At 31.5% G+C, this 72,089-nt stretch overlaps 1 protein-coding gene across 1 annotated transcript; it reads left to right on the top strand.

Annotated features, from left to right (window-relative positions):
• Nucleotides 1-21,482: 21,482 nt before the first annotated feature.
• Nucleotides 21,483-39,777, top strand: LOC134726296 (uncharacterized). The gene is made up of 8 exons (XM_063590695.1): nucleotides 21,483-21,622; nucleotides 22,295-22,426; nucleotides 28,874-28,996; nucleotides 29,622-29,663; nucleotides 30,827-30,946; nucleotides 36,435-36,537; nucleotides 38,055-38,444; nucleotides 39,012-39,777. Exons 1-8 carry the CDS (start codon nucleotides 21,514-21,516, stop codon nucleotides 39,445-39,447), a joined length of 1,455 nt encoding a protein of 484 aa, XP_063446765.1. The 5' UTR covers nucleotides 21,483-21,513; the 3' UTR covers nucleotides 39,448-39,777.
• The last annotated feature ends 32,312 nt before the right edge of the window (nucleotides 39,778-72,089 follow it).

Below are 72,089 nucleotides of genomic sequence, written 5' to 3'. Positions count from 1 at the left end.
TATAAGTACGTAAATAATTCGTGGGAATGTCGACATTGGGTAATACGATCTCTAGCATCTAAATGTATATTGTTGAATTGCAAAAGGTGGAAAATCCTATTACACAAGTCCTGGATCAATCATTCAATGTGGTTCTTATTAAAACATAAGTGCAGATTATAATGATGTGAAACATGTGAACATTTTTTGAAACAAGTTAAATATGTATTATAAGTCGTCTATTTGAGAAACATAGTCACTAATGAAAACTTGTCTGTACTAAAGAACTTAACAATGAATGTCTAGATGTCAGACGAAACGGGAATTCATACACTTAATAAGGATAATCATTGTAACAATTTTATGTGGTTGTGGTTCTGCCTGGAATAAAATTTCAGATAATTATATATGATAAAGAACAATATTTAGGTTCATATCTATATGAACATTTAATATTTCATATCAATGTTAACATTTAAAAAAAAACCTTAAAGTGTATTGTTTTGTGTGTATAACTTTTATTTTTATTTTTATTCATATTATATGTGTTATGTACATACAAACTAAATATAATGCATTCATTTAACATGTTTAATATATATAAATAAATTGATATGTTTGAAAATATATCAGTATTAAGAAAATAAATGGACATATGACAGCTTGCTATGGATTAATCAATTGACAATTGACATACATTAATTTGTTTTGTACTTTTGTTATACTAAAATGCAATTATTGATGAGTGTATCGATCGTTCAGACTAAAACTTTAGTTTGGTTTTTTTTTTGTTTTTTTTTGTTTCTGTCTCGTTATACCTTTAATATATTTCATTCGCACTGTTGCTAATAAAAGAACACTATGCAGAATTTGATTAGGATTTACAATTATATGATAGCGATAGTAAAAATTTACATAATTGTGCTAGAAGAATGGCCAGATACAATTTTCCGTGGTGACACTGAGTATAACGTATTAGTTTTCCACTTTGACTGCAGAGCGATCAACGTTAACGGTCATGTATTTGAAGCAAATACTACATGCAAATTACTTAAATTGTTTCGTACAAAGGCTGAAAAATATCGAATGAGAAATGTAAAATTACACCTGTATGGGGAGTCACATCCCCGTTGAAACACCAAGAACGAAAATGTCATAATACGAAATTTAAACATCAAGAACACACACAACAACATGGGTTTTATGGTAATGCGACTGTTTTAACAAACAAATCTTTCGAAAAAAATAAATACAAAAAGTCATGAGCCTTATTGTATAAACAGATTTATAGTTCATATATTTTCATATGTAAATACATCACAAAATTGATTCATAAGGCAGGGACGAGAAAATATTTTACTCATATGTGTGAATCCACGATCCTGCCTTGTAAACAATTTACAAATTCTAAATAATACTAGAAATTTAACTTGTTAACAAAAGCAAAGAAACATAAAAATCAAGGGTAATTTGAATCGCATATAATATTTCATACGTATTTCAATTATGAATGGTGTTGGAATATATAGACGTTGTGTTAAAAAATGTGAAATAACAAAAATACCGAACTCCAAGGGAAGTAAAATACAGAAAGTCCCTTATCAAATGGAAAAACCAAAACCTCAAACACATCAAACGAATGGAAAGCAACTGTCGTATTCCTGACTTGGAACAGGCATCTCCTATGTAGAAAATGGGGGATTAAGCCTAGTTTTATAGCTAACGAAACATCTCACATGTATGACAGTCCCATAAAATTCCATTATATTGATAACGATGTGTGATCAAAACAAACAGTCATAATAGGTAAAAATGTCAAATATTGGGGTACAGCAGTAAACATTGTTTTATAATCTTAATCAATACAAAACAAACAACTATGTCAACAAAACAAATATAAAGAAATGCATATAAACACACCAAACATAAAGCACATAAGCAAATATGGAAGACAAGAACATAACAAATGACCACATTGGCAGGATGCATAAAATGATAAAAACCATGTAATACCGCTTGACAGGTTTCCTATTCAGGTTATCATTGAAAACACTGAAAACTTGTTACCAATTATAAGTTTACGAATAAAAGTTCTGTTAATAGTGAAAATAAAATTAAATTGAAAAAGGGAAAAATAAAACTTCCATTTAATGTTCTCATTTGCTATAAATAACAAACGACGAGCTTGGTACAAATTTGGTGTAAACTATTGCTATGCGAAAATAATCCTGGAGTACCAACTTCAAAATATTTTTTCTACTCTCTGTATACTTCTCTAGAACTTGCAAATTATCAGTACATGTATGCAGCTAGATTAGAGATTTATTACTTTTGAAGTGAATCTATCAATGAAATTAAAACGGACCTTATCCTTATGTAAACATTGCATGGAAATTGATAGAGAAGACCGCAAATACATGTACAGAAGAAAAAAAACGAGACGACCTTCTCTTAAAATTTTAACGGATAACCTATTTAATGAAAATATTTATTTCTATTTTGTTTAACCTGCAATGACAGACCTTTAAATTGTATTATTCACGGAAAGCCAATATTTCTATATTGAACGTTCACCCGACAAACTGGTGAACTCGAATACTTAGATGTGAAAGAGGTACATTTTGTAAAAATTGTAACATGCAATGTACTTTGTGGAAAACTCCGAAAATTGTTGAACGGAAAGATCTTTAGATGTTGTTTAGACATGATTTTCTAAAGAAACAGTTTGATAAATTATTTCTTTTAAATGTACGAAATTCAATGCTGTTTAGAAATAACTTTTAGCCTCTATCATCACCAGCATTACTGATTTGGGTTTTTACGACTTTTTCATAAGAGTGAATGTTGTGTTGTTCTCGGTCAACATATTTCCCATTGCTCCTTGTACATTCTAAAACACGAGAACAGCTGAATATAGTTATACATGCTAAAACAATTCAACTTTCAGAGTGATGTCCAAACCTTTTGAAAAGAAAGATGAAGATAACGATGCAAATCACGACGTACAAGCTCCTGATGGAGGTTGGGGCTGGATTGTAGTAGTAGGTTAGAATATTTATTTACAATTAATATATATAAGTTGAATATTTTAAAACGAAATAATCAAATACTTTAGAATAACTATATTTTGACTCAATATATAAATGGACTTGCACAAGGCTAAGAAACAGATAGAATGTGAGGCTTTGCGAGGCATTTCTATATCCAATTAGAACCTAGTACAACTACAATGTATTATTTTGAGACAACTATGATTGTTCCATTTATACTGAATCTCTTGGAATGTTTTGAATGAACCATTTTGGATTAAAATCAATAATTATGAATTTAGAAGGAACGACTCTAAAGTTCCGCGAACCTGCATTCATTAATGACGTCATAGATTAAAATGTGCGTTATGATTTCAACGTCACAAACAAGGCTTTTTCTAACGACAAAGTGTATACGGCCAATGAATTCTGACAATCGTAACAGCATAAAGTGGCAGCATAAAAAAAAAGATGTCAGTGACATCAAATTGAATAAACGTTTTCAACATCTGGCTTAACAAGCTGTTTGATAACAACAAAGAAGTTGGTGTATAACGTCACGGTACACAAATTGCACCGAGTACCCAAATTGCATCTATTGAGCATAAACAGCTGAGAAATTCCTAAAGATTTTCTTTGAGATCAAACCATTTGTATTTGGATTATTGGACAATAGTCACGTCTTACAAAATAGGTCAAAATATTGAAATATACACTAAACGTTCACAACTTATATCAACAGATGAAACCTTCACTGGCAAAGAAAAACTTACGAAAACGCCACCATGCGACGTTCACAAAAAGTCATCTTTTAAAAATGAACAAAAAAAATATGTTACAAACATCAATTTAAAAAAAAAGGAATAGTGAGCTTGTACTAAAGTCAAATTGTTCTAAATATTTTAAAAAAATAAAAAAAAATATTGTTATTCGATTTTTAATGATGTGAATTTAAGCATGGATGCAATTTGGGTACTCCTCATTACGGAATCATGGACAGTTTAGAGGTCGATTCAAACCCATTTTTCTATGACTCAATATGGATTAAAAATCAAATTGGTGTACCTATATTATCAAGAACTATACGGCTACAAAATAAACACAGAATAGAATTTTTGTCTTGATCATAAAAAAAACGTAGGTGAAAAAACTGTCAAAATTGGTGCAATTTGGGTACCGTCATGTTAAGTTTGTTTTGGTATCGAAGTTAATGAATAAAGTGCAAGTTACACTGACCTACTTTTTTTACGCAAATAAATTCGTTTCTAGAATACAATGAATGACTATCGAATACATGTATGTTCTGTGTAAGAAACATAATAAAAATCAATACTTTTTTTTAACTAGAGCTATAATGTAAACCTCGCAAAATAAAAACAGGAAAATGATGGATAGATATAAGAAGATGTGGAATGAGTGCCAATGGGACAACTCTCAATCCAAGTCATAATTTGTAAAAGTAAACCATTATAGCTCAACTTACGGTCTTCAACACGGAACCTTGGCTCACACCGAACAGCAAGCTAAAAAGGATCCCAAAAATTACTTGTGTAAAACCATTCAAACGGGAAAACAAACGGTCTACTTACAAATTCAAATATAATTTACAACTGTTACATCTTTATAATAGTTGTGTATTCATAAATTTATACACATTTATTTGGTTTGCAGGTGCAGTGATAATTCACCTTTTGATAGGCGGTGCTGTAAACACATTTGGTGTATTATACGTTGAATTATTGGACTTATTCCACGAGAATGCAAGTAAAACAGCTTGGGTTGGTTCCGTGGCTAACGCAATGGCCTTAATTTTCAGTAAGATTGTTTCTGTATTATATAAATTGAAAAAGAACAGTTTATTCTATTATTTATTTATCATACGATTGTCAATATATATATATATATATATTACTTTCATAAACGAGTCTAAATTGAAAACTACGTTCAAACCTATGATTGCGTTTGATAAAAACCGCAATTTTTATACGTGTGCATGTAAAAGAAATTTCGTTGTAGAATGGTATAAAAACAGCACAAACAACATTTTCCAAAAGCTTTAATATATATATATATATATATTCTATTCGAAACATTTAAACTTTATTGAAAACAGAAATATATTCAAAAGTGAAATTCATCCAAATGAACGATTTTTATTTCGCAATACCGTTAACAAATCAAATTATACTTTTCAGGTCCACTCTCAAGTGCGTTGAGCACAATATTTTCCTGTCGCTCAATGACTGTAGTCGGAGGGGTGTTTACGTCTATTGGTTGGCTCACCACAGGATTTATGCCTAAAATAGAGTATATGTTTTTAACTTACGGCCTTGTAGCAGGTAATTTCAAATTGTAATAGTACTTTTTGTTCTTAGAACTTAGAATATAACTCTTTAAATCAGTAAGGTTTATTCCATTGGCAGTTGCGTTATATTTCAGTTCAGTTTCTTATATTTTCTTTAATTGGATGTTGAACACTTTCGTACGGTATAGTGTTGAAGAAAGACTATGCCCACTTGTTAAACTTAAAAGTATCAATTAGAAATTACCCACACCCATCATTTATACTTTAAGGTTCTTTATGTTACACACATTGTGCATGATAAACATAATACAAAATGTGTATTATTTAGTGGTGCTTACGTCAAATGTACGTGTATAATGGAAAAGCTTAAAAACCCATGATCAGTGCATATAAGTAGATATGTGGGATTAACGTATTTACATCTTTATATTTACATGTATGTATGTATTCATCACAAGTTTTAAATTTTTATATCAGATAAAAGAAATAGTCTTTAAATTAAAAGTTCTTCGTATAAAAGGCCCACACTCAGAACAATGTTTAAGAATGGTAGAATGTATTGTTACTGTTATGTTTCAAATTTGATATACGTTTGACTCTCATGATCTGTACTAATGGTCATAATTATATCCTTTTAGAACGATGTTGGTGCATTTCATAGCACATATTTCTAGCTGCGAGTTCTATTTATTCACAATTTCTGTTTGATTATCTATGTCTTTAATGGTACTGTCCAAAAAAAGGTTGAAGGACTTTGCCTTCATTTACAATGTTTACAAACATAGATTTGTCCATCTCATCTTTTATCTGTTTGATATTATAGCAGTATTTTGATCTTATTTGTTCATTTCCGCACAGTTTAGGATTAATTGTTCCAGATCTACACTTCATTGTCCACATATTGTATACACCGATTTGTTTTGGGATTAAACTTGGCTATCATTGCATGAAGCATCCGTAAATATGAATGTACTATACAAGATAAAGTTATCGTTCTGAAAAATGCGTTTTCTTTTCCAAATAAACAGGTAAATCTTTAAAAAAAAATAATCTGAAAATTTCATTGGAATCGTATATAATCTCGTTTTAAAAAATAAATATTATTCTTTGTAATTAAGTATGGATATAAAAATTGTGGAGTGAATGTGCGAAAAAAATATGCCATTGGGTTTTATGTGCTCTGTACATAATCTTCGTGCAACTACATTCTTAACACCATACGATAGTGCAATATATATGTTCTTGCTTGATACATCAGAAATTTAAAATAAGATAGTTGAAATTGTCACGTTTGTCAAAACGAAGACATCAAAAGAGTCGATGTTCAAAAAATAAAAGACTTTTACAAAGCTTAATCCAAAACAACTAACATCAGATACATTTTTTCTGCAGAATTACAAAGTACAAGTACTATTTCTATACGTTTTTCATAAATGAATATGCGAAAACAACTATCTTTGCTTTGAACCTGGTTCAGCAAGCATAATTTTGTCATTTTAATGCAATGTATCATATATGTTTAATTAGGTATTGGAAAGTCATTGGCAAACATCTCAAGTATTATAATAGTAGGGAGATGGTTTGATAAAAGAAGATCACTCGTTAACGGTCTTGCAACGGCTGGGTCAGGAGTAGGGACGTTTATTTTTGCACCACTTTTGGAATTTCTCCTGAGGAAATACGGTTTCCAAGGAACAATGCTGGTTATGAGCGGTGTTATGTTAAATATGTGTGTCTGTGGATCTTTATTTCTTTCTGTACCAAAAAGCGCAAAGCACAAAGTATCTAGTTTGGAAGGGATTTCAAATAAAGAATTTACAAAAGATGAATCGACTGATTTCGCTGTGGCTGCTGTTCAGGAAAGGATTCAAAACAAAACAGTCAATAAAATTTCTAATACAATTATATCAGAGGTACTGATCAATGACAACAATGATAAAAAGTGCCGACAATCAATTATTGAAAAAAACAAAACTGTAAAAGATTATTTCGATTACACATTACTGACAAATAATCGCTTTCTTTGTTTATGTATATCTTTTATGTTAGCAACGCTTGGCCACTCACCTGCATCTATTATGTTGCCAGCCTTGGCAATGCAATTCAGTATAAGATCGAAGGATGCAGCCATCCTTTTGTCTATATCTGGGATAGCGGATATTATTGGACGTATAATGCTTGGAATTTTATGTGACATTAAGTTTTTTAAGAAGAATCGACGGAACTTGTATGTGATTGCTATTTTCACAAGTGGCGTTTCTAGCATATGTTGTGTATTTGCCAGCCAATATTGGCACTTTGTGTTATATTCCTGTATTTTAGGACTATTTGCTGGCGGCTCATACAATGTGTTGCCACCAGTTATTTTAGTGGACCTTCTTGGAATAGAGAATCTGGCTAGCTCATGTGGTATAGCTCTGTTGTTTCAAGGTCTTGGATTCCTCGTTGGTCCACCTATGGCAGGTATGTAATCTAGATCAAATTAAAAAAACTAAACAACTCATATTCTATCAATAGCATTTACATGTTAATCTATTAATACCCATTACTCACTCAAGTATGCTTTCTTTTTTTTATTGCTTGATTCTTGAGTACTGGTTTTACTTGATGTAATAACTGGATACTATTGGAATTGCAACTTTCGTCCTCGTGCAATGCGCTGTGTATGTTTCAGTGTCATCATAATGATACATCTTTTATGAATTGATTGACAATAAGGCTTAATGTCTGTTAAAATGTGTTTAATGATTTTTCTAGTAAATTCCAGTACTGAGATAACCAGACAAGGAAATGTACTTTTCTCTAATGACCAAGAATAAAAGAACAGTAACAATATAAACACTCGATACAACCAGGAAAACACTACCTAAAACATTTTCATCAGATTTTGTGACCGCAATTGATTGTGAGGTAATATATTGTACTAGGTTATCGACTAGATTTCGGTAAAGCCTCAAATACAATGGAAAGATTGAAATGGACATTAATTTTGATACAGGACATCAATATACACAATCTTCTAGTTTTTAAACGACGAGTATCTATTCGATTTATGATTTTTTTTATTTTATTTTATAGGATTTTTGACAGACAAGTTCGGCGCATATCAATCCGGATTTTACTTTGCAGGAGTTTCTATGGTTACTAGTTCTATTGTCGTAATTCTCCCGACTATTTTTGAGAGACTGAATAGATCCAAATACGAAATAGATATAGCTGACAGAAAAGTTAATGACTTTGATTTAGCTGAACACATAAAGAATGAAACCAAGATATCATCGGAAATAACGATGATCAGGCTACATGAAAGATGAACTTGACATAAGACAAATCCAAAATGTTATCATGCCATAATTAATACAGAGAAATTGAAAATAATCACTGGACATTTATGCAATACATAATTGACACCGTTTTTTTTAATAATTATTGTAAAACTTATTGTCGTATTTGAATATTCAAAATAAGACAATGCGTGACAAAACGACGCATCAATATTTTCGATATACACATACGGCGATTATTTGTACTTTTCAATACATAGAACCATATCAAAACCCTTTTTTGTGTTACAGAAGCTAGTTGGATTCACTTGATATTTTTTCAATCTATTATCCTTTTTGGCGCAAATATTCAGTTGTAAGTATCAAGTGACCGTCATCGGTTATATGAAATTGTGCGTGTCGTGAAGTAACCATGCCGTCTTTTTCAAGACTGGGAATTTAAGTTTATTCTGTGTTATGGTGGTATGAAAATAAGAACGATTGAAAGATTTAGACTACAATAAATACCACTAAAAAGCTTATAAGAAAATGGTCACAATGAACTAATCAACCGTGGATTAGATGGGGGAAAATGGAAAATAAAACAGTCATATATAATACATGTATACCATGTATATGTGTTGTGAAACATTATGAAGTCGACAGTTTTTGACAATCATTGCAAAAATTGGTCTATCAATGGAATAAAGTGAGTTTTTTGGTATCCATGCATTACAAGTTATTTGTTATACCCTCTACATATCCTCTGCCCCTTCGTATGGTGTTTACATATCACAATTGATACGTTATTCACGTGCTTGTTCACACTATACGGACTTCATATACAGGAGTGTGCTCCTTACGCAGAAACTGCTCCAACAAAGTTATGAGGAGGACAGATTAAAATTGACACTCCGTAAATTTTATGGACACCATCACGAATTGGTGGATCCATACGATGTGTCTTTGAACAAACTAGCTAAGAACATTTTTACCACATGGTAGATTGTGGTTTGTCATTATGTCGTCTAATCTTATAATTACCAAACGTGACTTATTCCCAATTGTGACTGTTTTGCTGAGTGTGAATTCGCATTACTATAAGACGTTTTACGGTACTTGTCTATCCCAAATTCATGTATTTAGTTTAAATGTTTAATGTTATATTTGTAATTCTCATCGGATTTTGTCAAATGTGTTGACGTCTTTACTATTATATTTATGTGGTATGGAAAGAAAAATTAATCACCGCCTTCATTTATTAGATTTAATTTTGTTCAACGTAATCTGTACGATAATTTACGTCTGAAGTTGGATTCATAACAAACTGGACATATATATATTAAAGTTAATTGCTATTAATAAGTATTGCAATATGCATTGTATTTAAATGTAGTATCAGTATTTAGTTCTATTATAATCTTAAATCAATCCTAATTCTATCTTACTTTTTAGATATAGTTTTTCATATGTGACGTCATTTTTGTGCTGTTCCAGAAATTTCATAAATTCAAATGTGACGTAATTTTTGTGCCTTTTCACCATCGTATGTGACGTCATTTTTATGATTTATTGCGTTGATGCCTGGACTGAGTCGGGTGTGTTTATTCTAAGTTGGTCTTTGCATTATGTATTCCGGTTTTTGTTTTCTGTAATTAGTTAATACTTCAGTTTCATTATGTATATCTTTTATATTCATTTGATAAAATTTACTGTTTGCAATAGCATTAATTGTTCTAAATAATAAGGATGTTCTTATATCTGGGCGTCACTGGTGAGTCTTGTGTGGACCAGGCGCGTTTTTGGCGTATTAAATTTTAAACCTGATGCTTTTTGTTATCTATTAATCATGTGTTTCTTTGTCTAATACGTTCTCCTATTTATTTGTATTGTATTCCTGTAATATTATGTTGTCATTTCAATGTTATATTTAACATTGCCATTAAAGTGCTAGTGCTTGGCATGCCACAAAACCAGGTTCAACCCACCATTTTGTCCTTTAAAAATGTCCTGTACCAAGTCAGGAATATGGCCATTGTTATATTATTGTTCGTTTCTGTGTGTGTAACATTTTAACGTTGCGTCGTTTGTTTTCTCTTATTTTTAAGTGTAAATTCACATTGCGATAAGACGTGTCACGGTTCTTGTCTATCCCAAATTCATGCATTTGGTTTTGATTTTATATTTGTTATTCTCGTGGGATTTTGTCTGATGCTTGGTCCGTTTCTGTGTGTCTGTGTTACATTTTAGTGTTGTGTCGTTGTTCTCCTCTCATATTTAATGCGTTTCCCTCGGTTTTAGTTTGTTACCCCGATTTTGTTTTTTGTCCATGGATTTATGAGTTTTGAACAGCGGTATACTACTGTTGCCTTTATTTATTATTATCAGACCAAGTAAGATATCTTTTTAATTATATTGATTTTAAAATCACCGAAATCTTTGATTTGGACTTCGCTAATTCAACATTCAATACCTTTGTAGGTATATATTAAGACCTGGTTGACCAATACTTTCCCCGTATGCCTGTCCCCTGTAAGGAATCTCTTCCTTTGTTGGCAGATATCTCATTTCTTATTAACATCTGTATAGTGTTGAAGACTATTAAATAGTGAATGGAAACGGGGAATGTGTTGAAGAGACAACAACCCGAGCGAAGAGCATAAAATATCCCACAGCCACTAAGAATATGCGTGTATCTATGATGACCTCTAAATGTCTGTTGTTTTGTCATTAAATTAATTGGTGTCTTGACATTGATATTTACCCTATATCTAATTTCATCATAGGAACTTGTACACTCTTGTGTATGAGTCAGGTCATCCAAGTCGACGTAAAATACATCCTTTTGATACAGTGTTCATTCAAAATATGTCATCAATAAAACTCAAAAAGTTAAATATGTGTTGTTCATCTTTAGAGGAAGGAAAAGTTCAAATATGTATGTTTCAGAAACATCTGGGTCATTTACTTAAACATTTATATGTAAATGCATCAATTGAAACTGTACACTACTTTTTGAAACACACATATATTCAAATAGGTTCATCAAATTGTATTACTTTGAAATTTAGATACACTAGTCATTAACAGATTTTCAACCATTTATCTGCTTCATAATAACTTAAGTTCAAGGGTAGAAGCCGTTTGAATTCTTCTATGAGGTAGGTTTTAAAGGAAACCCAGTGTCGAGTAGCGGTAAAAGTTAAATGTTCCAACATAATTGTAGTTGTTACCTAGGAAGTAAATGACATTCCATTATCTCAAGTAATGTGTGTGGAAAAAATGTGCAATTGTTTGACTACATGGTGGATTGTTATAGATTTTGAAACAGTAGTTGGTTTAACAAAGGCCAGTATTTTCATGAGATTTTGTATATTCTGGCATATGATGAGTTTTCTCAGAAGTATTAGGCAGCACTGATATCTGTCTTTGTTGACCCTTATTCAATTTATCGTGAGTAAATGTTTATACTTGCAACATTTTTATGATCATTTGATTTGCATAATTTGTACATTTGCAACCATATTGCCTGTAGGTTTTGAAGACGACGTTTGCGGGCACTACGATTAGTAAGCTTCCTTTCACCAATGATTGTTGGATTAGAGTTTTTGAAGTTAAGCTATAAATAGTATTAAATCCCATTGGTGATTTGTTAAAACCATGTTTGATAGTATTAGCTATTTACTATATGATTGTTGAAAAAACGATTGAGGCACCTTTGGTCAATTTTTGTAGGTATTTTGCGTAGAAGATGCGGAATGTGTTAACAGGACAGCGGTTTACATCAGCATGGGCCCAGGTATTTGTTTTTATTTGTTTTAATGTTGTTAGTATCATGCCCTTGCCTAGTTTTGATTTGACGCTCAGTGCGAAGACATAGATATTCCTTACTTTGGGAGTCTACTCCAATAAAAATATCTCCAATATTAGGATTCCTTTGCTTCTTCCGTAAGAGGTAATTGAGCATGTTTTCTTAAAAAATCATGTTCATAAAGATTGTCAATTGTTTAGTCGGTCAACTCATCTGACGCTTCTTACTTTTTTCAATACTCTTCACTTTTCAACTGTTTGTGTTTGGCATAAAATAATTTCCTAGATTTATTAAATTTATGACATATTGTTATACTTTTAAAAGATGTTTTTGATCGTAGATAACCATGTATTGGTGAAGTTTTTATCGTAAATTAATTATTTATCAACAGTCGTGCGTTTCCCAATGTAAAAAATAGTTACTAGAATGAATAGACCAATTACACGAGTTAGTGTGTAGCTTTACGAAAAACCCATCTGATAATAATAAGAAGAAATTGTATTGAAAACAGTGTCAATGGTGCTTCTTCTTAAGAGAAAGAAATTTATTAAAAACTGTATGAAAGGCAGTTACACTGACATCCTGCAACAGACTGGAGTGTAAAAGTAGGTTTATTGATGTAAAAAGCTAGTTCTGTTTACAAAATAGGATAGACAATATAAAAATCTTTTTTGGAATTTTATGCTACTGATACAAGTGAGAGGTTAAGCTAGCTATAAAACCAGGTTCAATGCACAATTTTCTACATACGACAATGCCTATACCAAGTAAGGAATATGACGGTCGTTGTCCATTCGTTTGATGTGTTTGAGCTTTTGATTTTGCCATTTGATAAGGGACTTTCCGTTTTGAATTTTCCTAAGAATTTAGTATTCGCTAACGAAAACTAAAAAGAAGTCTTTTATACCCCAAAAATGTGCAGCATTGCTGGATCAACAAGATTCTAGATGAGTCAAAGCTGTATACAATCATAAAATGCATGACCCATTGATATACCATCTTGAAAATACACCCACTGATTACTATAAAGACTGGAGATATTTTAAGGATTCCTACAAGAAACACAATAATTGCAACTATAATATATATATATATTACGGAGCCGCTTTTAATAAGAATAAAGTAAGTCCAATATGTTAGCTATTTTGTTTGTTTTGAAACTTAAAAATAGTGCATTAAACTGACATATTTTAGCTAAAATTGAGAATTGAAGTAGGAAATGTGTCAAAGGGACAACAACCCGACCAAAGAGCAGAAAAAAGTCGAAGGCTAACAATAGATTTCAAAAACAGCGCTAAAATCCCGCACCCGGAGGCGAGAATCAGCTGGCCCCTAACGAAACTGTGTACTAGTTAAAATGGATGTCAGACTAAACTCCAAAACTATTCATAAATAAACTAGAAATAAAAAAAAACATACAAGACTTACAAAGGACAGAGGCTCCTGACTTAGGACAGATGCAAAAATGCGACGGGGTTAAAGCTAGGTCACATTTCTGGTATTGACAGGGCATCTTTAGTCCAAAAAGGCGAAAAATCGAAAGCTCAAACATATCAAACGAATGAATAACAACTGTCATACGGATAAAGCCGTGTTTGTTTCTTTAAATTCTAGTTCTGGGGGATATATTAACCCAATCAGAAAAGTTTGGAATGTTAATGGAAAGAACATCATTAATATATCTAAATTTTAAATTCAATGATCTATCTTCTTTGATCTTTGACAAGTGTCTGAAGGAACTCCGACTCATATGAAATTAAAAAGAGGTCGGCAAGGAGAGGCGGACAGTTTGTTCCAATAGGAATGTCGACAATTTGTTGAAAAAGTCTACCTCCAAATTCAACAAATATGTTGTCAACAAGAAACTCCAGCATACTGATCACTTGTTCCTCTGTGTAGCATGTTTACCTTTCTGTTCACTATTAACAAAATATGCCGTATGGTATCCCGAAGTAATAAATTTATAGCGTTATGTTGAAAATCAATGTAGATTATTTCTTTTAGACGATTTTTCAATTTCAATTTTCAATGGTGGTATACAGAGTTGAAAAATCGAAAGTTTTGATAGAACTTATTTCAGAAAATGATCGAGATTTGAAATTATCCCGAAGTTTTATAGAGTTTTTTTTTAATCCACATACACGTATGGTTAATACCACTACGCGAGTAAACAGTTTTACAGTTTTTCTGAAAATCCTCTGTCACTGCGGATAGAATTTTTTAAATAATTGACAATTCTTTAGTCGAACATGAGCCGGCAATGTACCGTTGTTTGTATTGAATTTGATGAAGCTTAAGTATCCAATACAAACAAGGTAAGTCCTCCGATTTGTCGAGGTTATGTTCATTGAAGCCTTGAAGGACTTATGATTCGCCAAAATCTCATCCTTGTCAAATGATATGTTTTAGTATATGGGATTACCTGAGTGTTCGTGTATACCTAATTCTTTTACAAGACACTCGTAGTAATTCATACAAAGACAATGTTATTTGAAGCTTTGTCCGCAGTAACAACAACATACTTATCGTGAAGAGATGAAAGACATTTCACAGTCTCTTTGTCTCTGAAAACGGATTTCGGTCGATCATTCACACAGTTTTTCAGCTTATGAATGCAATGTTTAATCAGAGACCAGATTATATTGACCCATGCTGACAAAGTGTCCAGTTCTACTTCATCTCGTTTAGCCCGTGCTCTGGCGTAGTCCTCAATGGAATCCATAATCATTTTGAAGTTATGGTTCCAATTGAAGTGTTGGGGTTCTCTAAACTTTAAGCATTTCACAATTTAAGAACTGCCTATTGATTTGCAATTGTTTTTTTTGAAATAAATATATTTCAATTGCATTCTTTACCGTAGTTCAAGGAGTATATATGAAGGTCAGAGTTAAACATTGTACAACGTTTGAAGTTGTTTCTTACTTTTATTGCTTAGTCAAGAAAATGCTTTAAAAACAGATTACGTAAAATTTTTTTTTGACTTGTTGGTACTAACTTTGAGACTGTATGTTACCTGAAACTCGAATACTATCACCGTCGGTACCTTTTTCTTCTAAAAAACATAAATTTGGCACCTAAATTAACCATTTTGTGTCAGAAACAAAGTAATATAAAATTGAGAATGGAAATGGGGAATGTGTCAAAGAGACAACAACCCGACCAAATAAAAAAACAAACAACAGCAGAAGGTCACCAACAGGTCTTTAATGTAGCGAGAAATTCCCGCACCCGGACGTGTCCTTCAGCTTGCCCCTAAACAAATATATACTAGTTCAGTGATATTGAACGCCATACTAATTTCCAAATTGTTCACAAGAAACTAAAATTAAAATAATACAAGACCAACAAAGGCCAGAGGCTCCTGACATGGGACAGGCGCAAAAATGCGGCGGGGTTAAACATGTTTGTGAGATCTCAACCCTCCCCCGACACCTCCCTCTAACCAATGTAGAAAAGTAAACGCATAACAATACGCACATTAAAAAATTCAGTTCAAGAGAAGTCCGAGTCTGATGTCAGAAGATGTAACCAAAGAAAATAAACAAAATGACAATAATACATAAATAACAACAGACTACTAGCAGTTAACTAACATGCCAGCTCCAGACTTCAATTAAACTGACTGAAAGATTATGATTTCATCATATGAACATCAGGCACAATACTTCCCGTTAGGGATTTAGTATCATACCATCATAACATATATGAGAAGAACATAACCCGTTTCATGCCAACAAATAATTTTAAAATAAATGTGTTTAGTTCCGACGCAAAGACCTTATCAGTGACTCAATATTAACGCCAAAGTATGAAATCTTTAATGACTTGACAACAGTATCGTAATTATATCCCTTCTTAATAAGTCTATTCAAAGGTTTTGTAAGTTTCTGAGGTGAATACTGACACCTTTGTGCTTTATAAAGAATATTTCCATAAAAAATTGAATGTGAACGTAGAAGAAGTCTGCATGTTGAGCTATATTTACGAATGATGTCTTTATATACCGATGATAAAATTTAGTAAATGTTTTGAATAGTTTGTGATATCGAAAACCCTGGTGTAATAATTTTTCAGTAATACATAAATTTCTCTCGTTAAAATCTAAAACATTGTTACATACACGAGCGAATCGTACAAGTTGAGATATATAAACACCGTAAGATGGTGACAAGGGAACGTCACCATCTAAAAACGAATAATTAACGATAGGAAATGAAAAATCATCCCTTTTATCATAAATTTTAGTATTCAGCTTTCCGTTAGTGATATAGATATCAAGATCGAGGAAAGGGCAGTGGTCATTGTTAGTATAAGCTTTATTTAAAGTAAGTTCAGCAGGATAAATTTCATTAATATACATACTAAAGTCGTCATTATTGAGAGCCAAAATATCATCCAAATATCTAAAAGTATTATTAAATTTGTTTATCAGATGTTGTTTTGATGGGTCTTTGCTTATTTTTGTCATATATTGTAACTCATTACAATACAAAAAGAGGTCCGCAATAAGTGGTGCACAGTGAGTCCCCATTGGAATTCCGATAATCTGACGATATACGGAATCCCCAAAGCGAACAAAATGTTATCTAGTAAAAATTCAAGGGCATGTATAGTATCAAAGCATGTCCAATTAACATAGTTTTTTTGTTTATTGCTACTAAAAAATGACCTTAAACAGTTTGAACATATATATTTACATTCTGATTTTTGAATGCCCATTTAATTAGGTGTGTGAATTTTTTCTTAATGAGAATGTGAGGCAATGTGGTATACAGGGTAGAAAAATAAAAACTTTGAACAGATTCAAAATCACCAATATAAGCATGCAATTTATCAAGTACTTCCAACGAGTTCTTGACACTCCAAAAGTAATTTATTCCACTATTTTCGAAGGCCTTATTTGAACAATTTATTATAAGGTTTTTAATTGTATCAAGTGTGCTGGTAAGAAGAATAGACAATTTTGTAGTTGAACAATGGCTTGAAGACGAAATAAATCTAAATTTGTAAGGGGTTTTGTGTAGCTTCGGAAGCCAATACATAGTTGGAACTTTCATTGTATTTGGCTCTGCTTGTAAAGCGGTGGCTAATAGACTGACAGTGCTTCAAGTTTTCTTACATTTTAAAAGAAGAAAAGTTTAAACGCTCAAATTTACATGTTTTATTTGGAATTAATTGAATATGCCTTCAACGTTTGATGATAACTGTGTACCTCCTTATGTGAAAACATTGTATAATTATGTTTCTTTCAGTCTCGTGTGTAACGTATATGTACAACTTTTGGTAACTGCTTAAACACAAATAGATAATATTAAAGACAAAATGAATGTATAAATATACACATTTTATGTAACATTAAAAAAAAGGATAATAAATATTTTCATTTAATAAAGGTTTACAGGTTGTGGCGTACATTATGATGACAGTCTTACGTCATATATCAGCGAAATATCTTATTCTCTTACGTTGTTTTTATCCTATACAGATATTCTAAGTGAATCCTGGACTATGTGATATGTAATCATAGAAACTCTTCTTATTTTCCTCTAGTTAATACAATTAAATGTCTTACGCTTATTTGCAATGATCAAATTGTTCTACAGATACATGAGATATGTATTGTATCAGATTAACAAAAATTATCAGTAGTTTTATACATTTTTTAACAATATTTTTTTACAAATTTACTGGTTACAAAAGTGTGAATTATTCAAAATACTACGGATTTTCTTATTCCAGGCATATATTACCTTAGCCGTATTTGGCACAATTTTTTGGAATTTTTGGTCATCAGTGCTCTTCAACTTTGTAATTGTTTGGCTTTACAACCATTTTGATCTTATCGTCACTGATGAATCTTATGTAGACGAAACAAACATCTGGAGTATCAAATTTTAAGCCTGAATCCTTTGATAACTCTTAAAACATGTGTAAATACAATCAAATTTGGCTTCGCTTTTGCATACTTTTTTTAATTTCGAAAGTCAGCCGATAATGCTCCACAGTAGACGTTAGAAACCATGGTGTGATCTGTTAAATAAAATTGTCGTGTTGTCAGACCTTTAGAAAATGGCAAGACCTTTAGAAAATGACAGTTTTACATCAATTACTAACAAGAATACATTTTTCCATTTTTTTGGATAAAATGAGATATCGTGCATACGTCACTGTCATAACAACAACTAAGGAAACCAGGAGTTTAAGGCTAAATAATCAGTATATACATAAATGTGCACACTCAAAAGACAAATATATGTTTTCTTTTATTTATATATATAGCACATGTCAAAATCCGAATAACATGCCGTATCATGCAAAGATATCAATATCAACCTGAGGCCTTTGACTGTATGACATAGGCTTCAGCATCAAAGTTGACCAATACGGTTTAAACAGCAGCTATTTATCAAATGTTCAAAACTACTAAATATGTGTTGTAATTCATTTGATTGCATATCTTAATTTTTTGGGCTCCATGATTGGTTAATGAAATACATTGTTTAAATAGGCGAACAATACAAAATGCAGTTACCAATAGTTTAGAATAAATCATTTTTTTAAAACTTTTACAAATAAGGATACCGTTACCAAATCTACGATAGAAAAAGCATTTTTTCGTATTAAAGATTCAATGCAAAGTCTGTTAAGAATAGGGATATACTCGAAATCAGTTAATATTCATGAGTCAAGGTTTACGCATGTTAAAAAGATGAATAAAATACAGACCACGTAAGAACACTTAGAAATATGTAAAATCAAAATTTCTTTTGATGGGAACTGATTCATATTTCAACCAGGAAAATAGGATTTATTCATTCGTTGAAATAAGATAAAAACTGAGTGAGTTGATACAAATCGAGTAATATAAGATCGATACCTTGTGATTTTGTCTTTTTGTTCTTGTTCTTTGTAACGATATAAACAATCAATATTTTTTCCAACTGATATTTACAATTAGCATTTATGAATTGAGAATACACCACCGTCGTTGATTTCATGAAACCGGCTTATATGTATAATTAGCGCTCGTAAACCTGTTTAGCACCAACATGTACTCAATTTGACTGAACTTAATATTGAGCTCTTTGATTCAATGGTTGTCAGTCGGTTTTAATCTACCTTATTTGATTTTCGTTCGGCATATATATATAAATCAGAGTGTGTGTTTTACCATTTAAAATATTTGACATTTCATATCGGTATTAGTGTTAATCTTTGTTGAAGACTGTACGATAGTTGTTGTTTACACTTACTTTCGTTTTGTATCTGGTGGTTAGTTGTCTTATTGAAAATCGTCCAGTATCTATTTATCTTTATATTTAATCTGGTACGTAGACTTATAAAATTAAATACATAGAGAAACATTTTTTTCCAAAATGTTGACATTGAAATGATATTGTTGATATCGATATTCAATAGACAAACCAAGAAAAACTAACGTGTCTATACAGATAACTGTATCAGATAGAGATGTGGAACATGATTAGTTAATATAGACATGAATTTTATCAAAAGTTAAACAGTTCAACCTGAAGAAACGTATAAAATTTGACTGAAAACAATGAATTAATATGGACGGCTGCTATTGTGTGCTGCGAGAGAAAATGAAAAAGGTGAATTGTCAGCGATATCACAACTACATCGTGTCTTTTAAATATCTCAACCTTTTTGAGGAAAAAAGTCACTGTGGTTTGTATCAAACGGGTTATTTGGATCGAAATATCATACATATACAAGAAATTTGTTATATATTAATTTTTGTTTTGAATGTTTCTTTTGTGTGTTTTTATTTCATTACAATTTCTTCTCTTCCATTATAAATTAAGTATGAACCCTTGCTTTTTTTCATGCGGAATTCGCATTTGCTGTTAGACGAAAACCTATTTGACTTTAATTAGATAATCAGTTCGGAAATATAGCGGACCAACATTAATATGAATATATGTTTCCACTTGACATTATTTTAACGATCACATAAAGCAATGCGGAAATATTAAAAAAAAAACATCACCATTGTGAGTTTTACCCTACGTTTGGAGATATTCTATATGTATTTGTTGTTGTTTGTTTTTAATAACCCATAAAGTGTTTAGTGAGATTATCAAAAGAATGCTGACGATAACATTGGTATTGTGAAAGAAGCTTTTCAATAAATGGTAAACATTTTTTCTCCTATTGAACTTATTATTGGAAATGATTATCTCTTTTGCTTTAAAAAAAGAATGGTTTGCATACTTATATTGAGTATATACAGCAAAAGACCATTGGAAGTCGAAATGTAAGAATTAAGATATAAATATTGAAATAACAAACATATGAGATTTAATTTAGATAACATAAACGATTCTAATTTTATGAAAGCAGATGCGCATTTTGAAAATTAACGTCTCTTAAACAATGTACTGCACGAGCCCCAATGCATTTGTAGACACAAAACACGAAGACAAACTTTGAAGAGCAAATCAAAACATAAATAGGAATTGAGTGGGAGAAATTTCTTTGATTTTTTTATATGTTTGCCTATAAATGATTAAATCAAGAGTTTTTTCACATCATATCAGTTAACCGGATGTAAAGTACAATATCTATACGAATATTTTAGAGTTGAAACGTGTTACTAAAAATATGAAATAGTAAACACCATATTTTTTAATAAAATGAAAAGTAACTTATTCATTACATCATTACATCTAGAAACGCCGTTAAAGTTACAACATAATCACGATTAACAAACATTAACAGATATACAAAAGAATAAATAATATAGATAACAATTTACTTTAATTGATTTAGATGTAAATGAACAGAAACAAACAAAACGACACCTTAAAAACAAAAGACAACCTTTATATTTTAGTTTAATTTGAAAAAGTGGCCATAATTAGAAAAAAATTACAAGTGTTCTATGAAGTAGAATATAATTGCTCTAAGTAGGGTATTTTTCCGTTCATGACATACGCTTAACTATTATTTATAGAATTACTACTTATATCATCGTTTTCTTCCGCATTAAAGAAAGTACTATATAACTATTTTACTACCTACGCTTTCCTATCATTTAAGTTTTTTTTTAAATTTCGGAAATCACAAGGTACAAATTTCATGTGTATTTAAAAAATATGATCTATGAACCATCACACTTATTTATCTCTCAGGTCTATCCTCATGATCAGCAATATGGACATTCTTTCTTGTGTTGTTGTTTTCCACGTCTTAACTGGAATTTATGGAAAAGGTAAGTTATTGGACTTTCCAAATAAAATGTTTAAATCGTGAAGGACTGCTATTAAACTAAAATAATCCTAGCACCTTTAAAACCACAAAAACTACGATCTCTCTACAGCAATTGAAGAAAAACGAAAGATAAGCAAAATGTAAAGCTAAACTATTTAAAAAAAAATCAAAATATAGAAATCTTAAAAAATTGATACGGTTTAGGGACACATCATATTCAGAAAACACACGAAGGGTGATTACCTTACAAGGAAGTCACAGTTTAAACAAGGAAAGTCATAATATAGTTGTTCAGTTTATGAAAGATTTTTTTTAATGCATATTACAACAATTTTGCGAATTTTCAACCAATTTCTATGATTATTATTTACCAAGTTGTCCTGAAATTTATATGTACTACAATTCTGTAAATTTATATGTTACTACCATTTTTGTTTTGTTCTCAATAATCAGCTCAGCTTAAAAAAATAATTTATAATTTATTGATTTGGTTTTGTTTTGTTTATGTATGGTTTGACAATAAAACAATTAAATATGTGTTCTATAAATCTTAATTCCTAGTTATGGATTCCCTGAATGAAAAAATTGCAAATATTTGCAATCTTAGACAAAAAGTTGTTGATGAATAGTTTAAAGTCTTATATTTATATTTTGACCTCTTGGAATCTTTTAGGTGAAGTCGCAAATACAGTAAATTGGCATTGCAAAGGCTATAATGGCGTCGACGAGTTGTTTTTATGCATTCATAGAAACTTTAACAACGAAAACGACTGCATGGAAAAAATAAAGATGGTGATTCAAACCGGTAAGCATTTAACTAATAATTGTTAATAAATACACCTTAATTTATTCAATACTTAACAAATAACATGAATAAATGAAGGCAACAGTAGTATACCGCTGTTCAAAAGTCATCAATCAATAGTAAGAAAAAAACGGGTTGCAAATTAAAACCGTGAGAAACACATAAACTTTAACATGTTTAAGTGGAAAATAATGGAAGGAAAGAACACTGAAAAGCGAAACAAAACAACACGATTTCAAAGGACTCTATTTTGATTGTTCTGATAAAAGGTTATTATCTTAATGTTCTATCATGACTTTGAAAATACTTTGAACTACAAAATTATTCTACATCAATGTGTTGTTTGTAATATCTTTCATTTTTGCTGGTGTGCTTTGTACGTGCTACTTTTTGTGTTTCTTTGGTACATATGACGTAGTTTTGTACTTATAACATCCTATCATCTATGTCATTGTTATATTATATGTCATTGTTCTATTATATGTCATAATGTTATTGTTTTATTATAATATTTAAAATACTTTTAAAGACAAAATACGTTGATATATCTTCCCGTGTGAACATTCCAACATCAAACACACAACTTCGTCATGCAGCCATTTGGGTTGATTTTTAATACATATAAGTAGTAATGCATGTAGTTGTTTAATCTTATATTTTCTTTTTTGTGCTTCTTTGTTATATGTTTGATTTTTTTGTTTTGATTGAGCTTGTTACACGGTATTGATGGCTGTATACCTATTTTGACAAGTTTACCTATAATAGATATAAAAAGATGTTGTGTGAGTGCAAATGTATGTGTTGTTTACGCATAGTCATATATATAATGAAATTTGATGCGACTGTCATACAGGTGAGAATTGTAGCGCTATAAAAACAGTTCCAATCCACCAGGTTCTACACTTGAGAATGTCTGTACTAAGTCAGGAATATGACAATTGTTGTCCATCCGTTTATGGTGTTTTGTCATTTGATTTTGCCATATGTTTAGGGACTTTCCGTTTCAAATTTCCGTCGGTGTTCAGTATTTTTGTTATTTTACTTTTTAAGAATTAAACATTACCGTGCTTCATTAAAGATCAACAAGTGAGTCAGATAAATCTACTGAAAACTGAAAAAAAAAATAGATTTCTCTCTCTTAACATAAATGACTAATAAAATATTCATTTAAAATTTCGATTATGAAAACAATAAACTGAAGATTCAAACAGCAAGCTAGAAATATAGAAAATAAACAAGAATGTGTCCAAAGTACACGGATGTCCAACTCGCATTATCATTTTCCATGTTTAATGGACCGTGAAATTGGGTATAAAATCTAATTTGGCCTTAAAAGTAAAAAGATCAACCAATAGGGAACATGTGTACTAAGTTGCAAGTTGATTGGACTTTAACTTCATCAAAAACTACTTTGACCAAAAACTTTAACCTGAAATTCACACTTTTAATTTCTATGTTCAGTGGACCATGAAAATGGGGTCAAAAGTCTAATTTTGTTTTAAAAAAAGAAAAATCATGTGTACTAAGTTTAAAGTTGATTAGACTTCAGCTTCATCAAAAACTACCTTGACCAAAAACTTTAACCTGAAGTCGGACGAACGGACGGACGAACAGACGAACAGACGGATGGACACACATACTGAGTTTATTTACAATATACTCCGAGGAAAATTCAAAACGGAACCTCCCTAATCAAATGGCAAAATAAAATAAACCCACATCAAACGAAAGGACAACAACTGTCATATTCCTGACTTGGTACAGGCATTTTCTTACATAGAACATGGTGGATTTAATATGATTTTTAGCTAACTAAACCTCTTACTTTACATGTAAATCATTTGCTATTACCTCAGCTTATATTTTATAAAGTAGGTTTGAACATCGGTTAACTACTGTCGCCCAAGTTTTATAGATTTACAACATTTGTAATTTCCCTTCGAAGAAACAGAAAAAGTCTTTTTTTAGTAAATCATAGAAGTCCCTTGGGATATCATAAGTATTTATCAAAGGTACAAGGACTGGAATTTAATACGCCAGACGCGCGTTTCGTCGACATAAGACTCATCAGTGACGCTCATATCAAAATTTTTATAAAGCCAAACAAGTACGAAGTTGAAGAGCACTGAGGATCCAAAATTCCAAAAAAGTTGTGCCTAGTACGTGTAAGGTAATCTATTTCTGGTATAAGAAAATCCTTAGTTTTTTCGAAAATTCTAAGTTTTATGTTCAGGAAATTTATAAAAATGACCACATAATTGATTTTCATTTCGGTGATTACTGGGCTGGTGATACCCTTGGGGACAAAACGTCCACCAGCAGTGGCATCGACCCAGTGGTGTAAATAGTTATCAAAGGTACCAGGATTTTAATTTAGTACGCCAGACGCGCGTTTCGTCTATGTAAGACTCAAATGTAATATCAGTTTTTAGTTCTAATATAATCTTAAATCAATCCTAATTCTATCTTACTTTTGAATTATAGTTTTTCATATGTGACGTCATGCTGTTTCTAAATTTCATAAATTCAAATGTGGCGTGATGTTTGTGCCTTTTCGCCATCGTATGTGACGTCATTTTAAAATTTATGATTTGCTGCGTTTAGGCCTGAACTGAGTCGGGTGTGTCTATTTTGTGTTGGTCTTAGCATTATGTATTCAGGTTAAGTTTTCAGTAATTAGTTAATACTTCCGTTTTATTATGTATATCTCTTTCATATTCATTTGATACAATTTACTGTTTACAATAGCATTAATTGTTCTAAATAATAAGGATGTTCTTATCCCAAGCATAAAAACTACGCCGTATTTGGCACAACTTTTTCAACTTTTGATCTTCAGTGCTGTACAACTTTGTACTTTTTTTCACTTTCGATCTTTTATATCTGGGCGTCACTGGTGAGTCTTGTGTTGACGAGGCGCGTTTTTGACGTATTGAATTTTAAACCTGATTCGTTTTGTTATCTATGTAATCATGTGTTTCTTTGTCTAATTTGTTCTCCTATTTATTTGTATTGTAGTCCTGTAATATTATGTTGTCATTTCAATGTTATATTTAACTTTGCCATTTAAGTGCGAGGTTTGGCATGCCACAAAACCAGGTTCAAGCCACCATTTTTATTCCTTTTTAAAAATGTCCTGTACCCAGTCAGGAAGATGTCCATTGTTATATTATTGTTCGTTACTGTGTATGTTGCATTTTAATGTTGTGTCGTTTGTTTTCTCTTATTTTTGAGATATTAAGATAAGACGTGGCACGGTACTTGTTTGTCCCAAATTCATGTATTTGGTTTAGATGTTATATTTGTTATTTTCGTGGGATTTTGTCTGATGCTTGGTCCGTTTCTGTGTGTGTTGCGTTTCGGTGTTGTGTCGTTGTTCTCCTCTTGTATTTAATGCGTTTCCCTCGGTTTTGGTTTGTTATCCCGATTTTGTTTTTTGTCCATGGATTTATGAGTTTTGAACAGCGGTATACTACTGTTGCCTTTATTCATCAGTGACGCTCTTATCAAAATATTTATAAAGCCAAAGAAGTACGAGCTTAACTAGAAATGGACACAAAAAACCTTTTTTTTATTTTAATTTGCTGCTATGAAATTTATAAGACGAAATATATCATGCAAAGCTCTCGGAATTTGTCTGGATTAAGCTATACTTTAGCATCACTGGTGAGTCTTTTGTAGAAGAAACTATCGTCTTGTGTAGATACAAAATTTATATCTTGTTATCTATGTATAATGAGTTCAATTATAGCCATTTTTGATAAAATTTCTAGTTCCAAGTCCGGAATATATTGCAGTCGTTATCAAATACACCGCATCTAAGCATGTTGTTGCTTATTCTTGTAGCAGTTCAGTGTCTCTGTAGTTAACCAAAGCTGGGCTTTAAATTGATTGTGAAACTGCCTATTTTAGAGGTGGCGTGAATCAGTTGTGGATACTAAAAAATTTCAAAGTACCCACGAAAAAAGGTGATTCCACTGTGCTAAAACATTTGACTTTTCTACACTTTACACAAGTATTCCCCATTCCAAACTAAAGGCAAATTGAAAGGGTTGGTTTTGTCTTGTTTCATAAATAAGAATAGCCAACTTAGATACAAGTATCTTGTCTCAGGGAAGGATAAATCGTACTTTGTAAAGAATCACCTTGTTTCAAACATAAAAAATCGCTGAAACTTACATTATAAAGATGCTTGATTGACAACATATTTGTTACTTTTGGAGGACTGCTTGCATTCCAATGGGAACGAATTGGTCCTCCTTTTTGCCGACTTGTTCCTTTATTATAATGAGGCTGACTTCATAAATATTTTAATATGAGCGTCACTGATGAGTCTTATGTAGACGAAACGCGCGTCTGGCGTACTATAATCCTGGTACCTTTGATAACTATTCATACAGGTACTTCTAAGGAAGAAAGATAGGAATTTTGTAATATCCTTTAACTTTAATATCCACTATAAAGATGATGTTCTCTCACCAAATAATTCAAAATTGGTGACAATATTTAGTGAAAAATAAATACTGAACTTGTTAAAATAGTTTCGTATACTTTAAGCATATTAGTTGATTTATTTAATACTTTAGTAAAAACAAATAACAGTATTGAAAGTCAACATTAGCCTAGGTAAAAGGTATTGTACATACATTTAATGAAAGCATGTACATTTAATAATAAATGTTATATTCAGGTTATAATATTCTGTTACTCATGGGGATTAAAATCCTTTGTTTATATTGGGATTATTGTCATATTTGCATTTATAGGTAGGAGAACATTTAACATCTGTTTAATTCAAATTGTGTGTAGCTGTAAGGCAATAATTATGATAAAAAAATTCAGAAATGTGAAAATTCATCTAGCTAGCACAAACAATAAATGTGAAAACCGTTGTTTGAAATGAAAAAAAAATATGGACATGTAAAATGGAACAAGTTTTAAATATATCTTTTGTTAAGATTTTTTAAAAACAATTCTATTACAATTTTAAATATGATTTTAACTGATTACTCTCTTACATCCATGTTGTAACTTCTCGAGACTGCACCCTGAAATACAAATAGTCCAGAAGATTTCAAAGAGACAAAAACAAACTTCTTAACAAACCTTTATTTCATTAAATGCCCTGTACCAAGTCAGGAAAATGACCACTGTTACATTATAGTTCGTTTCTGTGTGTGACGTGTCGGTGTTGTGTCGTAGTTTTCTTATATTTGATACGTTTCCCTCAGTTTAAGTTTGCAACCCGCATTTGTTTTTTTCTATCAATTGGTATATTTTAAACAGCGGTATACTACTGTTGCCTTTATTTATTCAATTAAAGTCAAACTTATTCCGATATTAATCATTGTAAAGTATAAACAGGTCATAATCAGTGACAAAGTGTGCATGTATATACTGTATGTTTTAAATCTTTGTGGTTCATTAAATTAAAGAAGTTATAATTTATTATATAAAATCCTTTCTAACAAAAATTCTACAGTTATATAAATATATATATTAGTTCTTATTTTTTTTTAACATCATTGAAATGGGTTATTTTAGAATTCTTTGTACTCATATGTTATCATGATTACTTGCAGTTTAAGCATCAATTTAATCAGTTACTTTGAGACATGATGTTATCATTAATCTCATTTAACTGTACAATCGAAAAAGCAATTGTAATTTGATAAATTATGTTGAACGTATCCAGACCGATCTCTGCATTAAGACTACTACCCTTATACTACTTTCATATTTCATAAGCAAAACATGAATAACAAAAGTCCAAAATTTACTTAGAATCGATTGTTCCGAACTAGAAAAAAATCCTGAATTCACAAAACACACAACAACATACAAATCATAACAAGAATTTAATTAGGAATAAATTATTTCGTTTGTCATCTTTTTTATCAATACTTATATACGATCTACTTATTTCAAAGGTAAAATATATAGCTAGTCTAGGTCGTTGAAAACTTCCATTTGTTGTTCAATAGTCATTGATCCGTAACTGACAATATTTGAAAAATACGTTTAATATATGATAAAATATTTAGAAACTTTTGGTTGAAGTACTTAAGGTTAATTTCATCTATGATGGATTTGATTATTATGTTTTTTTCTTCTATCTTTAAAATGTATTCCAGAAAAGTGCTTCGAAAGCATACAATTAATGAAGTGTTTTTAACTCTGGATTGTTTGATTGAGAATTATGTTTCCAACTGGTAATAGTCCCTCTTGAACTGATGGTTCGCACTTATCATGAAAAAAATGTTGTTGACCGACGTTTTGGCTGTTATATTTTGCTGCTAATTATTCATGTTCAAGTTAAAAACATTTGAAATAAAAAACAAATATTGATAAACGTTATGCAAACATCTAGTGTCGTTAAAGTTATTTCATTACATAAGTTGTATATATCAATCGATTAATAATTTCATACAAATTCTTAATATACAGCTATGCATAAGAATATAACTAAGGAATGTTTGGTGGAGCAGTCAAAACTTCCATGTACAAAATGCGCTGGAAACAACAGCTGCACGATGAAGGACTGCAGAGAATTATTGTCTGTTTTCATAGGTAAGCAAATAACGAACTAAATTTCAATTATGTTGAAATGTGCACAGTTATAGTTCTAGCTGTAACCAAATGGTCATTTCTCTATATAGAAAAAAAACATATAAGTTCTGAACACACAACATTATCATGTTTACGTCTAAAAGTTTTTGATGCTTGTTTTTCACTCTTTATAACGAATTGTATTGCTACCGTAAATAAACATTGTATCGTCGTTTCTACTACATGTATAAGTAACCATCCATTGTACCACGACCATTCTTGGTTTATCAGAGAAAAACATGAACCACTAACATCAATATTGCAAGTTTATCAATTGGTAACATAATGTCAATATATACGAATAGACAAAAATAATACTAATAATGTATTCTTGCAAGGGAAATTTATCCCCCCTTTTCACACTTTCTAGGCATTTAAAAAAAAATGAAGATAAAAAATAGTATTGATGGTTCGTGTTGCTTGCCACTTTTCAGATGTTTGCTGCTCCAAACTTTTTAATCGATTCCATTGTCAATTAAATCAAAAGAATTGTTCTTATTAATCCTAAGAGCTGAGAAATATTTTTTTTTACATTTTTACTGTCCATTTTTACTATATCCAAACAATTTTATTTTTTTAATTGCAGAAGAATTACAGAATCGGCATAAGCGGCGCGCTAATGATATAGGTAAAAAGTTGACGAAGTACCAACAAGGATTTCAAAATAAAAATGATGGAAAAATAATTTATATTAACACAAGGATTCATACAAATAATACATATTTCATTAGTTTAGGAATGAAAATGATTATATAATATTTTTTAAAGGAGCTTTACACTTGTAATGACTAACTATAAAGTCAAAAATATTACTTTCTAGTGTTGAAATTGTACTTTCAACTATATTTTAATTTGTTTGTACTTATCACCGATATATCAATTTGTTTGTACATATCACCGATATAATAGGTCAATAATGTTTAAACTGAGTTATGCACTTCTGTCTAGTATTGTGCTGTTACGAAACTGTCACTGTAAGTGATAGGGTTAATTTACAGTGCTCACAACCATAATTTACCCCTTTACACACCTACTTGTCATAAGCATGTAGTGTAATGGGTTTGCGTAGCTGTTTTATTGAAGATATGATGATCTTCTTAGTTTGAACAGTATTTATAAATGAAAAATTACAAGAATAAAGGTTTATCTGTTGGAGGATTCATCTTTTGAAATTATTTGTTACATATTTCTAAAGGAGACCAATCTTACGATAAGAGGACCGTTATGAATTTAACTTGTCCTTCCAAATTTAAATATGAAGCATATATGTTGCAAGCAACCCCTTTATTCAAATTGAATACATTGTATTCTTTGAAAAATGCAAAATATAATTTAACAACAACATTGTAAAGAATTCCCGTTATTTACGCATACTTTGTAACAAAATATCCTTCATATAAAAATACTGTAGATTTCACAAGGGTAATTTCGATTACAATTCATCTTGAATATTGATTCACCCGCCATTGCAGTGAATTACAGCAATATAATTTCACGACGAGAATGTCCTTTATCCTAAAGTTGGTAACTTAACAATTCAGGTTTTATGATTCTAATGTTTGAATGAATGGTTCATTACAATATCTATACAAGAACTGCAGCTGTTTTTGGAATGTGTTGTGAATCTAATATCCGGCGTACAGTTCATATTCGTTTCATACATGCTCCGCAATACTGCTCTTAATATGACTCATGGCAGAGGTGATTTTGAGTGTAGTGTTACGAAGTATTGAACGGAACGGATATGAGCTCTACGCCAGAGATTGTGATTTATCTCTATTTTGTTTGTAGGTTCACTAAACTCCGATGATGCTACATCCGGTGAATCAGACGACGAAAACAAAAGTATGAATAAAAAAGAAAACAGAGGAGTTGGTGAAACCGAACAATGCGAAAAAACTACAATTGACCGTAAGAAGTGGAAATTAAGTAGTGTTTTCGTTGGTGCCTATTTTTTGTTTATTGGGAAAATCCTTAATATTTGTGAATACTAAATTTCTTGTTGAGAATTCTGCATACATTCCTTCAGTGAATTAACATTTGGTTAAACATTTAAATGCGTTTTTCATCGTTCCCAATGCAATCATAAACATTAGTACTCAAGGAATAGCAAAAATGTATATGTTACAGTGAATTTGTATAATCAGGGATTATGTAGAATCCCTGATTTTTCAGAGAATATGTAGAATCACTTAAATCATTAGTAATTATATATAATCCCTGAAAATGACCAGTGATTTTACATAATCACTAAACATTTTAAAAATTATTCTACAAATTCCCTAATATAATTTCAGGGATAATGAATAATTAATGGATCCTTTGTTTGATAAAAAAAAATATAGACAAATTATAATTTTTTACCGTCATATTCTTTTAATTTTGTTTTTAAACACAGAGGATGATCTTAAAGATATAACCAACACACGGTTTGAAAATAAAGTTGAAGACTTCAAAATTAATGATATCAAGATTCCCTTTATAGCGATAAATTTACATGTATTGTTTGTTTATTAAAAGCCAGCGTAAAAAAATTGATATATATGTCCTATTTGAAAATCAACAGGGCATATTATTTGCGTTACATGTAAAACAAATGGTGAAGAAGATTATGGAAAATCTGGGTTTTTTTTGGTTTTTTTATTTATAGAAATTCAAACAGAGAGAAGATAGACATCTAAATGTGTAGAAAAACTCAGGATTGACAATTAAAACAAAATTGTCAAAGATGCTGGCATTTGGTGTTATATTCTCATTGCAATTCCGCATGGGTAAAAAAGGAAAGACAATAATGAAAAAATATAATTGTAATTGTTCATCAGAAGTCTAAAAAAGGATAACGCCTGGCCAAAAACATGTTATCATGCTCGAACCATGCAGTTCGAGGTTGCTTATTCCCTTTTTTGAGAAGGGGGGGGGGTAACTACATATGTTTTTACTGAACACTTTATTTCTCTTAGGCGGGTTATAAAATATTTTTATATTTAATTTGTGAAGATTTTTTTTTCTAAAATGTAGATATTTTGGTATAAACAGATGTTAAGCATATCATTTTAATACATTGTGTTCAACATTTTAATATAGTGTGCCTACCATTTAAAACGGGTTATCATTTTGATATTTTGTGCTTAACATTTTACAATTTATGTTTATACAGTGTCTTGCTGTTTTAACATGACTTTTATTAATTTTCTTTATAAATAAAACTATTTCATCATTCCAGTTATTATGTATAATCCCTGACGTTTTTTCCAGTGATTATACATAATCCCTGAAAATGTTAGTGATTATATTATATAATCCCTAAACTGGCCAGTGATTCTACATAATCTCTGAAAATTTCAGGGATTCTACATAATCACTGATTATACAAATTCACTGTTACATATACACATACTTATACAGGTAAAAGGTAAACGTCAATTAAACATCATTCCAAAGACACAAAAATCCATGATAGAAAATTTTACTTAGCTTTTATCATTTTCAAAAACTACGTGCTTTACACAGGTAAATTTTTCTCACATACATCTCATATGAAATTCACCTCGATCTTTCTTATTCTTGCATTAACTTTCCACATGATTTTTACATGAATCGAAATTCTCATGAGTCTAATTTCGATTTTTTGAAGTGAATTTCAATGTAGTTATCGAAATGTTTAACCAAAATGAGTTTTTTTCATGTTTTAATCAATATTGAAAACTTTGGTTATTTGAATAAAAATTTTTCAAAATTCATGTGAATTTCACGAAAAAAGTTAATGTGAGCTTCAAATGAGAATCATGTGAGTTTAAAATGAGTGTCATGGGAAACTCGTGTAAAACAGTTCACGTAAGCATGTTTAAACTCCTTTGCGTTGAAATGCACGTGTACGTCACACTAGATTCACGATAATAAAACAAAAGTAACATTGATTAAATAGATCATTGGATATTACAAATGACAAAAACCCGAAGAAAATATAAAGTTATTCTATTCAAAATAGTATCACACTATTTTCATACCTAGTGAAATATAAATAATTAATTCCTACACGTTTATGAATTGCTTCTCATTTCATACATATTTTGCCAGTCGTAGTTTTGGGAAGATTTTGAAAATAATTTCCAAAAACAATCAGACCAACACAATATTGTAATGCCCAAAGTCATTTTGGAAAATCAATAAAAGTTCCTTAAAATACAAGCAGCAATAAATTCAAAATAAAAATTAAATTACATTAACGGTATCATTAGCTCCAATACGCACCAAATAATTAAGTAGGAAATTTCTTCTTATGCGTGTTCTTTTATACTTATAAATGACAGTAAGCGCCTGCAGTGTAAAACTCTTCTATTAAATTTCAAACAATTTATATCTTACTTCCACAATACATCCCTCACATTATTCCTATAGTATTTTTGTCATTTCGGTCTTCAATAAAGGCAACAGTGGAGAACCGTTGTTCAAAAACCTACATCGATTCAGAAAAAAAAATCCAAATCCGGATTACAAACTAAAACTCAGGGAAACGCATCAAATATAAGAGAAGAACAACGACACAACAGAAACATAACATTAACATGTAGCATACACAGAAACATATTATAAAATAACAATTGCAATTTTCATGATTTGGTATTGGAGATTTTAAGAAAAAAATGGTGGGTTGAACCTGGTTTTATGGCATGCAAAACCTCCCGCTTTTATGACAATGTTAAAGATAACATTAAAATGATAGCATTACATGCCACGACTACAATACAAATAAATGGGAGAACATATAGGACAGAGATACACACGAACAATAGCTAACAAAACATACCAGATTCAACAATTTTGGTTCTTATTCATTATTTGATTTCAATTATATAGGCTTTGAGCGTTCCTACGAAAGGTTAATTGCTGTTTTCATTAGTTTTTTTTATGTATGAACTTAAAGAACCTTTACACAAAATTTCGACAAATTTCTGAAATCTGTTTGTTTGATTACAAAAATAATTTGAACAATGAAGATTCTTTATTTTAGACGTAGAGCATAACGATGATACCACAGACAGTAATAACAAAGATGAAAACAAAGGAACTACAGAAAACGAAAAGGGAAAAGAGAAAAGAAGAAAAGAAGACAGAGAAAACAATAAAAAACGTAATATCAATAAAAAGAACAACGAAAGTAATTAAAATGTAAACGCAAAGGAAAAAGCCACCCTACAATACAATAAATCAATGCATGAAAAAATGTTGCAAGTGAATATATGGCCTTCAAAAGTTAAAAAAATCATCTCCCATATCCCAAGCTTAAAATTACACAGAGGAAAGACAAGTTGTTCGTGTTGCAAAAGATTTGTTGTTACAACAAAGTTCCGTGGATATAGAATTACAATTATACAAAAATATTTAACATTGGGGATGTGTTTGATTTCGGAAATGTACATGATGTAGATAAACATACGACATAATGAACAATCCCGTTCTGTGGATTTTCTTCTTTTTTAAGATTTTTATATGAAATGAAACACGACCTCGAGTGGAAAGGTTAAATGCAATCGAATAATTTGCCAAATGATTAAGAAAAAAACATTGTTTTCAAAAAAAGACTGAGGTTTCATTAATCTCAAAACGAGCACAAATATTATCAAGTGAAATGAAAAAAAAAAACAACCTTTCATTTGATTTTGCCATGTAATAATGGACTTTCCGATTAGATTTTCCTCTAAGTTCAGTATTTTTGTGATTTTACTTTTTATCAACAAAAACAACAAAATAGTGTAATCATCAAATTCTTTTTTCCCATTTTTCGATAATGAGCGTTTGTTGTCAAACGGAACTGCATCGTACTGTTTTCCGTGGTTTTTAAACTCCACTAGTAATTATCGTAGCAATAATTATAAAATATCGATAAGCATGAACAGTTTTTAGCAAAATGTTACTGATCAGCCGATAATTTATCGACATGAAATTAACACTTATGCAATTTTGCGTCTATCTATATATTTTTCTTGTTGAATTTGCATATTAAATCACGTTTCGTCAATAGCAATTGATGAAAACCTCGGATATTTAAATATCAGTGAGTTTTTTAATTGTAAATAAAATTGAGAATGGAAATGTGGAATGTGTCAAAGAGACAACAACCCGACCAAAGATAAAAACAACAGTAGAAGGTTACCAACAGGTCTTCAATGTAGCGAGTAGGGGCATTAAGCCCTAGTTTTGGCCTAAGAAAATGAAATGTTTGATAACTATTTCAAATTGGCACATAACGTTTAGAAATGCATAGGGTCAAGAAATATGAATGAAAAACATGAAGATTTTTATTTTATGACGTCACAATTACGTCATAATATATACTATTTTCACAAAAACGATGAAAAATACAAAAAATATGTAGTTTTCTGACTTTATTTCCGTCTAGGAAACATCCTGCGCAGCCGAGAAACAACAAAATAATGTAACAAAAGCTTTATTATAACTATTGGCATTATCTCACCAAATATAAAGTTGTTTCTTGGGTGAGCACATACTTTTTCAGTCTAAAATATACTTCAAATTTGATGAAAAATCAAGGAAAATCACAAAATTTAACAAAATATGCAAATTAGGTTAAGATTTGTTGCCATGGTAACTTGTTCTATGTCAAATTTGTTTTGTTTTTCTTAGTACCTTATACCTTAGACAAGTTTTCAGTAATTTAAGAATATGTATGATAACTTTAAAATTTGCAGTAATTTTTGGGCCAAATAAGGGCCTTATTGCCCCTACTCCTTTCTGCACCCGGAGGCGTCCTTCAGCTGGCCCCATAAACAAATATATACTAGTTCAGTGATAATTAACGCCATACTAAAACATACAAATCAATGCGCCTGCTTAAAACGTATGAAGGTGTAATACCACCATTGATTTTCTTGGCATGAGTAAAGTTGTATCCTGTCCAGTTCTATAGAAAAAGTTTCACATAACATTTCATTGCATATAAGAAAATAACAATCATTGGAAGTTAACCAATCAAATTTCTCCCCTTATTCTATCTGCGTACAAGGTTTAGTCACCATGTAACCTCAAGATTACAAAATTTTCTATAGAAATCACAAATAAAAAATAACGGTGTTTTGAAATACCCAAGACATATGTTTATGACACAGAAATAGTTTTACTGCAATAAAATGTAGGATTAATTACCTACAACGGTCAAATTCAAGGGAATATTTTTTTAGACCTACTTTCGTATGCAACCGGATGTGATGTACCATGATTTGGTGGTATTACACCTGAAATCGCTTTTTTGCGTAAGTTATTTTTTATTGTATTGTTGGGTATGTTTGTAACCTTGTATCATACATATAAATCATGCAATCATTATCTCCAAAATATACATGCATGTGATTTGTGAATGCTGTTTTTTTTTCTTTTTCAGAAATATTTAAAGTTGGAGCGATAGTTGGTATCTCAGTTGGAATAACAAGCACAATCATATTATTTCTGATCATACTGGCTATTATTTATGTATGCAGACGAAGGTAAATTGAATTTTTGACATGTTTACTCAAAAGTCAAAATGCATTTGAGAAAAAATGTTTATGAATTTTCGCATGCTTCACTCAAAATAAAAAAAAATTGGAAAAATAATAGTTTTTGTAGTGTTTTGCAAACTGTTTGTTTGTTTTTATGACGTAATTAGATTTTTGGTATGCATTCAATAAACTTTAGATTTTTCGTTTAGTACTTTCTGTTTCTTCAGTATAAATTTGTACTCTTGGACACTTGTTCCAAGAATGAGACTGCACTAGTTTATTTTTTTGATGATTGTTGATATTCTACCTGATCGAAATTGATCGTCTGTCAATTAATCATTTACATGCAATGAGTACCGATTATCAAACTTTACGCAGGATGATATTGTAAAGTACTAATTTTTAGTCACAATATCAATCGTTTCATATGAGTGAGCGCTTCAAACTAATTTTAAAAGGCTCATATTATTGAATACTTTATATGTATTTTATGCCTTTATTCATCACAATTAATCTCCATACATAACTCGAGAAACACTTATTAATCACATCAGCAAAAGACAACAACTAAACATCAGATTCCTGACTTAAGATAGGTGCAAGTAAATGCATTGGGTTCAATCGTTTTAATAGGTACCAACTTTCATATTGTCTGAAACAATAGTGTAACATAAAGAAGAAAGACACACACTATATATATAAAATATCAATCGAACTTAATTTAATGAACCTTTAATTTTTTCACGTCTGTTTCTGAAATATTGGATAAATTAATTAGTTAGATGTTTTGTATGTTATAATTACGTATCAACAGGTTTGGCTCCTATTGATTTATTCATATTTTACTTGTTCTTTTAAGATAGTAGTAGTTGTATGTCTTTGATGTATTTGTACAAAGTTTTTTTCAATGTATTTAAAAAATTGCAGTCTTAACAAATTATGTAAGTGTGGATTTCTCATTTTGTCTATATAACAGCTGTAGGTTTATCGTGCGATAAAATCAGGTTGACATCCCATTTTACTTCTGAACTTTTATATACTATCAGGAACATATATATGTATCAGCCACACTGTTGAGTGTTCCCAGGTACAATGAACAGTAATTTTCAATTTTCCATGCTGATTTTTCGTTCCTTGCGATTGCAAACGTTCTCGATATATTTTTCCGCGTGCGTGTGCGTAGATACTATTGTTGTTTTTCCCCCACATATATGTATTAGTCGTGTACATGTTATTATTTATTATCTGTTAGTTGATATAACCGTGCGTTTGATATTTTAAGGTTTCATTATTTCCCTCCATTTTGAATTTATCATCAAATTCTGTATTTTTGCAAATACCTTTTTTGGTATTTATTTTATCGTGATAATCTATTGAGACGCTACGATTTAAACAAGGTTTTTAACTCTCTATTTTTCAACATATATTCGTATGTTCTCGTAGAAAGATACCAGTCAAAATTTGTTAGTAAATATATGTTTATCCTTTTTCTGATTCCAAGTTATTATTTATATGTTAAACAGATCAAAGAAAAAGAAAAGAAAGAACACGACAAGACTACAGCCTATCGACCAAAGATTTGAGATGACAAATCTAAATAGTAGTACATCCTGTACAAACAAGGAAGAATACAATATTCTTTCTACAAACAAATCTTTAAACACTTACAAGGCACAAGGCGAGTACTTTGTTCTCGATTCCTCCATTACGAAATATGATAAAGACTTGAGGAACCGGAAATTACCAGAAATAAAAAGATGCAGTAGTACAGATGGTGATGAGAGTGTCTACTATGAAATTGATGAAGACAAAATGAAATCTTCGACAGATTTGGAGGGCGTTCACAAGAAGCAAATAAAAGAAGGTAGAACTCAAGGTTCTCTCCGTAGTTATCGGACCAAAGATCTATTAGGGTAGGTCAAATCGGTTTATAGCTTGCTATTCCGTAATATGCTATTTTATAAGGGTGTTCGTTGGCTTATATACTGGATACATTAGTATGCGATGGTTTCCAAATTTCGTGGTATTCGTGGATACGTGTGGATAAATTTTCAAAATGTTCAACGAATCACAAATTTTCTATCAGGCGGTATGCATACTTTGGGAAAACCAGGAAATCACATATCATGGTATCCACGACATTAAATTTACGTTGGTTATTTGTCTCATTGCAACCATATCACACCACGAATAATGTTAAGCAGCAAATATTTTACAATTATATCAATATAATAGAAACGGATAATTTATTTATCGGATTATTTTTGTGTGTTTTTAATTTTGAAACCCTTTTTTTAAGCAACCGAAAATGAAACGTCGGGTCAATCAATATGACGTCTGGTCATTGAATTTGACGACATTAGGGTTTTTAAGAAATTTCACGGCAACAAATTTGTGTATTGTTTTGACCAACTCGTATTCTTTCGCTGTTAGGTACCTGTCATAATGTTGAAAGTAAATATTGTATTTTTGTTTAATAGATCAACGATGAAAAGCGAACAACTTATAAGACTAATATCTGATGACCAACGAATTGAGATGGCAACTCTTGAAAGGAATCAATCTAGTACAAAAAAGGAAGTAAACATGGGTATTGCTACAAACACCGTCGAGGCACAAGGCGAGTACTTTGTTCTCGATCCCTCAGTGACGAAATATGACAAAGACTTGAGCAGTCGGGTCTTACAAGAAGATAAAAAAATAAATGTTTCAAAGGGTGAAGAGAAAGTTTACAATAAAATTGAGGAAAATGAAACAGAAGCCTCAAAAGATGGGTTGACAAAACACCAGAAGCAAATTGAAGAATTTCGAGATATAGCTATTTACCATACTGATCTCACCAACAATCAAAACCAATTACGGTTTGACAATACAACTTACGATGCGACATCAAAGGTAGATGTTCATATCTACTAGGACATAATACTGTAATGGCAAACATATAATTTAAAAGTGTTGATATGTATCATACACAATTGTTTTCATTTTGCCTATGTTAAGATGAGATTTTCTGACATTGTTATCTATAATAACAATCATGGACCGTTCAAAATAGATTTGTTTATGAAGAATGAATATAATTATATTAAATTTGTTTAGCGCATTCATCATTAATTGCATCACTGTAAAGCACAAATACTGTATACATTTTCCTTTTCCTAATTTTAGACTTGCTAGTAATGCTTACTTATGCCTGTACCAAGTCCATAATAGGACAGTTGTTTTCATTGGTTTGATGTGCTTAAGATTATAATTTTGTACTTTTTCAAGGGATTTTCTGTTTTGAATTTTCCTTTAAAATTTGGTATTTGTTTGATATTATTGTTTTCATTTGAGGACAATCAGCTATAAAAGAAGGGCGAAAGATACCAGAGGGACAGTCAAACTCATAGATCGAAAATAAACTGACAACGCCATGGCTAAAAAAAACCCCGATTAATAGACAAATAATAGTACAAAAGACACAACATAGAAAAATAATGACTAAAACGAACCGCACCGAAAACTGGGGGTGATTTGAGGTGTATAACTAACACCTGTTTTATTTACATTTTGTATAAAAACCCAATTACGCCATGTCGATACAATGACAAAAATATAAAATTGTACAGTAAAAGTCAATAATCACATGGCAAAATCAAATAACAAAACGCATCAAAAACGAATGGACAAGAACTGTCATATTCTTGACTTGGTACAGGCATTTTCAAATGAAGAAAATGGTGGATTAAACTTGGTTCTATAGCACTTACCCTCTCATTTTAATGACAGTCTCATCAAATTCCGTTATATTTACATTGATGCGTTTAATAAACAGACACAATAAATAAAATAGTCAAAATATGATTACATCAGTCATCATCGTATAACAATGTTCAAAGGGACAATTTAACAGAACACAAAAAAATCTACTATCTACGAATACATTCATTGATTTGAGTGTCTGACGTCAGAGAATTTTATACGTCACATAAATTTGTCGTTCAATGTGCATACAAACAATTTCAAAATTTACATAGGCAATGTTAGCATACAGGGTAAAAAAAATGAAAAGTATGTAAGAATAAATTTCAGGAAAAGACCGAGATTTTACTAAACGAAATATACAGCACATAAAAAAAGCTGATTATACTATTTATTACATTCTATTTTTGAATAAAATAATTATAGACAACACCTCTTTGGATCTTAAGTTTATTATTCACATAAAATCTCACAATTTAACATATGAAGGTTGAAACGGAACGACGATAGGCCTTAAGCCCTCCCATTAAATGTGAATACGAAACCATTTTTAAGTATTTTCTAATTGGTTTGATAAGTGCTCAACATAGTGTTTTAAGGTATATATTAAATGTGAAGTGTGGTACATTTGTAAAACAGCATTTGAAATGGCTCCGACTCATAAGACAAATACTTATACTCTCTAAACCGTTCATTGTTATTGAAAACAGAGGTTGCTTATTTATGCTCAGTCGACAAAATGTCGGATCATATTACTTAATCCCCGTACGTTCGTTCATTCCTCCGTCCGTCCGAATTAGGCTACATTGTGTGTTTAGTTATATCCGGATCCCCACATCGTTGTCAATATAATGGAATTTGATGCGAATGTCATATAAACATAGTGAGAGGTTTCGGTAGCTATGAAACCCAGGTTTATCACTGAACTAGTAAACACATTTTAAGGGGCCAGCTGAAGGACGCCTCCAGGTGAGAGGATTTCTCGCTACATTGAAACCCATTGTTGACCTTCGGCTGTTGTCTGCTCTATGCTTGGGTTGTTATCGCTTTGACACATTTCCGTTTTCAATTTTATTAATTCTACAGTTTTCGAGGCACAACTTTCATATTCTGTAGGGCGTTCTTACTAGTAACGAAGGTTTGCTTTTTAGTTCTTTTTAATATTCTGAAAAAAAGTAAAATCACCAAATAAACTGAACTCCGAGGAAAATTCAATCGGAAAGTCCCTAATCCCATGGCAAAATCAAATGACATAACACATCAAACGAATTGACAACACATGTCATATTCCTGACTTAGTATGAAAATGACAGGTCGTTGGACTGTATCATTTTGTTGGTAGTGGTTACATGAAAAGATTGTCTCCTCCTAAATGTGTCACTATTAACGAGATACCTGCTTTAATATGTGTTGGATGTTCATACACATAATGGAGGTGTGCATGATTATCCTGATAACTAAACATATACGAATTGAAACCTTATTACACATGTTTTAATCCTGATCATCTAAACATATAATGATTAAGTGATGATTATCGAACATATAAAAGATTGTTCCTCACTGTGCACAATGTATGTTGCATTAGGTTACACGGCTGAACGATTCACATTTAAATGACTTCTCTCGTTCGTATAACATCTATTCGTAATGCAGGGTAATCATACTCACCACTGGTCATTAGTTTCATTCATTTTATGACCGGAATAGTATTTTTCTAAAGTTATGACATCTTCATCGAATTTAAGTATCAAACGAAATATCACAACACTGTCCAAATCAATGTAGGTTTGACTAAATGTATACTGGCATAACATCTAAAGAATACATAAAAAATCAGCAAAAGTACAACACAATATATATACTACCTCAGTTTTAATCTTTAAAAAATTAAGCTGTACGAATTGATACCGTTATATTCACACGAGAAAATTGATTTTTATTGGTAAAAGTCAGACTTATGGTTAAGATATCCGGTGTTAAAGTGTTCATTTCGTCTCCTCATAATACTCATGAGAAATAAATCGTATTAGGCTTGTTGCTTTCATAGCAATAAATATTTTTATAATTCAAAGTATATTTGTAGCATTTTGTTTTGCTATCTTTTTCTTTAAGTGACATTTATATCCTTAGGCGTAACTACAATCCCCTTCCCTCTCATGAATGTGACCTACCGAATTAGACTATTTATCGTTTTGTTATAACATGAGCAACACGACGGTTGCAACATGTGAAACAGGATTTGCTTACCCTTCCGGAGCACATGAGATCACCCATAGTTTTGGTGGGGTTCGTGGTGCTTATTCTATCCATCAAAATAACAATTTATAAAAGTAAACCATTATAGGTCAATGTACGGCCTTCAACACGGAGCCTTGGCTGACACCGAACAACTAAGCCAGAAAGGGCCACAAAAATTACTAGTGTAATTCAAACGGGAAGACCAACGGTCTAATATAAAAAAAAACGAGAAACGAGAAACACTTATGAACAACATCAACAAAAGACAACCACTGAACATCAGGTTTCTGACTTAGGGCAGGTAAAAACAAAAGCAGCGGATTTAAACGTTTTTTAGGCGCCTACCATCACCCTACCCGTAAGTACAGTGTAGCATCACAACATAGAATACACACTATAAAAAAACAATAGACTATTTTCATAATACCGAAAAATAAAAAAATAAAAATAATTGTCATGCAAGTCAAGATGATTTAAAACCAAACAGTTAAAACACTTAGAACATACAACAAAAACACTTAAGACGAACAACGAGTAACTCAACTACACTAACACATAATACATGTGTGAAATGTACCAAAAATACAGAATTCAAATCACAAACAATAAGATATAACATAATGTCCAACCAGACATTCAAAAGACCAGCATAACTAAATGCAAGAATGTTGGATGCATAAATACACGTCGTATAGTAATGCGAAAACTCAATCATATTTGGGAATTAGTTACGGTTGGTATTTAGCAGATAAGACGACAGATGGTAAACCATAATCTTAGAAGTGATTATAATGTCATTAGTTAAGACACATACACATCGCATAGATGATCCAATTCTTGATGGTGTCCATTAAATGCACAGAGGTCATTTTCAATCATCCTTCTTATAACTCTGTAAGAACAGTTCCTGCGTAAGAAGCACACTTCTGATTATGAAGTCAGTATAGTCTGAATATACACAGGCATAACTTACCAATTTAGATATGTAAACACCATACGATGAGGCAGACGGTATGTTACTGATGAGAAATGGAAACTTGAAAGTTGACATCATCACGCTTTATTGTGAAGCCTTCCGTCCGTGTGAATAGTAAGAAAAAGATCCAGGTATGAAGCAGTCCTTCCAGTTTCAGTAGTATCCTTTATTACGAGTTCAAAGGTTTATATGATATATGGGTTTTGCAGTGATAAGAAATTATCAATATATCTAAATGTAAAATTTCAAAAGTTCGTTAGGTGCATTGTCACTATTGTCTTTTGCAAGGATCTGAATGAATCTGCTTCATACAAGTACAAATACAAATCGGCCAGTGGAGGTGTACGATTAGTACCCATTGCAATACAGACTGTCTTTGAAATATCAACCCGTAAAAATGAAAAAAAATACATTGCCGAACAAAAGTTCTATCATTCTAATAATATAATCTGCAGTGTCTTTACTGATATAATTAGTGTTCTTCTTCACAAAGTGTATCTGAAAGATTTCAAGCAAAAGAATAATTTTGATCTCTATGTCCTATTTGAAGTTAACTATACTGTGTTTTGATTTTTCAAAATCATTTCATACAGGTGGTATATGTTCCTTTTTGAAGATATTGCAAAATGAAATTGAACCATTTCACTAACTTCCTTTGCAAGACTAGACAAGGCAAAACAATCAATTACAACTTAGGCACACGTATGCTGCTACAAGAGGATTACAATTATACATAAATAATTACATATATAATTATACATTTACAAATTTTGCTGTTTAACAAATTACGATACGATATTTTAAATGAACTTTTAACATGATTGAATAAAAACGTGTCCCTACTTGACAATTTGTTTTACGAACAAATGCGGGATAAGGAAGTCTAAAAAAAGTTACAAAATGAGTTTGCACCTATTGTATGAATATATATTTTAAATTCTTTTGTTGTTATTTCCTCCAATAATAATGACATTGGTGTATAATTGTCACAAATGCTACGAAAATTAATGAATACCACTTTTGAATTTTTCTAGGAACTTTTGAATTGGTGGTAAGCAATTTGTTATTTAGTGCTGAATTTATTATTACAAATGGTGAACACTTTTGCATTTGATTCTGAAATATCTAACTGTAAACGATAAGCTGTTAGTTTCTTTTGCCATTTGTATTTAGAATGTGCTGATAAAAGTCGAAATGTACAAAATGTAGCATTCATTATATAGGCATCCCATATCGAAATTTTTCAAACTCAAAGCATTTAACGAAACAAGACCTTCTTTTTTCCATGTATATTGAATATATGTCTTAAAAAGGGACGAATGATACCAGAGGGAGGGTCACACTCAAAGAGAGAAAATAAACTGACAACGCCATGGCTTAAGATAAAAAAAGACAAACAGACAGTAATAGTACAGAAGATACAAAATAGAAAACTAAAGACTAAGCAACACGAACGCCACCAAAAACAAGGGTAATCGGATCCTGCTCCACATGTAGCACCCGTCGTGTTGCTTATGTTATTACAAATCCCCTAAATATTCTAATTCGGTAGGTCACATACGTGAAAAGGGATGGGTATTGTATTAACGACATAAGACACATATTTGATATCATCTGTGAAACGGTTATTCTATAACGGAAAACCAACTCGTGGTGGAATGTTGCTTCATAGAAATGGAACGTTCACAATTGGGAAGCTGAAATCATCTCTTTTGTAGTAAAGTTTTGTTTGCAACCGACCCTCATAAACAATTTCTAGATTTAAGTCAAGATATCAGGCAGACTTTGCTGTATCTGTAGTATCCTTTATCTCTAGTACGATGGGGTAAATTCGTCCAACATAGTCACCAAATTTTGTATTATTTCGTCAGCGAACATCATCTAAATAGCGGAACGTAAAGTTAATGGATACTGCTAAATTCTTATCTTTCTGTATGAAGTCAGCCTCAAAATAAAAAAGAAACAAGATGGTAAGAAGAGGGGCACAATTGGTTCCCATTGCAACCGACAGGTTGTTGAAAAAACGTCCACCAAACGTAACTAATATGTTGTCAATCGAGAAATCAAGCATCTTTGTAATGTCAGTTTCAGAGAATTGTTTGTTTGAATCAGAGTGATTCTTTACATTGACGTAGGATTTATTCCTCCTCAAGACAAGATACTTGTATCTACGATGCTATTATTCTCAATGAAACGTACCGGCTCAAGCGAGAAAATCAATTTCGTTGAAATGATCAACGATAATCTATAATTTTCACATAATTTTATAATACTAAAACTTTATCTAGAAAAAATATAATATGAATACAATATGTGGTATATACGTTCATCAGACAGAAACATAACGACACTCTAAAGACAAACGGTAATTCAATATTTCTTATAATTCTAATGAAGCGACATTTAATACTAATTAAAGGTACCAGGATTCTAATTTAATACGCCAGATGCGCGTTTCGTCTTCATAAGACTTATCAGTGACGCTCATATCAAAATATTTATAAAGCCAAACTACTACAAAATTGAAGAACATTGAGGATCTAAAATTCAAAAAAGTTGTGCCAAATACGGCTAAGGAAATCTATGCCTGGGATAAGAAAATCCTTAGTTTTTCGAAAAATTTAAAGTTAAAACATACAAATGTTCCTATTTATGAAAAACATAAATTTGAGGAAGTAACAAAGTGTTTGTTTCGTTATAAACAAATGCTCTATAATTTTCTTTAGGATTACCTTCTATTTAAATGTTGGCTTCCGCATTAGTACAATTGTTCAATGATGGGTTTTTGTAAACCTCCAGTTTTTTGTACATCAAGTTAAGGGAACGGTTGATTAGCACATTGTTTAAATTATATTTGCGATTTATATATTATATCAACAGTAATTCGTTTTTATCCTCCGTACAACCTCTGGAATATGAATATTCTTTACTTGGTTGTCCTGTTCAGCGTATTAACTGAAATTCATTGAGATGGTAAGTGAATGTATATACAAACTTTTCATGTTTTATACATGCATGCCTGCTATAACACAGAATGTTTGCAGGTATATATAATTGCAACTGGATTTACATTCAGACAAACGCAAAAATACTATGTTATTTTAAAATGTAATTTAATAGAAAAATGACACGTTGTCGTCCTTACCACATCACTGATCGTAATTCAAAGTATCAAAACAAAACAAAGTTAGTGTTGAACATATATACACGTTAAAACTCATTGTTGTAGAGATTTTAAGCTTTATGTTTGAGTATTTGTTGTTCCGCATCGAATTTAGTAATTTATTTGAATTAGAAAAGATAATTCTTAAAGAGGGACGAAAGATAGCAGAGGGACACTCAAACTCATAAATCGAGAAAAAAAACTGACAACGTCATGGCGAAAAATTAAAAAGACAAACAGACAAACAAAAGTAAACATGACACAACATACAAATCTAAATAATGAACAACACGAACTCCACCAAAAACTGCGGGTGATCTCAAGTGCTCCGGAAGGGTAAGCAGATCCTGATCCACATGCGGCACCCGTCGTGTTGCTTGTATGTAATAACAAATCCGGTAAGTTGTATAATTCGGTAGGTTGCAATCAGTATGATTTCTTTTGTTTTAAATGGCATATGATATATCTTGTCAATAACTTTTAAGTATTCTGCTAATTCTTAGTTGCTCATACTAACTGATAGTGATAATTATTTTCAGGAAGCAATCTTTTTTTGTAAAAAACATGTTGTTGTGGAAATTAACTGTTTTTTTTCCTATTGTCTTACTGCATGTCCATTATATTGTATTGTCTGTTTTTATTTTAAAGATTGTCTAAAATATGGCAACAGCAAAAAAAAGTTTAAGTGCCTTTACCAAAAATACCATAAAGGAAAAAGCTGTATTGAAATTATTAAGATGATAATACCTAAAGGTAAGCATACTACAAATAGATGTTAATGATTATACGCATTTGTATCAGAGTAAGATATATATACATATAAAAACAAAACGAAACGAAATTATCAATTCCTCTACATTCAGGTCAGTGTACACCACAGAGAGTCAAATCGTTAACAAGCATAACACTGCCACTGCCCAGCTTAAAGCATCTTCTGAACATTTGAAAGTCCCTACCATGTACTGGTTACCGAAATTACACAAAAAAAAACATTTAAATTCCGTTTCATCTCCGCTTCGAGTAAGTGGTCTACTACTAATCTATCAGTGCTTCTAACCACCTCCCTTTCTACTAAGAACTGGTTATTAACTTTTGTAATAAAGCTTATGAAAATAATGGTATTAATTATTTTTGGAGTGTTAAAAATTCTTTAGAGGTTTTAGATAAAATACATGCTTTCAATGGTCCTTACAATTCTGTTGACAGTTATGATTTTTCTACTCTGTACACTACACTTCCACACAATCTTATAAAGAAAAAGTTTTTGTTTTTGATAAAATGGTCTTTTGAAAAATCTCATTGTAATTTTATTTGCTGTAACTCGTTTAAGGCCTTTTTCTGTAACGAAAAATGAAAATATGCTAGATACACTTACTGGAATTGTGAGGGTATGATTGAAGCTATAAACTTTCTGCTTGATAACATTTATGTACGTTTCGGCGATAAAGTGTATCGTCAGGTAGTAGGTATTCCTATGGCAACCAACTGTGCCTCTTTAATAGCAGATTTATTTCTTTTTGCTATGAATCTTAGTTTATGACCAAACTCAGTAAAGACCCATCATTGTTACATTTGGTTGATACATTCAAAAATACCTACCGTTATCTGGATGATATTTTTTCGTTGAATAATCCAGAGTTCTCTAAATATACTTCAGAAATTTACCCAAACGAACTTACTTTAACTAAATCTAACATAAACAGCAGCAGTTGTCCTTTTCTAGATTTAGACATTTCAATTTCAAACGGGAAACTTCACACTAAAATTTACGACAAAAGAGACGATTTTTCATTTCCTATTGTTAATTTTCTTTTTTTAGACGGCGATGTGCCTTTGGCTCCATCATACGGTGTTTATATATCGCAACTCGTTCGGTTTGCCCGTGTGTGTTCTGATGTCATAGATTTTAACGAACGTAATCAATGCATCACTGGTAAATTGTTGTGTCAGGGATTTCGATACCATAAATTACTTAAAACTTTTACTAAATTCTTTCATAGATACAAAGATTTGATTAGTAAATTTGGCTATACCTGTAGAAAGCTTATTAAAAATGGTATTTCACATCCTAAATTTTATGGTAATATTGTACTTAAAGCGAGGAAATCACTATGTGATCCTTGTAAACTCGTCGAACCTTTAAACAAACTTATAAATAAGGGTTATCGTATCAATATTGTAATAAGATCTCTGAATATAGTTCACATTGGCACTAATATTGATTTTGTCATTAGCAAATTAAAACATAACTAAATTTCATTATCTTTTGAGGCGAGATGTATAGAGACACAGACACGTTAACTTTTATTTCTATAGAAGTCGCTCTTCACTATACTACTACCTGTCGATACATTTATTTTTGGCATTGCATAAGTCATGTCTTCTTTGACTATTAATGACGTTAAAATACTAAATCCCTGTGATGTGTTTTAGTCGATTTTAGTCTCTGATGCATGATTTTTTACTATTAATTGGTTTTGTCTTTTAACTAGCTGTCAGTAACTGCGAGTACTCTCAAATCGTATTTTCTTGTTAATTCGACCTGTTGATATTGTTTATAATGCTGTTTTGTTATTTTTTATTTATATGGATCTTGTCTATACACCAGCTTTGATTATTTGTAATATCTTCAATTTTTCTCTTATTCTTACAACATTTGTATAAACTTCAAGATTATAAAAAAACGTTTTTTTTTTCTAAAGTGAACATTGATTGGTTAAATATTTCTCAGTGATGTCCTGTGTTTAAATTTGTTAGTTAGCTTTTTCGTCATGAATGTTTGTCTCTAATATTTAATTAACTGTGCATTTGTATTCAGATATCGCAGATCAAATTTATTCGTTCATTGTGTAATCATACGTTTTTTGATTGAGTTAAGTCTGCCAATTGATATTTTATCGTATGTTTTTCTATGTTGTGATGTTATGCTATTGTTTCAGAAAAAGGGAGAAGGTTTGGATCCATTAAAACGTTTAATTCCGCTGCAAATGTTTGCACCTGTCCTAAGTCAGGAATCTGATGTACAGCAGTTGTCGTTTGTTTATGTAATATATACGTGTTTCTCGTTTCTCGTTTTGTTTATATAGATTAGACGGTTGGTTTTCCCGTTTGAATGGTTTTACACTAGTAATTTTGGGGCCCTTTATAGCTTGTTGTTCGGTGTGAGCCAAGGCTCAGTGTTGAAGGCCGTACTTTAACCTATAATGGTTTACTTTTTAAATTGTTATTTGGATGGAGAGTTGTCTCATTGGCACTCACACCACACCTTCCTATATCTATATAAAAGTATGTATAAAGGGTAATGAAGTTGAAAGTGACGCATTAAAAAGATAAAAAGTAAACATATACCGAAAATGTCAGCCTTTCTTGTCAGTGAATCAAACAGCAAGCTAGACATAAAGATTTATTTTAGTTGAACTTTTTATAATTTTAATTGCAGGGGCACAGGTTAAATTGTGCAGACAAACCCGCTCGTCGGCGTACGATATTATAACCATTGACTCTTTGATGAGTTTTTTTATATCACCATAAAAAGTCATGATAACCGTTTTTTGAAATGTGTATTGCTGATAAAAAAAACCTTCCTTTTTAAGTTTTTACTTTTAACTTTAAATGTTTATCATTAACATGAAACATTAACAAGCGCAATGTGTCATCATCATTTCTTTTCCATTCTGAAGAGCGTTCAATTGTCTTTAACTTCTTCATGATGAAGTTGGTTCCCCTCAAACAAATAGAACACACCTACGTTTCTGGCTGTTATTTTGTAATCTAAATATTACATGTGACAATTATTATTCAAAATACAATAACCGAGAAAAATGTAATAGAAAAGGCTACGTGTTGACGGTATATTTCTACAAATTGTTGACTTCGATGTAGAGTTGTTTCATTAACACTCATTACATATCTTCTGATATATAAGTATGAACATTTTGATTTCCTAAGTTATTTGAATACAATTTTCATTTATGTATGACTGTTTAATATTCAGCCCGTCGTGAGAGTTCACGAGACGAATGTTTGTTGGATCAGTGTAAAGCAAGAACCGAAACTAGAAGCTGTGCAAAAGACCTCTACAGAAAATCGTTAGCTTCTTGTATAGGTGAGTCAACACAGAACCATTCTTCAATTCTTATTTTTATGTGAGGAAGTTAAGCTAAAGCCGGTACTAAATGTAATCGCAATTTGGAAGACCTTTATATTATGAAAAATCGATATTTTCATTTTAAAGTCATTAATGCTTTGTTTTAACCATAGATGAACCATTTATTGATAGGCATTGTAAAAATCATATTTTGTACCACCACACAAAGATGGTCGTATAGACATTTTGGCGTTCGGATACTTTTCTGTTATTTGTTCTGTTCATCTTTCATTATTCACACTTTTGATTTTTTTCTAGAAACATGTGTCGAAACCACTACAGGCGTGACACCCTTTAATGTAAAATGAGTTAATATATGTAGACGAATAAACAAGCATATAACTTATTTAACAACTTTGCAATGGCTATATTTGTGATGCTCTTTTTTTCTTATCACCACAGCTGTACTATTGTATAGGGAGTAACTGCATTGTAACAGAAAACTTCATTTGATTTCAAAACAATGGAGAGACTGAAGATGAGGAAATATTAAGCAGACACCGTTTATTTGCTCCTCTTAGTGCTCAGACGTCTTGGAGAACATTTCTATTTCTTTTTTAATATATTTTGTAATTTTGCATTTTATCCTTTATTAAGTAATACCAATTTGTATTGCAGAAAGTGTGCACAAAGAAAGGACACAGAAAAGAGGCAAAAAGGATGGCGTAGAACTAACAAAGGATGGAAGAAATAATGATAAAAATCGGAACAAAAATAAAAAGAAGAGTAATTTAATGAAATCATTTGAACATAGTCTCGGATAATCTATGCATTTTAAAGGACAAACACAATATCTTATTCATAATAGCGTTTGGGCTCACAAAATGAGAATAACACCTTATAGATTGAATGCGTTCGAATTTTATTTTATATAGATTTACCATTTGTAACCCATTTCTTAGTTTTTCTACCCTGGGTTAAGTTGGATTCATCCCTTAGAAAGTTCTAATAACGTTTGGCTGACATTTATGTAATAACATTAGCAACACAACGGGTGTCACATGTGGAGCAGGATTCGATTTCCCTTCTGGAGCCCCTGAAATGACCACAGCTTTGGTTTGGTTGGTGTTGCTAAGACCTTAATTTTTATATAGTGCGGTTTGTGTTTTATTGATTGTCTGTAGATCTTTTTTTTTCTTTTTTATCCATGGCGTTGTCTGTCGCATTTAGAAAAAAAATATTGACAAATGATATAAAAGAATTAAAAAAAGTTATAAGCAGTTTATCACATTATTAAGTATCGTAAAACCACGCTTAACGTATTGTTATTTTTCCTGTGTTTTTCCAATGTTTATTTTTTTTGTTCGTTATCCCCCACTGGAAATACACTTAGACAATGCAAACATTCCGAAATCTGAAATGAATTATTGCATGTATTGTATTTGAAGCTAAATAAAACCTAAAGATAATTTTTCCATATTTATAAAGCTTTCTCCGCTTTGCATTACATTGTTTCTAGTTATACTGATTTTGTTCAGTCATGCTGTTGAATTTATTTTGTTTTCTTTGATTTACTGTTTAAGTAGTACATCTATATCATAAGTGTAGAATTGACAAGTTTTTTTTCCTTCGAAATAACATAACTTACATACATATAAATATATATGCATACATACATACATTTAATATGAAGTCCATTATAACTGCATTAGTACATGTTTGTTTAGGAGCAGCTGAACGACGGATTGTTGTCTCTTTGACACATTCCCCAGTTCCATTCTCAAATTGGACATGGCGAACGTCTGGCATATTAATTTTGTAACCGTGTACCGTTTGTTGGCTATTATTCGTTTGTTTCTCTGTCCTTTATTTTCTCCCATTTATTTGTATTGTAGGTCTGTCATGTAATGTTGTCATTTGAATGTTATAATGAACATTACCATTAAAGCAGAAGGTTTGGCATGCCATAAAACCAGGTTCAACTCACAATTTTGTTCTTAAAATGCCCTGTACCGAGTCAGGAAAATGGCCATTGTAATATTAAAATGCGTCTCTGTGTATGTTATATTTTAATGTTGTGTTGCTGTTGTGTCGTAGTTCTCTTATATTTGATACGTTTCCCTCAGTTTTTAGTTTGTAACCAGAATTTGTATTTTTCTCTATCGATTAATGAATTTCGAACAGCGGTATACTACTGTTGCCTTTATTTATACATACATATTTATATATGTGATTTGTGAATTGTGTATATCTTTTTCAGAAATATTCAAAGTTGGAACAATAGTTGGTATATCAGTAGGAATAACAGGCACACTCATATTATTTCTGATTATACTGGCTATTATATTCATATGCAGACGAAGGTAAATCTATTTCTGGTTGTAACACTATATCTAAAAATACCATGAAATAAACTCATTATATGTTCCATGATTAAATTGTGTTCGCCATACGTGTATTTCATCGTCAGTGACGTTCGAAAAAAACAAACCATGACCACAATGGTTACTAAAAATTCCATAAAGATGTGACATAATCTATTCCGGGAATAGTAACTTATAAGTATTTCGACGTTTTGTAAACAGTTAATTCCTAGATATTACCATATTAGTCAAAATTCAGGTTATCACGGAGGTGATAACACTTCAGTTTTTATGTAGATTGTTGTAGGAATTCATAGTTATTACCATATTCACCAAAATTCAACCTAACCCACAGGTAATAAAACATTAGTTTTTATGTAGTTTGTTGTATGGTATTGTATAAGTTTGCCATTTTGTCGATATTCGTTTAGTTCTGTTGTTAGTCTCTTGTCAACGTTTTATGTTTTGTTGATATTTTCTGTCTCTCCTTTATAGGTTAGTTCTTTTAAAAACTCGTTCTCTAAGTCACAATGCACGAATTTTGCTTTTCCCAATTGATATGCCACTGACATACATGTACGAGTGAGAGGTTAGGCTGGATATAAAACCAGTTTTAGTTCACAATTTTCTACATAAGAAAATGTCTGTACCAAGTTAGGACTATGACAGTTATTATCCATTCATTTTAGGTATTTGAACTCTTGATTTTGCAAATTGGGATTTTCCGTTATTGAATTTTCCTCGGAGTGTGCCTTTTTTTGAAATTTTACTTTTTGATCAATAGATGTTCGAGTAACGGCAATTCTGAACTAGACAGACATCTGTCAGTTCATTAGTTACACACTTAAAGTGGCTAGGTTGCTTTCCTTTCTCCATCTTAGATTTTGAAGTATCAGATAACAATTGGTCTAGATTTTTAATTACATTCGCAAATTTTGAAAGTAGTATGTAATTCACGTCTTAAACTTGTAATGTTTGCATAGAAAATTATGTGTTTCTTTCATAATAACGGATGATTTTTTTTCAACTTTGCCATGCTCCAGACAAAAGTTGTCATTATGTGTTGATTCTGTAGATGTTTAATTTTTTCAAATATTTTGAACAATTGGATGCTTTCTCTCAATTTTTTTTTTAAAGAAATGGATACTTGTTACATAATGTATTATTTTGCTAATTTTAAAGAGATGATGTTTTGATGACGACGTTTCCGTTCATTTTGCTGTTTCAGTAAATCATTTGTTGAAAAAATATTGTGAACGTTTTGTGTATATCTAAATATTTTTACCTGTGTTGAAAGACGTGCATAGTACCAAATCATAAAAAATACAAATTGTTTAGGCTCTAGGGAATCTTGTAAGATTTCCGCTGTTATTTTTCCTTAATAGGTGCAATTTGGGTACTCTGTTTTGACGTGGCTCGATAAAGTGCATCAATTTAAGTCTTTTTGACTTTGGGCGTTCATGTCTTCAGTATGTAGGGAACTCAGATGTTTGATTTGGACAATGTAGGTTTTGAAATAGTTGTTTTTATTTTGTTAACCCTCGTATATTGATATATGACTCAGTTTATTTTTGGAATATGTATTTAATATATTATTCTGCTATGCTGTATGTACTTGAAATTTTGTTGACAAATTTGGTCAATATAACAAACTATTCAATTTTGGAAGTTTATCTTGCTATAAAAGCATGTTCAACACGCCATTTTCTACAAAAATAATGCCTGTACCAAGTCAGGAATATAACATTTGTTATCCAGTCTTTCTGTTCAATTTTGATAATATAGTTTGGCGTCGATTTCGGCAGGTTTTTTTTAAAGTATGGTGTGCTATAGTAAATGCCTGGAAGGTGTGCGTTGTTATTCTGCGGCCTACATGTTTTAATTTCCTCCTATATTATTTCATCATGTTTTCCTCTGTGCTGAGTTTCTGCTGTATTCCTGTCACAATGGGTTGTCACTTTTTTTATTTCCAAATGAAAAACAAATGGACGCAAATATACACGGACCAAGAAGCTCATACTTCACAATATCTTTATGAAGAAAATATATATTACGTATAAAACAATATTTCCAATTTATCAGCTTTCATAACTTTGGTACAATGTCGGGTTAAACTAATGACATCTGACAACAGATCAGCCCTGTAGTACAGCGGGAGAAAAAAATCCCATAAATAGTTGGTTCCATAGACTTAAAGATAGAGCATCGATTCTACTAGCAAATTTCAAATAGGGTTTTCAGAAACTGGCAATACATTGAAAGACAGGCATGAGTATGTTTAATTTTTATAGACATTGATAATTAATATTATAACATAGAAAAGAGAAAAGAAATTTGGAAATTTAGATATTATTGAATTATTTTTCGTACCATCTTCTATTTTCTTGAGAAAAAGCAGGTTGTAACTTTATGTAAAAATTAAACAAAAATTATATACCAGATAACAATCTTTCCGAGCGTATGTTTAATACTTAACAGAACATCTAGTCGCAAAATAAATCTTAATACCAAATGTCGACGATAAGATTCAAGTGAGGTTTCAAGCCATCTTCTCTATTTCCTTTCGTATACGTTCGTACTTAAAGCCTCGGTCATACCTTAGCGGATAGCACAAACGGACGCTTAACGGATGAAAATACAAGTTGTCCGTTGACAGAATTGTTATCCGTTGGGAGTCCGTTGATGTACGAACGGCATAAAACGGACGCTTAACGAAAGCATAACAGACACACACCGGATATACAATGTACGAGAAACGGAAACGTAACGGACAGAACGGATGTCGAGCGCACATCCGACGGACATGTACAGCATAAAACGGACACCTAACGGAAGCGTACTGGATAAAACAAATGCACAATACATACGGAAAAATTGAAGGCGACAAAAATATCACATGTAAATCGCATAAATATTCAAAATGTTTCTGTGTAACTGGTTTTAGTTTGTTCTTCAAAATGCCGTCAAAGGGCAGTGTCTGGTATGATTAAGATCTGCTTGATTGAGAAGTCGTTTCCTTACTCTTAGATCAATTATGAATAATAAGAATTTATGAACCTAAGAAATCTAATTGGCATTTCTCTCGCGAAATTTTCAATTGGCATTTATTCGTTTCAGATCCATTCATCATCCGTTTTATCCGTTTTACGTCCGGTAGAAGTAAGTTTCACATTCGTTCAACATCGTTTCATCCGTTAAAAGTCCGTTGGTGATTGATTTATCTGCCACACCTCCAACGGATGTGTAACGGACACAAAACGGAAACGAAACGGACGAGTACCGTACAAAACAGACGGCTAACGGAAGTTCAACGGACATTTCATCCGTTAAACGTCCGTTCAAAGTTTTGAACATCCTCAAATTTTCCAACGGACAGAACATACGTCGACGGATAAAACGAACGCTAAACGGATATGTAACGGATTTTGACGGACGGATTGAAAAAAAGTTATCCGTTAAGCATCCGTTCGACCTATCCGTTAAGGTGTGACCGAGGCTTTAGGTAGATTCATGGTATACCGCCATCTTGGGTTGTACAATCACAGTACGAAATTGGTCTAGTTATTTGCCTGAATCTGCAAATTTAAAGACTGATTTGCAATTAAATGGTTAGACTGTTGTTATTATAAGAAAACTTGTTAATTAATCGTATTATACAAAATATTTTAACAAATATATTTTTTTTTGGTTCTAAAATCATTTTTTTTATATCAGCCATTTAAGGGGAGATAACTCTTTTAGTACAACATTTATACTGGGTTAATAGGGGAAATTTTATATTTTTACTAGTAGCAAGAAAACAACTTCAGTGACGCCATGTTTTCTTTTTATTTTCTTAAAACATATTATGAAACCTTTCTTCTCACAATTTATTTCAAAATTCTATCTCATAGAATTTTTTTTATGCACACTAATGTGTTTTTTCATGAACAAACTAACCAAATTTTGGCAATTTTCAACGCCTCATAGCTTGAAAAATAGCACGGTGACCCATACTTATTATTAATTTTTTTAAAAGGGCATAGTGAAATCTTCATTTCGGCAAATTATAAAAAAATTCTGTCTAAAAAATATATACTTGTGATCCACCTTAAATATAAATGTCAAAATAATAATAGTAAAAATTGAGGCCCTTTTAGTTCACAATTATTACATATGAATATTTACAGATCATATCAAATGAAGAGAAAACAATTGACAAGATTGCAATCATTTGACGAAAGAGCTGACATGATAAATCGTGAAAGTTTTCCATTTACTACGAACATAGGAAGACAAAAAGTTCTTCACGATCCCTTTGTTGCAAAAATAATAACGCCGGAAGCCTGAATTGTATATTCAACACAGCAAGAAAATATATGACAACACGTCATTTTGAAATACTGCTAACATGATATTCAACCCCTCAAACCTGTACCTGCTTAGATAACTGTTATATTTTCATGATTTTGAGTCGGTGTACTAGTACATTCAATTTGAATAGTAAAGTGTTTCTTTTCAGTACGTCTGCATTTTTCTTTTTCAAACCCATATTTTGTTTCGTTCTGGAACTCGCATGTTTAATTTCAGACATTTCAACGGCACTTTGTAAAGGTTTTCATAATGCAAAAGTTACACATTTTGATTTTATGGTGAACAAGTATGAAAGTCCAGGTGCCGTTAATTCAATGACCTTCTGTTAAAGGTAATTTCAATTCCTACGTTAAGAATTGGGTTCGAAGTACAATATACTGAAATCCACTGTGTCATGGGTAATAAAACACGTTCTTAAAATAATGGAAAAGCTTTCTTATGCCTAATTTGTTGAATTGGTGGTGAAACTGATCTTACCTGTATTGACATTTATGTTTTTGTAATGACATAAAGAGGTTAAGCAGGTAAAGCTTGCACCGATCGTTACCCAATATGTCTGTCCGATGTGCTATTGATAATTCATTACTGTAATTTAGTCATAAAAACCTGTGAAATTTGAATTGTATTTTTATTTTGGGTAAGGAGTTTTATTGATTCAATGAATTCTTAACACGCGGTAACGGGGTTAAATTCTGAAAACTGCTGAAATCTAGGGGAATTTTTGTACGGAAATGAAGTTATAATTCCCCAAAATGTCCACATGTGCATCACAATGATTGAATGAAAAAAGAATGTGTCCGAGGACGCGAGTGGACCGCTCAAGCTTTCAAGTTTTGCTAGTTAGAATAGACCATACCTATAGAACAGTAAATGACTGACAAGGAAAACTCGAAATCTGCCTTCGTGTTTTGGTTCTGTGCATTATGAAGAGTTTCATAAAAGGTTTAAAGATGCAAGTTTAAAATTGAATGCGTAAACAAAAATTATGGCAATTAACATGTTAAAAAGAACAAAATGTGACTCACTGCCCAAATGTGAACTTTGATAATTAGTTTTGATTTTAATCACTGTGTAGGAGTTACATGAAATATGGATAAGGAAAATTAAGATTAAAGCGTGGAAATGAGATTTTTTTTTAACAAATACAGTTTTCCAAGTTATAAAAGAGGGACGAAAGATACCAAAGGGACAGTCAAACTCATAAATCTTAAATAAACTGACAACGCAATGGCCAAAAATGAAAAAGTAAACAGACAAACAATAGTACCTATGACACAACATAGAAAACTAAAGAATAAACAACGCGAACCCCACCAAAAACTAGGGGTGATATCAGGTGCTCCGGAAGGGTACGCAGATGTTCCACATGTGGCACCCGTCGTGTTGCTTATGTGATAACAAATGCGGTAAATAGTATAACTCGGTAGGTCACGTGAAAGTGAAGGGGATTGAAATTACGATGTAAGGAACATATCCGATATAATTTGTGAAACAGTTATTCCATAACTGTCAACCAACTCGTGATGGCGTCCGTAAAATTTACGAAGGGATGATTTAAACCTCAGCATTTGAAACTCTTGGTTTAATAGCTTCCTTGTGAGCAGCAACTCTCTATCAAGAAAATCATGATAGGAAATGCAATCAGGGGCTTAAACTCATCATAGATACCAGAACTAAATTTTGTGTTTATGCTGGACGCGCGTTTCGTCTACAAAAGACTCATCAGTGACGCTCGAATACAAACAAGTTAGAAAGGCCAAATAAAGTACGAAGTTGAAGAGCATTGAGGACTAAGGTTATCTATGCCTGATGTAGAAAAGCCTTAGTATTTAAAAAAATCGAACTTTTGTAAACATATAATATATAAATATAACCATATCAATGATAATTCATGTCAGTACAAAAAGTGCTGACTGCTGGTCTTGTGATACCCTCGGGGTTTATATATCCCGTATGCAGGTGCTGCTGGAATGTTGCTACTTAGAAATGGAAAGTTCACAATTGGAAAGCTGAAATCATCTCTTTTGTCGTAAAGTATTGTTTTCAACCGACCTTCATTGTCAATTTCTATATGTAAGTCAAGATATGATGCCGACTTAACTGTATCTGTAGTATCCTTTTACTCTAGTTCGATGGGATAGATGTGTTCCACATAGTCAACAAAATTTGAAATATTTAGTGAAAGAACATCATCTATATAGCGGAAAGTAAAGTTAACGGATACAGCTAATCTTTCTTCCCAAGAGTTTTAATTTTTAGCATTATAAATCAGTTTAACAGAATTTGGATCAGGCAAATATATTAAGTATATGATAAAGTTCATTCATAGAAAAATCTAGCAAAATCCTATATTAGGAAAAAGATTGATTTATACCCGCGAGCCACTTTACAATGTGAAAAAATACAAATTCCTCACGGTTATCAGTCATTTTCTCATAAAATTTAATTTATTCAAATAAGTTAATTTAGTTTAAGTTTGACATTAAGTGGTCAGCACGGTGACCTATATAGTTATTTACATTGTCTTCTGTTTGGTTTGTGATGGTTTGTTGTCTGATTGAAAATCGTGCAGCATAATCTTATCTACATTTTAACTTAATTTGCTGATATCATTAAGGAAAATAGATGAACAAAAAAAACGTGCCAGTATAAAAATTGACATAAAACCAATGAATCAATAACGACGGCTAATTTTGTGTTTGCCGCGACACATTTTGTACAAAATGCATACGGATATAGATAAACTATTGTCGTCGTCGTAGATATCGAGACTACATCGTGTCTCTGACATACCTTCAGTTATGTTATGGCAGGAGGTACACATAGTCCATCAGCTGGTAGGGCAAAATTTCAATTCTGTGTTACACCCCAGGGTACCGCAATTTTTTGGTTTAAATTTAAAGAGTAATATATGAAGAATATTTTAAGAGGTGTTAGACTTTTGAAAAAGTGTCCAAAAGGGGTTACAAGAGGACTTATTTAAGGGTATCTAAAAAAATTGTTTGGCACATATTTACAGAAATTTTAAAAAAAATAACCAATTATTCAGTACTATTCTTTTTATTAAATGGAACAAATCTTATCTTTTTAAAACGCAGGCTAATTTTTAATTAATTTTCAAATCGTAAAGGACCAAGAAAAAAGGGGGAGGGTATTTTCCAAAATTCGTGATTCTTGATAATATGGTATGTTTTTTTTTACATTGAAACATAGAGCATAAAGTAACTAAAGGCTGTTTACAAAAAACATTTAAAGGTAAGAATCAAAAACATAGAATCAACGACAGACACAAACATAGGCAACCAGAAATGCACGATTCTGTAACAAATTTATACATCACATTCATGTTATAACTCTTATATTAAAACACACAAAACTGTCAGGGTTTCTAGATTTTCTATTTTGTTATTTTTTTTAACAACCGAATCACTACATTTTGAGGTCACGCTGAAGGTCAATCCATAGAATCAACATCAGCTTGGTCATCTGCATCTATGGAATTATCATTATCATCATTTCCATCATATTCGTTGTCATTGTTAGCAATATCAACGATTGAGACAATCCTTATATCTACAAGCTTTCGAGCATTTACATTCAGCTATCTGTTCAGGATAAACCTTGTTGAACACATGAACATCTTTTGTTGGCACAACCAGCTTTACAAGAACAGCACATCAGTATTTTTAAAGCATCTAACGCTGGTGGTTGATCTAGCCAATTGATACTGATCATATCGTTCTAAACAATCCAACCATAGTTGTTTGGCAACAGACCAGTGTTGTGTTTAACAGCAGATTTCCAGATCTTCGTCTAAAAGTTTGTTTGTTCAATGTGCTTTAACATTGCATCTTTTGTTGGGGACAGTAGATGACAATGAATCTTTTTTTTTGTTGCGTTTCAAAACACTCTGATCTTTTTTCATCGATATTTTTAATTTCGTAGCCATATATACAACATGAAAACCTCTCGAGTGTTTTGACAACTCTTCGTCAACCTCTTCAAAGGTTTCACCACGATGGAATAGACCTACTGAAAACTCCCCATAACGTGTCAAAAAGCCGAATGCTTTGCTTTTTTTTCCTTTACCAGATAATACACTTACTGAATCACAACCTGTTTTGCCGTGAAATCCTGTTAGTTTTTTACAAACATTCTCAAAAAATTTGCACACATTCATTGCACATTTAATAATCTGCATTTGGAAGATGTACCGGTTAGATTAACAATGTGAGAATTGATATGCAACTGTGAAAATAGTAAGCCAATTCTTCCACATCAGTGTGAGAAGGTTTAATAACAATGGAGTCGTAACTTTTGTCAGCTGCATGTTTTCGTATTAAGAAACATTTTGTTATCGGTTTTTTCCTGATTGATTTTAAGCTAAAACCATTCTACGCTTTTTCATTTTCAACATATATTTTGTGGCAAATACTTCCATGTGATACAAAAAAAATAATACATTCAAATCTATAGGATTGTTTACTCTATTCCGAAATAACGAATTCAACAAGAGCAACTTTGTTTCCCCTAACTAACAAGCATTTCTTCCTTTCCCAAGAACACGATTGTGATGGTCTAGAACTTATCGTAATGATTTGCGCTCCCAATGACCTGCCGTTCTAATTTCTTTATGGATATTGTGTGATACTAATCAGTGACAAAATCCATGCGGGACCTCTTAACGAAACTAAAAGGATGGTTTTCAAAATAACAATTGCCAAATCGAAAAATGTGCTTGGTATCCTATAAAAGGATTGAATAACTGCCATGTCATCAAATATCCACATGCTTTCCTAAGGAATGACCCTTTTCTAAAAGACCATCCAGGACAGATTTTAATTTTTCATTACATGTTTACCATCAAAGTTTGCAAGAGACATTAGACGAGGACCTAATTCAAACTGGAGAACCTATCGCATAACCAACTATCTTGTCTGGGCTATGACAAGCAGGCGACATTTCTTTTCATCTGCTCTCAATGTTTTGTTGTTCTTATCAGCCAGTAACTGTTTGCCTTTTATTTCTTCTTTTTTTTTAAATGTAAGCAATGATTTTCTTTTGATTGTTTTGAAGATATCGGTTGACTTTTGAATAAGCCGTTCAGTAATGAAAATTTCTGAAGCAAATTTTCCCTTTTCATACGCGTTTAGAAGGTCGCACATTAATTCCGAAGAAGCAACAGAACCCGAGAACAAGCCATTTAACTGCTGAGATGTTTCAAATGGATTTGGACAGTTTTGCAGTGTCGGAAACAATTTCATAACATCAGATGTGTCTCGCTTCAATCAAGTTCTTTTTGTGCGGATGTTTCAGTGTTAACTATTCCTACCAAATCTCGACATTTAAGGATATTGAAACTCTTTCCACTGATGGTTCCTCGAGGGTATCACCAGCCCAGTAGTCAACATTCTGTGTTGACATGAATATCAATAATGTGGTCATTTTTATAAATTTCCTGTTTATAAAACATTGAATTGTTCGAAAAACTAAGGATTTTCTTATCCCAGACATAGATACCTTTAATAGCCGTATATGACACAACTTTTTGGAATTTTGGATTCTCAATGCTCTTCAACTTTGTACTTGTTTGGCTTTACAAATATTTTGGTATGAGCGTCACTGATGAGTCTTATGTAGACAAAACGCGCGTCTGGCGTACTAAATTATAATATTGGTACCTTTGATAACTATTTCATGTGCATTTCACAACCAACGTTTAACAGAATCTTTATTTAAACTGAAACCAACAAAGCCATTTTTTTTTTATCTCTTAGAAACCCAAGAAATTTAAAAGTATTGCCAAACCTCACAACTACCTATTTGACGTTCGTTCAAAGCGATGTTTGTCGATTGAATGACTTAACAATCTTAAGTCAATCACTACATAGCTAAAACACGAAATGTTATCAAGCACACTTTTATTGAGTTCGATAGAGTGCACCTATTCTGAACGCAAAAAATAACACCTTAATTTGTACTTTTTCATAAATATTTCGTTACACATTCACTTTATAATATAATTTGTCTCACAAAAACATCATAATTCGACAATTAAATGTTTGTTTTCAGTTACAAATTGACAATGCTTATGTGTTAATACATTGTATATGTTGTATACTGAATCAAAGACGGTAACTTGACGATTTCCGGTATTTCACGAGTCTTTGCACGTACATATATTTTATTGAATATTTTATATTTTAGACGATATGTAAATACTGCAAATGATTTAAACATTGCATAATGATTAAAGTAACTAAAACGGGTAAATGTATGACGATTTTCTTTATGAAAGAAGAAAGTATGCCTTAATTTTAACCCAAAAAATAGGATTGTTTGTAATGTAAAAAAAACATTTTTCTAAAACAAAAAATCTTCAGAGTTACATTAAATATGATATTTTGTATCTGTTTTAGTTGTTTTTACCTATACTTTATTTTTTTTAATCGCTTTATATTAAATTTTTTAATTACAAATTACTTAGTCGTAATTGCTAAATGAGGGGACCATTGAAAGGGACGTTTTAAAACCTCTTTTGGACATTTCTTTTTTAGTCTAACACCTTGTATTTTATCAATAAGATAATGAAGTTGAATTCTATAAACAAAAACCGCGGTACCCTGGGGTGTAACACAAACGCCTTAACCAGAGCACTTTTAAGAACTAGATGATGGACTATAAGACAAAATGTAACCAAACTTGTCCACAATCATCATAAGCGTATCTTGTTAAAATGTGTCCGATGACCCTGCCCGCGAGCCAATATGGCAGACATGGCTAAAAATAGTACATATGGTAAAATGCCGGTTTTGGTTTATATCCCTGAAACTGAAGCATTTAGAGGAAATCTGACTCGTGACAAAAATGTTCATCAAATTTAGATATATATGCCCTGAATTTTTCAGACAAATCCGACAAACAGTTGTTGGGTTGCTTCCCCTGAGTAAGTAATTTTATGGAAAATTAGCAGTTTTTTTGCTATTATCTTAGATATTATTATAGTATCTAATGATATCTTAAACTATAAATTATGGTTTTAACCTTATTTTTCATGATTTCCAAAGCCTCAGTAAATACAGGTGAGCAACACAGGCTCTTTAGAGCCTCTAGTTATTTATTCAAGGCCAACATTAGTAAATTGTTGTATCCTGTCCAACAGTTGTCCATCGACCGTCATTTTTGCGGACTATTTCATCGACATAAATGCTAAGATCTTATTATAAAAAACTTTATAACTTGGAAAGTTCATGAATATGTTGTGACACAATCAAATTAACAATAGTTATTATGAGTTGAAAATGATTGACAATCCAGGAGCGATGAAAAACTCTTATTTTCAAACTAATGAATAATTTTAGATAAATTTTCTATGTTATACAATATCACTAAGTAGGCCGGGAATTTATACTCTTACTACATTCAACATTTAGGGAAATAAATGACATATTGGCAAAACAGAATTTGTTTCCTCTCAATTGATTGATAACAGCGGTATACTACTTTTTTTTTTATTAAATGAGAACAAATTCAGAAAAATAACAAGTTAAATTTTACTCTTTTATTTGACCTTTATCATTGTCGAAATGAATTTAACTATAAACAATATTACAGGTTACATAAGAGAGTTTATTGGGGAACACATCTACTTTTTGTGCCGGAAGTAAGGAGTTTTTTTTATGTGAAAAAAGGACACAATGCTTATAGTAACGATCTGTTTATTGACTACAATGCAGTTGGTGATATGGAATATCAATTAATTTTATTTATAAATCTTGATTTAGAAACTCGTGACTATCAAAGTTGCATCTACTGATAAAATTATTTGTATTCCTCATATTAGATATGGACTTAAACGCAGCCGTTCATCTTATTTACTCATTCATAAATTTTATGACTAGATTTTTTTATTTTTTAGGACACTTCTGACTATTAAAGACGCAACTACTGACACAACATTTGTACTCCACGAGTTGTATCTCCGTTATGGATTTTTTTTGTTTATCAGGACCTTAGGTTATCTAAGACGCATCTTTGAACACAATCACAGGAACTATGACTTATACTCCCACAGATAGATGGGCTCAAACTTAGCGAAGGACAGTTTTAACACTATATCCCTTCCCCTGTTTTGTTTGACAAAAGATATAAAAATATAAAACCAAACAAATGTCAAATAATTCCTCTCAGTTAAGGTTCAGAAATCCTTGAAATTAAACTACATTTTAACTATACACATGTATGCAAAAACTAGTTGTTGGCATGACATGGGTTATGTTCTTCTCATATATGTTATGATGGTATGATACCAAACCTCTACGGGGAAGGATTCTGCCTGATATTCATATAATGAAATCATAATCTTTCAATCAGTTTAATTGAAGTCTGGAGCTGGCATGTCAGTTAACTGCTAGTAGTCTGTTGTTATTTATGTATTATTGTCATTTTGTTTATTTTCTTTGGTTACATCTTCTGACATCAGACTGCCTCTTCTCTTGAACTGAATTTTAAATGTGCGTATTGTTATGCGTTTACGTTTCTACATTGACTAGAGGTATACGAGGGGAGTTGAGATATCATAAACATGTTTAACCCCGCCACATTTTTGCGCCTGTCCCAAGTCAGGAGCCTCTGGTCTTTGTTAGTTTTGCATTATTTTTAGTTTTAGTTTCTTATGTACAATTGCAAATTAGTATGGCGTTCATTATCACTGAACTATTATATACTTGTTGAGGGGTCAGCTATAGGACGGCTCCGGGTGTGGGAATTTCTCGCTACATCGAAGACCTGTTGGTAACCTTCTGCTGTTGTTTTTTCTGTTGTCGAGTTTTTGTCTCTTTAATAGTTATCAAAGATGCCAGGATTATAATTTAGTACGCCAGACGCGCGTTTCTTCTACATAAGACTCGTCAGTGACGCTCATACCGAAATATTTATAAAGCCAAACAAGTAGAAAGTTGAAGAGCATTGAGGATCCGAAATTCCAAAAAGTTCTTCCAAATACGTCTAAGGTAATCTATGCCTGGAATAAGGAAATCCTTAGTCTTTTGGAAAAATTCAAAGTTTTGTTAACGGGATATTTATAAAAATGACCACATTATTGATATTCATGTCAACACAGAAATGTTGACTACTGGGCTGGTGATACCCTCGGGGACAAAACTTCCACCAGCAGTGGCATCGACCCAGTGGTTTAAATAGTTATCAAAGATACCAGGATTATAGTTTAGTACGCCAGACGCGCGTTTCTTCTACATAAGACTCGTCAGTGACGCTCATATCGAAATATTTATAAAGCCAAACAAGTACAAAGTTGAAGAGCATTGAGGATCAGAAATTCCAAAAATTTGTTCCGAATACGTTTAATGTAATCTATGCCTGGAATAAGAAAATCCTTAGTCTTTTGGAAAAAAGTTTGGTTAACAGGAAATTTATAAAAATGACCACATTATTGATATTCATGTCAACACCAACATGTTGACTACTGAGCAGGTGATACCCTCTGAGACGATACGTCCACCAGCAGTGGCATTGACCCAGTGGTTTAAATAGTTATCAAAGATACCAGGATTATAAATAAGTATGCAAGACGCGCGTTTCGTCTATATAAGACTCATCAGTGACGCTCATATCGAAATATTTATAAAGCCAAACAAGTACAAAGTTGAAGAGCATTGAGGATCCGAAATTCCTAGAAGTTGTGCTAAATACGTCTAAGGTAATCTATGCCTGGAATAAGAAAATCCTTAGTCTTTTGAAAAATTCAATAGTTTTGTTAACAGGAAATTTATAAAAATGACCACATTATTGATATTCATTTCGACTACTGAGCTGGTGATGCATTCCCCATTTCCATTCTCAATTTTATTTCTATTCTTTTTGTGTGAAATTTTAAAGAATTTAAACAGAACTAAAATAAAAATGTAGCTTTGCATGATATTTAAAAATGAATTCTGCTTAAACAGATGCTAGTGTGCAACCTGCACTGACTTCCAGTTAAGCGGAATATTTCTCATTGTTGACTGCCTCATGGTCACTTGAATATAAAGAACAACAATAAAAACGTTCCAGTTTTGGGTTTTACCATATAGTGAAGAGCGGCGAAAGATACCAGAGGGACAGACAAACTCATAGATCGAAAATACACTGACAACGCCATGGCTGGAAAATAGAAAGACAAACAAACAAATAATAGTGCACAAGACACAACATAAAAAAAAGTAAAGACTTAGCAATACTAACCACACCAAAAACTTTTCTGATCTCAGCTGCACCGGAGGAGTAATCATGCTCCAGACAAAATCAATATTGTCTCATGTGCATAAACTCTTTATGCTTCCCGTTTTTCATCGGGTATACGACAAACAAACACATCAGAAGGCTTCAAACAGCATAGCTAATTACTAAGTATTTTCTTCGTAACAGCTAAGAAATTCTTAACAAAATGTTTTCATTTCTGTTTTGTTGCGGTAAAAATGCAAAGTATTAAAACAATCAGCAAGTGGATGCTTGAGACGCTTTAAAATCGCTTTCAGTCAGTGAAGATAAAAATTCTTTTTGATGGGACATTTTGGGGTTGGAATCTACATAGATGTCTACATGACAAATACATCTGCATTTGTTAAATTAATTTTGATCTTTTTTGTCTTTGAGAAAAACACACGAAACATGGGAACATGTTACCTATACAAACTCCCGAGATCGTTAACGTTAAAAGTCAAGATTTCTAAATTATGATTAAGTTTATTAGTGAAATTCAGGAGACATAAGAATCAAAATAAAATAAAAAAAAACTATTTTGAGGAAGAAGAAAAGGCGAACTATCTATTATATATCAATTCCTATGTTCCTAAATAGCAACATTCCAGCAGCACCTGCATACGGGGTATATATCTCCCAATTGATACGATATTCCCGTGCTTGCATTTCCTATCATGATTTTCCTGATAGAGGGTTGCTGCTCACAAGGAAGCTATTAAACCAGGAGTTCCAAATGGTGAAGTTCAAATCATTCCTTCGTAAATTTTACGTACGCCATCACGAGTTGGTTGATCGTTATGGAATAACCGTTTCACAAATGATATCGGATATGTTCCTTACGTCGTAACTACAATACCCTTCCCTTTCATGAATCTGACCTACCGAATTAGACTATTTACCGGATTTGTAATCACACAAGCAACACGACGAATGTCACATGTGGAGCAGGATTTGCTTACCTTTCCGGAGCACCTGAGATCACCCCTAGTTTTTGGTGAGGTTCGTGTTGTTATTTTTTTAGTTTTCTATGTTGTGTCATGTGTACTATTGTTTTTAAGTTTGTCTTTTTCATTTTTAGCCATGGCGTTGACAGGTTTTTTTTTAAAGATTTATGAGTTTGACTGTCTCTTTGGTATCTTTCGTCCCTCTTTCCAACAACTAGTTGTAAGAACGTGGTACCTTGTTTAAATTTCTACAAAATAACCCAGTTTGTAAATTTACGCAAATATCAGTAACGCATTCTGGGAAAAAGTTAATGAACATTCATTGTTCTTAATATATTTAAGTTGGTTTACTTTTGCATCGTCTTCATTAAAACGTACTTATTTCAATTACCTAAAATCTTTAATGTCGCAAACTCAAAAAATAATATAGATCCGTAGGTACAGATCATGTTACAATCCCAATTCCATATCATATAATGGAAAGACTTAGTTCTTGTCTATGATGAAAGTCTACTTCCGCATTAAACTATTTGTTTTTTTTATTTAACCTACACTTTCCTTAATTAAACATTGAGCGGAAGTATGAAACGCAAATAAAACAAATTATATTTCCATTTTCACAATTTGATGTATATCATAACGTAAAATATTCATAATCCTAGGTCAAAACATAGACAGTCTTTACTTCTTTCTTTCTCGTATCAACTAAAATGTATTGAAAAGTTGAGGGGATAGATCACAAGAACTATTCAAGTTTTAAACAACTTCAATGACAACAGAAATGTTCTTTACACACATACTGACACCTTGAAACAAATAACTACACAGAAAATGCACAATACACAATACCATCTCAAATGCGAAAAAACAAATCAATAAATAAATGAGAGGTACATGTATACTATAAAAATTGACAGACATCAATGACGGCTGATTTTGTGTTTGCCGCGACACATTTAGTACAAAATGCACATTGATATCGATAAGCTTTCGTTGATGTCGAAGATATCGAAACTACATCGTGTCTCTGGCATACAGTAATGTTTTTTTAGAAACACATGTTACTTAAATTCGTATCATACGGGTTATTCTAATATTTAAGTTCTTCTGGAAATTTGCTACAATCATTATTTGTTATCTTATCTATTTAAAATCATTGCATTCAATTATGCTTCATAACTTCTGTAAATCTTTATTCTATATATTTTCAAATTATGGTTCAATTCTTCCATCTAAATGCAGAATGTAGTACCATCATTTAATTTTAAATGGATAAAATTCTAGTGTGACTCCAATAAACTGTTCTAAAATGTAATTGAAATACTAAAAAAAATACTCCCACTTGACATTTTAACGACCATATACAGCAATAAGGAAGTATTAAAAAACTATTACCACTTTAATTTTGGCTCTATTATATGGGCATATTATAAATGATTTTGTTGTTGTTTGTTTCTAATTACCATTGTCATAAATGCTACAAAAGATTGGATTAGTGTAAGGAACTTTCAAATTAATGGTAAGCAACTTTTATATTGCATCAATTTTTTCGAAATGTTCTTTGAAGGGGGTCCAGATAAACCCTGTCCACTGCGCAGCCTTGTGACTAAAACACAACTAGAAAACATACTTAATTATACTTGACTTGTCATATGTACTACTAAATGTTTAAAGTTAGTGTCAACAACTGAACACATATTACACTGGTTAACTTAAGGAGAATACTTTAAACAAAATAGTTCCTGGTTTTGACGTCCTGTCGTCAGAATTCGACGACATATCAATGACAACAGACAACTTTTAATATTTCAATTTAGTTTTAAAATGGCCATCATTCAAAAATTTACAAATGGCCATATCAAGTTGAAAATTATTGCTGTACGTATATATGTAAAACAAAAACAACAAAAATATAGCTGAAAAAGGGTATTTAAAGCCCTTTGTGAAAATGGTTAAACTCTTTTTTTTTAAATGATAATTCATGTCAATTTTTCCTTCCGCAATATTAGACCAAGTACTTCATGATTAACATACTACCTACGCTTTCCTATTTTAATTTTTTTTTCAGATTGCATTTTAACAATATGATATATGTACTATTATAATTATTTATTGACTGTCCCTCTGCTATTTTTCGCCCTTCTTTTATTCTTTTAGGTCCTTGGGAATATGGATAGTCCATCCTTATTTGTCCTTTTGCATGTACTAACTGCACTTCACGCAGAAGGTAAGTAAATGGACTATAGAAAGGTTTCAAATTATAAAAGTGCATAACTGCTATGAAACTGATTTCGTCCTATTACTTATGTCATCCATGGATAAAATATTCATAGAAATTAAGAGAGATAAAACTTAAGCTGACATATTCAAATAAAAGCTGAGGTTTGAAAATGCTACGGACAGGAAAACGTAACATTAAAAAACACATGTAAAACTATAATCTTCCATGGAAACCACTTTATAAAAAAACACATTTCAATGTAAGTGTTTGGTAAGTGAAAGAAAACTGTCTTATATATAAAATAAAACAATTGGGCAAAATTTCACGCAAATTTTAAGACTATTTTCTACAAAGTTGTCCTGAAATAAATATCTACTTCAATTCTTTAAATAAAGATGTCACTTTTAGTTCTGGTTTATTCTATTATAAAAATTCATAGTTGTATTCTTTTTACTTAACTTATGATTTTGTTTTAAAAACATTGAATAACACTAACACAAGTAAATCGGCGTTCTATTGATTTGAGTAGATATTTATAAGTTACCTTGAACTGAATTGAGATGATATGAAATCTTAGAAGAAAAAAAGCTGCACAGGAATAGTTAAATGTCTAGAATAATTTCGAATTTTATCTTAAATGAGGTAAAGGACAACACAGAGTGGATGTGAAGTGTAGACCATCTTTTGGAGCAGAAAGGTTCTTTAAATGTCTTTACGATCAATACCATGAAGAAAAAGGCTGTATCGAAACTATAAAGATGGTGATTCAAAAGGGTAAGCTGGTAAATAAAAGTTGGTTGTTATAAAAACCAAATGTTTTGAAGAAATTACCTGGAATTACCTCTACAGATGTAAATAAAAGTGAAATGACACAATCATACTTTAAAATGCGATAAATTTGTGATTATGAGTATTGTTAAAACATACTTCCGGTTAAAAAGAATTACAATCAATCAAAAAGAATGTCATGAAAGGATAAAAAAGTAATGGGAATGAATGGAGTTAAAAAGGTTGTCATCTATGAATATTCTTGACACAGCAATTTGGAAGGTTTTTAAAAATAAATGGCATTTGATTATTCAAGAAGATACATAAAATGATGTTTAATACAATTCCTTCAAATGATGTGTCGTACTTTTTTGCGTTTCTACATCTTCAACTGATGTCAATATTGTAATGTCTTTATAATTGCGAAAAAAACGACAG

Source organism: Mytilus trossulus, chromosome 7 (assembly GCF_036588685.1).
Source record: "Mytilus trossulus isolate FHL-02 chromosome 7, PNRI_Mtr1.1.1.hap1, whole genome shotgun sequence".
Classification (NCBI taxonomy): Eukaryota; Metazoa; Mollusca; class Bivalvia; order Mytilida; family Mytilidae; genus Mytilus; species Mytilus trossulus.
This window is presented reverse-complemented; position numbering and strand designations above follow the sequence as displayed.

Excerpts from the sequence above, each read along its gene's own strand:
- LOC134726296 (XM_063590695.1), top strand. The coding sequence starts at position 21,514 with ATGAACCATCACACTTATTTATCTCTCAGGTCTATCCTCATGATCAGC. Across the intron at positions 22,427-28,873 it reads AAAGATGGTGATTCAAACCG|CTATGCATAAGAATATAACT; the intron begins GTAAGCATTTAA and ends CTTAATATACAG. Across the intron at positions 30,947-36,434 it reads CGAAAAAACTACAATTGACC|AAATATTTAAAGTTGGAGCG; the intron begins GTAAGAAGTGGA and ends TTTCTTTTTCAG.